Raw genomic sequence first — 60660 nt, 5'->3', positions numbered from 1 at the left:
GTCTACCTTGTAGATGTAAAGTCAGAGACGATAGCTCATCTGCTGCTGCACAGTTTGTGTTGGTCATCCTCTAGTCCTTCATCAGTGGTCACAGGACGCTGCCTACAGGACGCTTAAAAACTCCAGCAGCACTGCTGTGTCTGATCCGCTCAGACCAGCGCAACACACACTAACACACCACCACCACGTCAGTGTTACTGCAGCTGAACCAAACTATCGTTCATATAAGCTGTGTGTAAGACAGCAGCAGCAATTTGCTGTTATAATCAAATGCAGATCCACATGTATGTTGTAGACACTGCAAGGCCTTTTCACCATCAACACCACTGTGAGGGAATCGTTCTCTGCTGTGCAGCCTGAATTAATGTGTTTACATCTTAATTATTTAATTATGCAGAAATTCTGTTAAATCTTCTGACTTCCCCTCTCAGCTTCCATTGCTTGTTAGCCTCATAACCCTGTAGCTCCGGCACAAAACCAAAGAAGGAAACTTCAAACACCAAACATGTCTTGGCTGATCTGGTAGACTTGGGGTAGCAGGGAAATTGAGTAAATTAGATTTTTTACATAACTGCTCCTTTAAAGTCTCGGGGAACACAGAGTAAATTATTAAAAATGTGTATGATACTAAACCTGAGTGTCATATTAAACATCCAGCAAAGCCTGAATGCAAAATATAAGATAGAAATATGATAAAACAGCTTAAACACAGCGGATCAGATCTGAGAGCTGTGTGGGCGTGGCTAATGAGCAGCTTGATTGACAGCTCTTTGTCCAACACTCGTAGCTCCACCCCTTATACAGAACTAACATCATTATCCAGCTTTTATGTGATGATAACTGGAGGAAAACAGATGGACGGACAACGCAACTTGTGAATGCAGGAATGGACGAATGAAGAATGCTGGTGCTGGATAAACGAATGAATGTGCGACAACAGGTGGTCTATCTTGCTTACGTTTGGTTATGCTGTGTTAGCATTAGCCCACTAAGCCAGAGTTACCACTCTGTAACGTCTTCCGGGTTTCTCAAACACTAGAGGGCGCTCCTGAGCGAGTCTAAAATGAATGGGTCAGCGCGATCCTAGTTTTTAAATGCTTAAACATTTTTAATGTAAAAGGATACAATCATTTCCTGAACACAGAACAGCATAAAACATTTTAACACCGCTGTTATATTTTTAAGAGCTTTTAAACTCGAGTTATAGGAGTTTAAAACGGCGCCTCATGTACGTTCATGACGTCAGTGAGCGCGAACAGCCAATGAGCTGCTCTGCTCACCAACCAATCAGCACTCAGTAGCAGTTATGCTAACCAATCAGCACTCAGTGGCAGTAATGCTAACCAATCAGCACTCAGTAGCAGTAATGCTAACCAATCGGCACTCAGTAGCAGTAATGCCAACCAATCGGCGCTCAGTAGCAGTAATGCCAACCAATCGGCGCTCAGTAGCAGTAATGCCAACCAATCAGCACTCAGTAGCAGTAATGCTAACCAATCGGCACTCAGTAGCAGTAATGCCAACCAATCGGCACTCAGTAGCAGTAATGCTAACCAATCGGCGCTCAGTAGCAGTAATGCCAACCAATCAGCACTCAGTAGCAGTAATGCTAACCAATCAGCACTCAGTAGCAGTAATGCTAACCAATCAGCACTCAGTAGCAGTAATATTAGCGTCCTGCTGCCCAAAACCCGTTTGCTGTAGTAAACAGGAAACATACAGGTGAGTTTTCTTTGTTTATTTAGTGAAACTCATCCTTCTACTGTCTAAAACTAAAGGAAAGTTCTGGTTCAGTGATTAGAAACTATTTTAACTTTTAGTTTTTAGCCGTTAAGCTATATTTACTCCCATTCATTGAAGACTCGCTCGCAGGCGCCCTCTGCTGTTTCGCAGTCCTGTTTTTGATATAACGAGCGAAATAGGAAGTGGCCAGACTCCTCATAAACCAGCTCTGACTAAGCTTCTCTGATTCTAAAGCTGTTCTGTGTGGGCCGGGCAAGAGACGCAGCCTTGTGATTGGTCTAGGGAATGCTTACAGAAGATTAGCACCGCCAACTTCTCATCGTGAGGAGAGAGATATGGTGAAATATATCATCATTTATGGTCACTGGAACATTATTCAAAGGGTGAACTTAGTATGTTTACTGTTTGCCTGCAAGAACAAGACTAACCTCATTAGAAAGGAAACAGATTTAGGTTCTCTGGGGCTTTAAATGTGATGAGATGATCAGTTTAGCATCATATCCATGTAAGGAAAGATGAGAGATCAGACGCCCACCGCCTTGGTGTGTAGGTCCAAGAGAGCTGAAGTGGAGCCAGATGACAACCAAGCAAAGCAGTTTCCCCAGTGGCCTCCAACCGCAACACGGCGCAAATGCCTTCAGTCTGCCCACCACTCAAGGAAATTTAAGGAGACTTAAGCCAGTGGATAGGCCGGATTTCTTAAGCACGGCTGGCCACCAGAGGGCCCACATCAAAAGGCGCTGCTCATATGCATGATGCAGTCCAATTCAGCATGAGCACTGCAATTATTCATGAGGCCTGAGCTGGTTTACCTAATATTCAGAGCAGGGGGGGCGACCGCGAGGGGCTGAAACAGATCAAAGGCCGTGCACTGTTCAAAGGAGCCGTGCTAATGTCCCGGCCAAGTGCTCAACACAATTCCGTTCTGCTCCAACTTCACGCTCATTTCCGTCCCTGCGTCTCCCGGCTATTTCCACGTCCGTGGAGCCAATATTGAAAATTAAAAAAGGGAAAAAAAAAAATAATAAAATTAAAACTCAGCAGGCTTGGCTAGTTATCAGGCACTCAAACAGCACTGCTGACAGACGTTAAGTAATCAGGACAAACCGGTTCTTAGAGCCAACTCCTGCTGCCAGTGTAGACGCCACAGCAACATGAAACAGAACGCAACCCCACTGACTGCTGCTGATTCCTTCTCCCCCGTACTGAGCAAGGCCCTGCCCTTCTGCCCCAGTAACTAACCGGCACTGACCAGCCTTCTGTGTTCAGGCTATAAACGAGTGCGTTTACATGCACTTAATAATCCGATAACTGCGGAAAATCAGATTTTATCAGTAATCCGATCAACACGTTTACATGCTCTTGAGTAATCAGATAATGGGGAAACTCCGGGTCTACATGAGTCCGATTTCTGCTTTGCAACCGGCCAATAAACTCGCAGAAGACGTGACGTAAACGTGTCGTAAAACTCAAATTCACGCTGCATTTTTTTAAAAACATCACACTGAAAACATGAACATCATCTAGAAGATGAAGCATATTTAAGTCCTTCATTTCGTCAAGCATGTAGCTTCAAATAAGCTTTGTTCGCTTATTTCTGGTATCGCCGTCTGTTTTCGCACATGCGCAGACTGAGATATCCGAAAGAAATCAGAGTAAGAGTTCACATGCACTGAGAAATCTGATTACTGAGCTAAAATCCATCGGATTTCTAGACCTTACTCTAATCGGAGGGTGCTGTTTACACGACCATTTGAATAATCAGATAACTACAGAAATCTGATTTATGATCAAATTATTGAGTGCATGTAAACACATTTAGTGTTACTCCCTTCTGTGTCTTATTGGCTCATACTGCTGCACTGTGATTGTAAAGCCCTATGAGGTCAGCGTCATGCCCATATTAGGAATTCTGGGTCTAGTCAGCATTTTTGAAAAATGCCACTATTGCTTGTTAGCAGTATTACCCTGCGTGCTCATCGCTGCTCAGCGTCATTCAGGCCGCCTGGTGGCCGCCTAGTGACACTTGGGGAAAACGTAAACCGGACGAAACATATAAGCATTTTTGTTCACCGCAGTGCCGTTCATTTTTCTCATAGAGGAAACCGGCTTAGACTGTGATTTCCTTATATGGGCATGTCAGCACCCACACAGTGATGTAGAACACTCCGTGATTGGTTAAGGGTCTGTGTTCCTGCTGGGCCTAACTTATCTTCACTGTGATTGGTTGGTAGTTTGTAAGCAGCTGTGATTATGAACTACAGTCCAGTCATAGCGCAGGAGGCGGGGCACTATTAGCCAGTCCTGCTGCAGGAGCAGGAACACCTAACCAATCATAAGACAGGAGGGCGGGACTTGAGGGAATATGGGCGGGGAAATAAAGCAGATTGTATCTCCAGGAATCACTTGAATGGGTAAAAAAAAAAAAAAAGACACTGAATGATTTGAATGGGTGACGTAGCGCGGAGGAAATGCCTCAGTGATGTGTAAAGGGAGGAGGTGGAGGAGGAGGAGGGGCAGATCCTGCAGGACTTGACTCGCAGTAGGTTTTTCAGCCACTGCTGCGCTCACAGACAACTTGGGCAGACTTGTGGGGGACATCTGAGCCTCGGACAGGACCGGAGCGGAGGCTGAGGGCTCGTCTGTTGAGGAAGAAGAAGAAGCTGGAATACACATTTAAAGGGCTTTGCCTTGCTCTCCTCTTCCTGCCTCCCTCCCTCTCTCCCTGGGCTGGACTCCGCTCTGTTCACACGGTGCAGGATCGTGGGAAAACTCCGCAGATCGCTGCACGAAGCTGGGCTGCTGGTCTCCAGGTGACACCGAGGTGGGTCCGGCTGCGAGGAATTTTCTAGTTGCGCTTGGGGGGCTGCTTCATTTTTCTGCCCCCCCCCCCCGACCTGCATTGCATTGCATTGCACTGCATTCCCGCCTCCCCCCCCTTCGTGCACCACTACTGCAAGGCTGCGCGCGTGCACCAACTTGCCAAGCGTGCCTCTTGTTTTCTCGTGCCAAAAAAAAAAAAAATGAATTGCAACCTTGCGTGATTTGCAACCAGCAGAAGAAGAGTTGCATTGCGTGAAAGCAATGGGGATGTGATTGTGCGCGTGCATTAACTGGTGTGCATTTATTATTATTGTTATTTTTTTAATTATTGGGTTTTTTTTGGAGCTGATCTGACAGACATGGCCAGCAAGAAGGAGAAGGTGTACGACAGCCGGCAGATAGTGGAGAAGTATCTGCACCACAAGCTGGCCAAGAGCGGCCACGCGTGGGAGGAGGAAGGAGGAGAAGAGGGAGAGGAGGATGAAGAAGAAGGAGAGGGGGAAGAGGAGAAAAGGGTGCACCAGGCTCCGGCGGCCGTGCACGGAGCGCTGAGGGAGGCGGGGGACGAGCTGGAGCGCCTGTATCGGTCCGATCTGACCGAGATGACCGGGCGCCTGGAGCTGGAGCCCGCGGCCGCGAGCCGGAGCTTCGCGGCGGTGGCCGACGAGCTGTTCCGGGACGGGGTGAACTGGGGGCGGATCGTGGCGTTCTTGGAGTTCGGCGCGGCCGTGTGCGTGGAGCGGCGGCGAGCGGCCGAGAGCATCACCGCCGACGTGGCTCGCTGGATGACCGAGTATCTAAACGGGCCGGTGCTGAAGGGATGGATCCGGGACAACGGAGGATGGGTAAGCAGCGTTCACGCTCATGCTTAATGTCCAGAACCGGCTATTTCCTCCTAAAACACCCCAAACTCACCAAATCTGAAAAGGTTGTACCCCTCACAGCAGGCATACTGCCTCCTGTATATATACCGCACTAGCCACGCCCCTCGCTTATGACGTCGCGCCTGCTCACTCCAATGATTGGCCCTTGGCGCTGCTTGTCGAGCTGTCTGTCCACCAATGGGCTTTCGCGTTTGCTGGCACACCCCTGCCACGCCCCCTTCTGCAAGACTGCAGGAACCGAGGTGTGGTTCTCCTGAAGGAGCGAAGGGTCACGCAGTCTGGTTTACACTGATTTTTATAACCTCTAGCTTTGTTTTCCAGTATTGGTTCTCAGGAAGGCCAAGCGCTTCGTGAGGTTAATGTAGAGAAAAACATTCAAATGTGCAGGACAGGAGGACAAGGAGAGTGAGAGACATGGCACTGTCCACCTCCAGTCCTGTGTCCACCCTGTTAATGTACCATCCTGTTTGAGTTTCATTGTGTTCTATATCTACCATTCTGTATGTGTTCCAACATGTTCTGTATCTGCCATCCTGAGGTCACTATGTTCTATATGTACCATCCTGTATCTGTCCACTATGTTCTATATCTACCATCCTGTATCTGTCCACTATGTTCTATATCTATCATCCTGTATCTGTCCACCATGTTCTTTATCTACCATCCTGAGTCCACTGTGTTCTATATCTGCCTTCCTGAGTCCACTATGTTCTATATCTACCATCCTGAGGCCACTATGTTCTATATGTACCATCCTGAGGTCACTATGTTCTATATCTACCATCCTGTATCTGTCCACCATGTTCTATATCTACCATCCTGAGGCCACCATGTTCTATATCTACCATCCTGAGGCCACTATGTTCTATATCTACCATCCTGAGGCCACCATGTTCTATATCTACCATCCTGAGGCCACTATGTTCTATATCTACCATCCTGAGGCCACTGTGTTCTATATCTACCATCCTGAGGCCACTGTGTTCTATATCTACCATCCTGAGGCCACTGTGTTCTATATCTACCATCCTGAGGCCACTATGTTCTATATCTGCCATCCTATATCTGTCCACCGTGTTCTTTACGTACCATCCTGCATGTGTTCCACCATGTTCTATATCTACCATCCTGTATGTGTTCCACCATGTTCTTTATCTACCATCCTGAGGCCACTGTGTTCTATATCTAACTTCCTGAGTTCACTGTGTTCTATATCTACCATCCTGAGGCCACTGTGTTCTATATCTACCATCCTGAGGCCACTATGTTCTATATCTACCATCCTGTATCTGTCCACCATGTTCTATATCTACCATCCTGAGTCCACTGTGTTCTATGTCTACCATCCTGAGTCCACTGTGTTCTATATCTACCATCCTGAGGCCACCATGTTCTATATCTACCATCCTGAGGCCACCATGTTCTATATCTACCATCCTGAGGCCACCATGTTCTATATCTACCATCCTGAGGCCGCCATGTTCTATATCTACCATCCTGAGGCCGCCATGTTCTATATCTACCATCCTGAGGCCGCTATGTTCTATATCTACCATCCTGAGGCCACTATGTTCTATATCTACCATCCTATATCTGTCCACCGTGTTCTTTACGTACCATCCTGCATGTGTTCCACCATGTTCTATATCTACCATCCTGTATGTGTTCCACCATGTTCTTTATCTACCATCCTGAGGCCACTGTGTTCTATATCTACCATCCTGAGGCCACTGTGTTCTATATCTAACTTCCTGAGTCCACTGTTTTCTATATCTGCCATCCTGTTTGAGCCCCACCTTGTTCTATATCCACCACCCTGTATGTGTCCAGAACAGTTAGTGAGTTCTTTATATCTTTACAGACCTTTTCCAATATCAATTTCCCTTTTTGAGTCTTGGTTCTTCCAGTGGTTCTTCTTGGATCTCTTATGTAGTATCTCTTTTTGAGTCTTGGTTCTTCCAGTGGTTCTTCTTGGATCTCTTATGTAGTATCTCTTTTTGAGTCTTGGTTCCTCTCAGTGGCTGTTCCTCATGTTCCCTTGGTGACACTCATTAGGTGAAGCTTTCTGGAAAGCTGCTTTGGGGCAATGGCTCTGGTACAAAGCAGTGTATAGATTAGGGCTGAATTATTAAGTGAAAAATATGATTCAGGTCAGTTTTTCAATAAAATACACAAGTTATAGTTAATAGTCATCACAATAAACAATTCAGTCACAAAGAAATGTAGTTTAAGATGTGCTGCTTTTGCTCTTCTGAGCATATCATGGACAGACTGACTAACTGCATGTTCCATTGCAAATTGAGCATAATTAGGCTTGTTTAATTGGAGTTACTGCAATAAAGTTGGTCAAACATTAAATTAAAATTTGTGTAGTTGTAGGTTTATTATTAGTATTGTAGTATATTTCATATGTGGCACTTCAGGTTCTATTCTGTATTTCCAACTTGTTAAATATCAGAAAAACTAAATATTGTGGTGCATATCGTGTATCGTGAAAATATCTTGAAATATCGTGATGTAATATTTTTCGCCATATTGCCGACCCCTGTTCAGTACACTGGGTGGTCAATGCGAGCAGCCATCCATTCAGATCATAGTGGCTTTTAGTGAGCTGGTGCATTAATACAGAATAGGCCGTAGGTGTGCATATATCGAGTATTTTACAGATGCTTCAAATGTGGCTCAGCAAATCAGATTTTAGGACCAGAACTATCTGTTTTAAGAAGGATTTGATCATTAGAGAACATGCAGGAAAGCATAGTTCTGTGCTGGTGAAGGCTGGAGCTGGAAACAGTATAGCTTTGGCACGGCATGTCCATGTCAAAACTGTCTCATTCTAACACAGGTTGAGGCCCGTCTTCTTGCAGTATGAATCCCCTCCAGATTATTAGCTGTAGTTACCATCTGTGTGACACAGCGCAGGTTATTTCGCCGAGCGTGAGCGTGAGGTGAGCTGTGGAAGGGCAGTGGCAGCTGCTGTGTCTGTGTTAGCTGATGGGATCATTATCCTGGTTAGGCTCTGAGATCGATTGCTGGAGTGCACCGGAAACAGAGGGGACGCGTGTCAGGGCACATGTCACTTTAATTTGAATGGCCCCTTAGGGCACTGCCACACAAAAACACAGCACTGAGTAAAGACCAGGTTGACATGCTCACTATTGAGAAGATGGGGGGGAGGGTTTCTGGTTTACTTAGTGGACTAAAAAACCCTGTGAATGGCCTGCACATAGGGACAAACACAGCAGCTCCACCCTATCATCATTATTTGACTTACTCATTATGCAGGCCTGCGATCATTATGTGTCTCCTGTTGTGTCTCACATCTTGAATTGATGAGGAATAAAAACTCTGGTTGACACTTTTCATCATGATATGATACTGTACTACATTATTGTCTGATTTCTCTGACTTTTTCTGTCCCCCTAAGCCAGGGGTCTTTAATTAAAATTCAGTAAGGTCCGGTTAGATAAAAAAATTTCCTCAAGCAAAGGTCCAGAACATCATAATGTCTAACCTGCATTATGATTTAGTGACATATACTGTTTACTGAAGTAAAAAAGAGAAAACTGACAATAAATGTTGAAATATGACTGAATTGTACTTTATTTGATTTGACATTCAGTTGTTGACTGCACAATATACCTTATCAACATCTTATACAGTCAACAACTGAATGTCAAATCAAATAAAGTACAGTTCAGTCATATTTCAACAACATTTATTGTCAGTTTTCTCTTTTTAGAGCACGACATGTGAAATAACTTCCCTCTGACTCACTTTCTCCTCCGACTGCTGTTTCTCGCCTCGTCCCTCCACTGTTTGTGCATCACTGACTCGAGTCTCAGTGCTCATCGTAATGCACAGATCTGATTGGCTGAGTAGCGCCTCGTGTGATATTTACAACGCATGCGATTGGTCTGTGAGTCTCCCGGGCCGCTAAAGCTACCGTAAAGGGCAAAAAGTTACGCTGATTGAAAAAGGACCACCCCATGGAAATTAAATAATTCTCCATAGTTTAGCGGTTATAGGTTTAGGTCCGCATAGGACAGCGTCTGGGTCCAGACTCGGACCGCGGTCCGCCTATTAGTGACCTCTGCCGTAAGCTGTTCTGTTCTGTTCCACATTGAATCAGAAATAGGAATACTTACCCAGAGCTAACCTTATATACAACACACATTAAATGATGCATCACAACCACATATAGCAATGTTAAAGGGGAATTGCACATTGCTATATTTGTGCTGTAGACATTGTAAACCCAGGTTCCTAAATTATATGGCCAAAAGTATGTGGACACTCCTCCTAATTATCGAGTTCAGGGGTTTCAGCCACATGCATTGCTAACAGGTTTATAAAATCAAGAACATGGCCATTCAATCTCCATAGACAAACACTGAGTGCTGAAGTGCAGCTCGTAAAAAATGCTAATCTTCTGTTGCATCACTCACTACAGAGTTCCAAACAGCCTTTGGAAGCAAGAACTGTGTCTCATGAACTTCATAAAATGGGTTTCCATGGCTGAGCAGCTGCACACAAGCTTAAGATCACTATGCGCAATGCCCAGCGTCGGCTGGAGTGGTGTAAAACGCCGCCACTGGACTCTGGAGCAGTGGAAACATCTTTCAATGAACCACTCTTCACTGTCTAGCAGTCTGATGGACGAATCTGGCTTTGGTGGATGCCAGGAGAACACTACTAGGGTCCATTGTAGAGTTTGTTGGAGGAGGGATGATGAACAGGGGCTCTTTTTCAGGGTTGGGGCCCCTTAGATCCAGTGAAGGGTGATGTTAATGCTGCAGCATTGCACAAAGACATTTTACACACTTATATGCTTCCAGCTTTGTGTGAACAGTTTGGGGAAGAGCCTTTCCTGTTCCAGCATGACTGAGCCCCTGTGCACAAAGCAGCTCCATAAAGTCATGGTTTGATGAGTGTGGTGTGGAGGAACTCTAGTGGTCTAGACCCCTGACCTCAACCCCACTGAATACCTCTGGGATGAGCTGGAACATCGATTGTGAGCCAGGCCCTCTCGTCCAACATCATTGCCTGACCTCACAAAAGCCCACAGACACCCTCCAGAATCTTGTGGAAAGCGTCCCTGAAGAGTGGAGGCTGTTATAGCTGCAAAAGGGGGGTCAACTCCATGTCAATGCCCATGGTTTTGAAATGGAATGTCCAACAAGTTCATCTAGGTATGATGTCCATATACTTTTGGCCAGTGTATCAGCACCACCGTAATGCAGTCTGAGTCGGTAGGCTTCTCTACAATGAACCCTTCCACATCAAACCACTCAGAATGACTTTGTTTACATCTCAATGATTGTATTATGCAGAAATTTTGAAAAATCGCTAGAATTCCCTTTCAATATGATAATGCAATGTAGGCCCAGTGCTGAAAATGAAGGGCTTGAAATGGAAAATTATCTTTAACTCTCTTTCTCTCTCTCTCCCTCTCTCTCTCTCTCACCTTGTCTTTGTCTCTTTCTCCCTTTATCTACCTTTCACTCCAACCACAGTTAAAAATAGGAGTTCATTTGTGCCTAATTAGCACAGAGCAGAATAAGAGTCTAATATGCTTGCGCATTATTCAGCGCTCTATGTCCAGAGGCTGTTCATCAATATTGTATGGGGCAGCATTTCATCTTAAAGGAAAGCAGCATTTAACATTCCCCTCGAGTCCAGGCCCCCTGAAGATTGCAGCCTGTGCCCCATATCAAAGCGAGGCCGGCCTGAAGGTGCAGGGGAGAATAGTCATGGATTTATACAATTTTTTTTTCCTCATGGCTTTGAACTAGGCTTCTTTTGTTCCTAACTAAACCCTTAGCTGTCAAGAGGGCTGACCACCACGTTTGTATAAAGGACTTTCCAATGTGGGTAATTGTCAGATGGCTTTTTTGAAGTTGACCTTTATTGAACGAAGGAAGGAGCACTGAGAATAGGGATATACTGCATTGGTTATGTGTCCATATAAGGTATCTATAGATCGATCTGTGCTGGTGTCTGGAGGGCCGTATCATTACACTGTGTAGGTGTAGAGGAAATGAAAATACTACATGGTGTTAACCACAGAGAAACCTGGAAATTAAAGCCGCTACACACCAAACGTGATTTATTCGTGCGATTTATTAGGACAACAGTAAATAACTCACAGTATTTTGCACACCAAACGCGAATTTTAATGAAAAACTTCAGCAGCACTGCTGTGTCTGATCCACTTGTGCCAGCACAACACGTTGAGTGTGTTTACTTGCACTCAATAATCCGATCATAATTGGATTTCCGCAGTTATCCGATTATTCAAATGGTCATGTTAACACCATACTCCAAACTGGAAATCCGATTAAGAAAGCTGGATTTTAGCTCAGTAATCTGATTTCTCAGTGCATGTAAACTCTTACTCTGATTTCTTTCAGTTTTTCAGTCGGAACAGGCTGCCGTACTGGGAATAAGCGAGCAGCGTCGCTACGAGATGCAGCAAAACACTTTTCTGATTACCTTTTTTTCCATCTGTTGTGTGGCTAAATCAGAAACAGGGAATATTGAGGAAAACTACACAAACCAGTGGCTAACTGCTAACAGGCTAACAGCTACACACACCACACCAGGGTCCAGCTCAAAGCACCGCAGAACAAGTCTATTTTTTACATTTGTGTTACTTCACCACCCCTTATTCGAAAGTTCGCTCTCATATATGAGTCTTTGGGTGTGCCTCAAAACCTAGTGAGCTCTCTAAGTAGCCACTGTCTACATAGGCAGCTGTCTAAGTAGGCAGCGTTCCAACCGTCATCTATCCTTATAAGGCAGATACAAGAGACGCTCTAGTTAGACCGCAGTGACGTCGCCGCTTGTTCCCGCCCACTGCAGGAGACCGGCGTTTACTTACCTCAGCCGTCAGAATCACAGTTAGCCCACATGGATCTGCTCTGGCAGCTTATACAGCGATTTTAACTGTATTTGCTCTGAATGAAACAGCACTTTCTAAAATTAAAGAAACGTTCTGGGTGAGTCATTAGAAACTATTTTAACTTTCCGTTTTTTAGCCGTTGAGCTCCATTTACTCCCTTTCACTGAAGACTTGCTCGTGGGCGCCCTCTGCTGTTTTGCAGTCCTGTTTTTGATATAACGGGAAATTAGCGAGACTCCTCATAAACCAGCTCTGAGAACTTAACTTGTTTGATTGTTTTCTGTGGCCCTGTGTACGGTCATCTAACCGTGCCAAAACCATGTTAAGCCTGATTTTCAAGCGTTCTGTGTCGAACCATGTCTGCGTGGAAAAACCACTGGAACCATTAGTCTCCGTTCTCAGAACCGTTTGGCCCTGCGGTGGAAAAGGGGCCTAACTGAGTCATAGGAACAATTGTGTTCATTTCATTTATTGCTTGCTTTTCCCCAAAACCCTGTTTAAAGGTTATGAACCATTGCAGATGATTCGAGATTTGCATATTTAGAAGTGCTAGCACACCGCTGCTCAAAACTCCACCTGAGAATGACCATCATTTAAACCACTTACATTCCACACACGAGTATCTGTTGTCTGTTTGTGTTTCTGCAATACCTGATACATGATGCGTCTGCAGTCCTTTCTCCTAAAAAGGTCACGCTAATGCTGGAAGCACTCCACTTCAGACAATAACAGCACGCCACTGAGAAGCTCCGGGTGTAAGGATTACACCCGCCGTACATCAGTTTACAATATAAATGCTTTTAGAGCTGTAATTCACTGCTTCTCCATTCACAAAAGAGTCAGAAAAGGGGAAATCCAGCTTGGTTTCGGATCCAGTTTTGTCTTTGGGACAGATTTCTGTTGACTGAAAGAGGACAGGCCTCCAGTTCCTTTGGAGAAGCACTCTCCTCCCACTCTTACTCGCTTACTTCTCCTGAGAAAGCCTTTAAAGGAATAATTTGATGAAAACACAAACTTCAGTAGTTTTTCCCCCTTAATCCAAATGTTTTTAATCAATCAAGACATGTTTGATGTCTAAACCCTTAGCTGTCAAGAGGACTGACCACTGTTTGTATAAAGGACTTTCCAGTGTGGGTAATTCTCGGATGGCTTTTTTGAAGTTGACCTTTATTGAATGATGGAAGGAGCACTGAGAATAGGGATAATGTGTCCATATAAGGTATCCATAGATCGATCTGGTCTGGATCACTGCACTGCGTAGGTGTAGAGGAAATGAAAATAGAAACCTGGAGATTAATGCCTACAATGGCAACACCCAACATCTCCTGATGCTAAACCTGTAGCTTTCTGGCTACCCAAAGGTTAACACTGTGGAAATTAACCCAAATGTCTGAAGTTTGCTTCCTTAGTTTTGCTCTAGAGCTGTGAGACTAATGTTGCTAACAAGTAATGGAAGTCAATGAAATCATCACACACTTTCCTTAAATATTGCCGAGTTGTTAAAGCTACACTGTGTAAGTATTGGGGATTTGGGGACCTCTCTGGTGGAAATGTGTAATTGCACACAGTGTCGTCATATCTTCATCGGTATAATGTTTAATGTTGATTTAGCATTTGAGACCTGAACATTGAGCCGAACCTTCTTATTGTGCATGTAACATTAAAATGAATGCTTATGCTTCTGACACTTTATATTTTACTTTATTTTTATTGTTCTCTATAAAAATTAGACAAAATTCAAGCTTCAAGATTTCTTTGACCGCTATTTTTTCTTGCTTTTGTCCATTATGGTATAGTAAATTTCCCACTGTCTCTGTTTCCCAGTGTGAGACATACTGTCTGAGGAAAATTCGAAGCATTTTCCATACAGCATAAGTATGGAAGGTTGTGAAGTTATGAAAATAGACTACATGGTGTCCCACATGTGTGTATAGCTGACTTTGAGAGCATGTCCACAATGGAAAACACCACACAACATTTGTTTTTTATATGTAAGCATGTGTCTTTGGAACTCACTCATGCATGTTTAGCAGTCAGACGTTTCTCCAGCAGGGGGCACTATTAACACATTATCATTTTTAAACATCATTCAGACCTACTGGGTGCACAATTTAACCTTTCTTATAAAGCTGTTTTCCCTCCTAACTGTCTCAAAAAACTAAGAGTTCATATGAATCCCAGTGGCACGGTCAATAACGCTGACCTCTGCAGTTTCCTCTTCTGCTTATGTTAGAGCAGTGCTGACCTTAACAGTGAAAGGAAACTCGGAAGAGAATGTGAAAGGCGCATCTGTCTTTATTAGAGGAACTGCCACTGGGGACGCTTGAGACATGATACAGAGCACCAGCGATTATTGGCCGGCTCAGACAGACCGGATCCAACTTCTGCCAAAGTGTAGTTTAGTTAGTGAAGCTGTGTCGGGCCTGCTAACTTTAAAAGAGACAAATGAAAGAGGCACTTTGTCTGCAGTGACTGTTGTTTGTGGCCATCAGATGTATTAATGTAATGTTTGTGCTGATTTGAGAGCTGGGGGAAGTTTCACAAAGCAGGATTTTCCAGCAAAGCTGGTTCATTTCAGCCCCAAGTGAAGATTGTCCAATATAGCCCTACTGGACAATCTTCACTGACCTCCTATTGAAGGCGTCTTAAGGGATCTTATCATGGATTATCATATAGATAGACAAGTTATTTTTTTTCTTGAATTAGTTTCTACTGGTAAAGAATTATAAAAGTTTCAAAATGTGCTGGTCATTCTAGAGACCATATATAGAAATTAAGCAGCAAAAATTTAGATTTGACCTCACAACCATGACAAAGTAGTTTAGCCCCACCCATTTAGCATAGAGCAGTTTAGCCCCCCCCATTCAGCCTACAGCAATTTTGTACGACCTGTTCAGCCTACAGCTGTTTAGCCCCGCCCATTCATCCTACAGCAATTTTGTCCCACCTGTTTAGCCCCACTCATTCAATATATAGCAGCTTAGCCACACCTGTTCAGCCTACAGCAGTTAAGCTCCGTTCATTCAGCATACAGCTGTTTAGCCCAGTCCATCCAGCATACAGCTGTTTAGCCCCGTTCATTCAGCATACAGCTGTTTAGCCCAATCCATCCTGCATACAGCTGTTTAGCCCCGTTCATTCAGCATACAGCTGTTTAGCCCAATCCATCCTGCATACAGCTGTTTAGCCCCGTTCATTCAGCATACAGCTGTTTAGCCCAATCCATCCTGCATACAGCTGTTTAGCCCCGTTCATTCAGCATACAGCTGTTTAGCCCAATCCATCCAGCATACAGCTGTTTAGCCCAGTCCATCCAGCATACAGCTGTTTAGCCCACCCATTCAGCATACAGCTGTTTAGCCCCGCCCATTCAGCATGCAGCTGTTTAGCCCAGTCCATTCAGCATACAGCTATTTAGCCCACCCATTCAGCATACAGCTGTTTAGCCCAATCCATTCAGCATACAGCTGTTTAGCCCAGTCCATCCAGCATACAGCTGTTTAGCCCACCCATTCAGCATACAGCTGTTTAGCCCCGCCCATTCAGCATGCAGCTGTTTAGCCCAGTCCATTCAGCATACAGCTGTTTAGCCCCGCCCATTCAGCATACAGCTGTTAAGCCCAGTCCATTCAGCATACAGCTGTTTAGCCCAATCCATTCAGCATACAGCTGTTTAGCCCCGCCCATTCAGCATACAGCTGTTTAGCCCCGCCCATTCAGCATACAGCTGTTTAGCCCTGCCCATTCAGCATACAGCTGCCTCTTCCCATTAAAGTGATGAGGAGTGTTGTTCCTGCGGACAGTCTGTAGTAGAGTTATTGGAGTGGAAGATGGGAAAATGATTAAATGTTGAAAAGTGCTGTTTCTGGCTGTCGGAAAGCAAACGATTCATTGCAGCCTTCCAGTCTCCTGTTTTCCAAATGTCTTATCAGTCAGAACGTCACAGCTTGGTCAACATTTCAGCCCAAACTGCTTCTTGAATGAGGCATAAAACAGAGCAGCTAACCAGAACAGAGATCATTTGCATACATCAATAACAAAAACAGCTTCTTTTTAAAGGAATAAGGTGAGTAGGTGATCTTCAGGGAAGACATGTAGAATATTGCTTTGTGAAGTACTGACCAACGTTCTGGACGTCACTGGTGAGAACTGTGGAAAGACTTTAAGCAGTGTGTTCCAATGCCACACGTGTTCCGATGCTGTTTACCTCGGCTTGTTTGCTTTCCTCTACCCTCTAAAAGCAGAGCTGGAGGTGGGAGCTCGTTAACGCCGACACATCTGGGCACGTGAGAGCCATGTGGACAAACTGTCAACACAACCCACCCCCCTGTTTCCTGCCCAACTCCAGACTCCACTTAAAAATAGGTGTCGCGTTTGCGGCCTCCGCTGCCACCGCTGGCACGCTGGAGCTTCACCCCAAACCGGACTCCTCTGGCTGCAACAATAACAAGAGTTATTTGTTTGTTCCCCTGTCTGGTTTTGAGCGGCAACATTGGGTCACTGTTTGGTCCGCACCCACCCTGCCCTCACGGCCGCTTTTTCCCTTCGGATGGGCGCAGACACGGTCACACTGACTCACGGTCTCTCCGCGTCTGTATGTGTGTCTCTTTTTGTCCTTTTCTCGCCCATTCTGGGACAGCGGCTAGACTGAGGCTGGTTTAAGTCATCTCTGTCTGACCTCAGTGGACAGTGCTATGATCACTTTGGTCACTTGACATGAAATTCATCAGCAATCATCAACCAGACATCAGGCTAGTCTGCCCACCTGTATGTGATTGTTGGGAGTCTCCAGAATGCTCCTCCCCCATTCACACTGTTCTAGAATGTTCTCCCTCCATGCACACTGTTCTACAGCGCTCTCCCTCATTCAAACTGTTCTAGAATGTTCTCCCCCATTCACACTGTTCTAGAATGTTCTCCCCCATTCAAACTGTTCTAGAATGTTCTCCCCCATTCACACTGTTCTTGAATGCTCTCCTCCATTCACACTGTTCTATAGTGCTCTCCCCCATTCACACTGTTCTTGAATGTTCTCCACCATTCCCACTGTTCTACAGTGCTCTCCCCCATTCAAACTGTTCTGGAATACTCACCCTCATTCACACTGTTCTAGAATGCTCTCTCCTATTCACACTGTTCTAGAATGCTCTCTCCTATTCACACTGTTCTAGCATGCTCTCCCCCACTTAGACTATTCTAGAATGTCCTCTCTCATTCACACAGTTCTAGCATGCTCTCCCCCATTCAGACTGTTCCAGAGGGCTCTCTCCCTCTCACAACGTTCTAGATTGTGCTACCTCATTTACACTGTTCTGAAAGGCCTCCCTATTCCAATTGTCCTTGAATGTTATTCCCTATTCATAGAGTTCTCGGATATTCTCACCCATTAACTCTGGAATGTTCTTCCTAATTTGCACTGTTCTAGAATGGTTTTCATTTGCATTGTCTTAGAATATTCACAATGCTCTAGAATACCCCCCCATTCACGCTGTTCTAGAATGTTCTCCCCACTCACACTGTTCTAGAATGTTCTCACCCCTTTCATTGTGTTCTGAAATGTTCTCTCCCATTCACACTGCACTAGAATATTCCCCACCGTTCACACTGTTCTGGAATGTTCTCCTCTATTGATAGTGTTCTGGAATATTCTCCCCCATTTAGACTGCTGTAGAATGCTCCCCCATTCGCACTGTTCTAGAATGTTCTAGAATGCAGCTATACCACAGCACAGTTCAAACTCTCTGCCTTTTTCCACGGTTCCACTTTTGAACTTTTTGTCACTCATGTCAGCTTTTCTCCTCTAACGTACATTAGATCTCCTGATGCAGTGAAGAAGAGAATTGGAACAGGGCCGAATTCATGCTTATGAAGTGTAGGTTTGAGACCCCGTAGCTGTGCGCTGTCTGTCTTATTTCACCTGGAAACCCCCTACCTATGTCCTCTGCCTAACCTGGACGCTCCTCCTGAGTCTCGACAGTGGTGCGGGGTGGGGGGTGGGGGGTGCTGCACCTGTGTTTATTTGTGTGACATTACAGTCAATTCTGGATGATTGGCTGCGTTGGCGGCCTCTGAAATTACATGTTTAACGCCACTGATCTCAGTCCAGCACGGCGCCTCAGTGGGAGTCAGCGTGCCACAGCAGTCTGTGGTGTTTCTGCTTCTTAATAACACAGCACTCATTTTTAACCCTGAGAGGTCGAGAGTTATTATTGTCATCATGTTTAACTATTTAAATGCAGTTACATCACTAATTACATTTAGCTACATAATGAATAACATTGACATGTGATTTACTTTGTGTATTGACAGGTTTGACCTTTTCAGCTTGTTTCAGAAAACGAATTAAACATGTAAAGGATGTTTTTTTCTTTCTGCAAAACAAAATCATAATAAAATCTCTCTTCTTATGCTTACAAACACAAATGTGATATAGATTGAAAATCTACAGTTGGCACCTTCAACATGATGTCTCTGGTTATTACAGTAAGCTTGGAGAGAGGAATAATTCAAATGAGGTTTATGGCTGTCAAGCAATTAAAACAATACGATTAACTGCGATTAATTTTTTTGTGTAGATAATCATAATGTGGCATGCACCCATCCACCTGGCCCCGATGGCGGCCGCGAGAGCCGGGCAGGAGGCGGGGCTCGGGACTCGCGCGCTATACCCCCCTCACTCGCAGTGTTCCTCTCCCCACCGTCCTCATCGGGCTTCATCCCTGCTCGGAGCTCGGGCCCCGCCTCCCTGCTGGCTCTCGCGGCTGCCATCGGGGCCCCGTAGATGGGCGCATGCCACACATAACTAATCATCTTTACATATTTCAGCAAATTTAGCCTTTTCCACTGCATGGTATGGCCTAATCTGACTCTACTCGACTCAATTTTGGTACCAGCTACTTTGTTTTGCACTAATATATAGGGAGATTCACTCGAAAGAGGCCCCGAATATTCTGCTGTAACTCCCGTTAGGATGACGCAATCTGAACCAAAAAAATCTGCCACATACCTCGACGTCTGTGTAATCGATTGCATTACATGCAATGCTGGAAGTCATCTCTGTTTTCTGCCAGACACATGAAGGGGTACGGGGGTCTGCACCCAGAAGTTGCAAACAGAGGTTAAACGTTGCGACGGCTGTCTGGTGCCTACCTCATCGGGGCATCCCGGCTTGTTCGAAGCTCCATATACTGAGGAGTTCATTGCACGTTGTTTCGTTCAGATCACTTAGTCCTAGCGAGATACTACAGAATATTCGGGGCCTCTTTCCAGTGAATCTCACTGTAGAAACTCCACAACACTGTATGAAACTGCCGTGACATGAAAGAGATATTTGTTCAGAAGAGGCTGATGGCAGCAAGATAAAATAATGCTAATAAGCATTATTAATAAAGCAGCAGTGGCTGTATGTTCCAACCAATGGGAACATATATCATATATATCACACATACAGTCAGTGGTTCAGCTCCTCTGCGATTGTAGCCTCTCGCTCTCATTCATACGACTCATCGAGTCTTGTTACGGTGCAGGCTCTCAAGGGGAACTGGAGCTTTTGTTAGTTTGCTGCTCGTTGATTTATCAGTAGTTTTCATGAAACGTCACGTTAAAAGCTGTTTAGAAGCTGTAACTGAACGGGGCTCATGACCATGGAACCTACAATAGCAACGTACAGGGCACTGCAGCTGGGCTTCAGCCTGCACTACTATGGATGGTTTGGAAAAATGAGTTAGAAATGAGTCAGAAAAATTTGTGCTGTTAATAATTTGCCGTAATAAGGCTCTATTAATGGGTACAGCCCTAATTAAATTATAAATATGTTTTCTTTATTGCCTGCCATAACTGCGTAACTGTAAGAGTTAAGCTTCTGTGTTGTGTACTCGTATAAAAGAGCCCTGACATTTAGAGCAAAGCAAGTTCGAATTCACCGGGGTTTCAGATCTGGCCTTTATAAGTTACTCTGTCATTTAATCGTGTGTGTGTGCCCTCTGTTTTGATAAGTTTTGATTATAGTGCACTTGCAGAGCTGAGAGCCAGAGAGAGAGAGAGAGAGTGAGAGAGAGAGAGAGAGAGAGAGAGATATTTAGTGAGAGAGATGGTAAGATATTCACACACAGTCCTTTTGTTGTGGTCATGGTAATGGGCAGAACTGGGCCTTTGTAAGGCCACTGGACACTCTCACCTGACCCAGTCAGAGCATTCCACTGGAGGAGCTTGAGTTACAAAGCTCACCTCTCGCCTGCAGAGTCTGTATGCGGGGAAACCACCCTATAAAACCTGCTTTCTCTTTCACAAACGTCACGTGATGAAAGTGGCAGTCACTCTACAGTATAACGTCCAGTCAAGTGACCTTTATTAATGCAGCACATTTAAAAAAAAACAAACCAAGACAGATGAGCTCGGATGGCAAAGCCCTTAAGACCTACGTATGTAAATGAGCTCTGTTCTGATTGGCTGTTCTGCATTGTGCCTCATTTAAAAAGCAGTCTGCGCTTAAACACTCCTTAAGACCTCAGCATCAATGGGCGGAGCTAAACTGCCATATGCCGAACAGGTGGTTACATGGAAAGACATTAAAAAAGCAATAAATTCAATGAATTTGTCGTTTGGTTTCTATATGTAATGTATAAAGTGCAGAGTGAATGGTACATTATGTAACTTTAACAGTGTTCACTGCATAAATTGGTATCTCGTCAAGTAAAATCTTAAATATAGTCAATAAATCTAATATTTTTAGACTATTAAGACTATTATAGATAAAAATACTATTTATCATATTTCTAGACTTTATTTGTTTTAAGTCATTTTATCAAGTAAATTAATCTCAATATATTGGCAGATATATTTTTGCTTGTTTTAAGAAATGTGCTTAGAACCAGCACATACTTAATAAAATTACTTAAAACAAGTAAAAATATCTAGATATTAGCTAGATAATCTTATAATAAGTGCACAACCATCTCAAAATGAGAGATATTAGATATATTGACTAGATTTAAGATCATTTCACTTGACAAGAGACCATTTTTGCAGTGTTCACACACATAAACACATAAATATTATTTTTTCCATGATATGGGCCCTTTAAAACCACACTAAAGGACAATGTGGCACGACTAAAGAGTATGTCAAAAATAGTGCACCACTGTTAGTCCAACAGAGAGAATAAACAGATTTTTAAGTTTGACTGTTGTCTTTTCGTTTGTGAAATGTGACTGTGTTGAGCTGCTAGTGAGCAATGAGGGCTGAAGGGGGTGAAAACAATCTCAACTTTCACTGTAAGTTAATGAAACAAGATTTCATTCTCAGTCTATTTGGATCATTTCTGTTCGTTTGTCATGAAATTTTGACACGATCTAAATAGCAGTTAAATTATGTCAACAGCAACAAAAATGGAGAGGTTTTGTTTCTGGAAGTGGTGAATGGAGGCAGAGAAGGCCAGAGATATAGGTCAGAGCAATGTTTAGACTTGAGAGTTTAGGACTCCCAACAATTAAATTTGAATTTCCTTGTTTGTATGTCATGTATTTAAAATATATCGAAAGTTATGACTCCACCAGGGGCGCTCAGTATAAAAGATCAACCAGTGATTCTCAGTCTGGGAGTCTTGATTCTTAAGACGGTTGTTAAAAAGGTACATAATCTTATTCTCACTCATCTTTGTGAAGGACTTTTCCATAAAATCCCCAAACCAGTGATCTCCTGCTGTCGTTACAAGTTAAAGAGAGCAGCTGTGCTGAAAGCACGACTGTAGTGAAAGTAAAAGTCTGCAACTGGTGCGAGTAGCTTCAGTAGCTGTGCAGCAGCTTTAGCCACGCAGCTAAACATGCAGTTAACTGAACTTCCTTATAAATACTGCTAGATAATTAGCTTTTGGATTGTTGGCTTGTCCGAATAGTCTGATTTTAAAAATGACTTTGTTTTGGGCCATAACTTCTCAAAACTAACAATGTTTTAGACGTCAGACAGGGTATTAATAACCATATATAGAGGCAACAGATGTCTGGAAACTCTGGAAACAAAGCAAACTTAGGTGACAAACTCTGTATAACATGCATGTGACCATATATCATGTTTCAGACAGTGGAGTGGTGCTTGTCAGTATAAGCCTCATTTCAAAATGTTCATAAGCGAAATTGGCTGGGAATAAAGGAATAAAGGGCTACGTTATTGTTATTGTTATTGTTATTGTTGATGTTCCTGGGTCAGAAATTGGTCTGCGTGTTTTGAGGCCTGTTTTAGTGTTGGGTGCGCAGGCAGGCCAAGTTTTCCCCTCTCAGGGCCCTCAGTCTGGAGGCTTCTTCAGCCCCTCTGCATCTGCCTGAGTGTTTCCACTCTTCAGTACAGAGACAGTAATCTCCCAGATCTTTCCTACTGATGCAGCCAGACAAGCCTACACATTTGAACGTGTCTCACCCTCTACAGCTCTGTTTCTCCGGCTCTCTGAGATTTCTGTCTGTTCAGAGGGTCTTTAAAGCAAACGTTTGGTTAGACGATTTGCACCAATTTTCAATATATTTTTTGTTGTTACTGTATTAATGTAATTTTTATATAGTGTGTTCGGCTTATTTTGAACTTGAAGCAATGTTTATATCTCAATATAAGCCTTTAAGAGATTTTTTTCTACCATGAGCTCCAACTCTGAGATGGAAATGATAAGCAAATGGTTGCGGTCATTGGTTTTACTGGAATTTTGATTGTTAAATGTCAAAAATTCAAAATGGCAAAGATGTAAAAAAATATGGAATTTCGAATATCACATATTTAGCGAGTGCACGTTTGAGATTTATGAGTTTAATGTTGGTGGGCCAATGACAAAAGCTGGTGGGCCTAGGGCCAGTGCTCCCAGTCCATACCACCATCACTGCTAATATATATGACTTTTCCCATTTAAGAGAAATTCTACCATTTTTTATTTCTATATTTCAGAATAATTAAACAGCTGAGATGTAAAGTCATTCAGACTTGTTTGATGTGAAATGCTCCATGTTAGGCAAACTTCAGTCAGAATGGTTCTCAGTGGTGATGATAGGAACCAGACGTCTCCCTCACAGAAAGTTATTACATGAAATATTTATGAGTACGTTGCCTGGTTTCCCGAGAAGATTTGGCCTAACATATTTTTAGAAATCTATTTATGGTAGAGGGGTACATGCAGGGTGTTATGAGGCAAAATGTCCTCAAAGAAATCTTAAAATTTCAGATTTTCCACTATTTTACCATCATCAACATTCCACATAAACTCAGAAGACTCGTGTAGGTTCACTGGTGGTTTTGATAGTAAATAAAATGTCTATATTTGTGTTGTAGTCATGGTGACCCCTGGTTCCTATCACCACCATTGTAAAGAAATCTGAACCATTTCACACCAAACCACTGAATGATGTGGAAACTTTGAAAATTTGATGGAATTCCCCTTTACATTGTCCCAGCGCATTGCTAAATTAGGTGTCAAACCCAAATAGCCACTGAAGGCTTGTCTTCAGTATTTGTCCTTATAGGCGTCCACTGAGTAATTGTTTTAGAAGCTAGAAACAGATGCATTGTCCAGTAGCGATTGTTTCCAGTCAGTGATCCTAGGCCACTGTAATCCATTGTTTCTGGTGGGGCTCTGCGTAATTGTTGAAATAAAATGTAAAGTTAGCGTATGGGACTACTGGTTCTCCCACAAGCCCTCCACACCCTTCCAGTGCTTATTTATGGGGCCCGTCTCCGGAGGCCCCTGCCGCTTTTAGGAATGTAAATAAATAAAGCAGATGACCTGGGTGTTGCTTTCCTGAGAGGCCGATGACGGGTGTGGACAGGGTTTTTTTTTTTCTCTAGACAATGGTTGGAGGCAGGACAGCAAGGGTCAAGCCATGGCCTTTTTTTTTAGAATCATGTTAATTCTGCATGGACATGTCTGTGTTTGAATTTTTATATGCAAGTTTTTGAATGTGGTTTATTTGGTGTACTATGGGCTGAATGGTTCAGATGCATGTGCCATAAGTGCAGTTATATTGCCACACACATCAGTGAACTCTTGGCACTCTTAAAACTGTCCTGCAGTTGCATTTAATCTGTTTAATATATTATTAAGTTTAATATATCATTTATTCCCAGATAACAGACAGTTTTGGGCCAATTCTGGCTTTCCTGCGAGAGTGTTGGTTGACTACTTGGTAAATGTTAGGCATGCGGGCCAGAATAGGGCCAGATCCTGGACAGCTTCATATGGTTTTGCCTCGTGTCTACATTCATGGGACAATTCTGGCATGAAGGTTGTGAACCAGATTGGGGCCAGATTTGGGCCATATCCTTTAGTTCTACTTACTTTACAGTCTGTGGGCCAGATCTGGGCCGAGGACCCAGACGTATATTGGGCCAGAACAAACCATGGATGTGGCCCACCAGTGGGCCAGACGAATTTTGCTAACTGGGTTGTGTTACTTCAGTACTCTGTAGAGCAAGATTATACCTTTCAGCTGCATCGATTTGACAGAATTCATGATTTTATATCATATCCAGTCTCTTTGTCAATGTTCTTTCACTACAATACCCTGAAAATACATCATACAACCGCTGGAAATCCCTGGGGTGTCAACCAGTCCTGACTGCTAGCCTAGCTGCTGATCTATAGGCTTATAAATACAACTGAGGTAGCATTAGCATTACCTTTACCTCAGTTATTGAACAAAATTGTAAGGAAAATAGCGATTATTTTTTTATTCAACAATAAAATGGACACGAGAGAGTTTTTTTTACCCTTTCAGTCAAAGAAAAGGAGCCAAACTGAGGTAAAGTATATCGATAGCCAGCTAACTCGCTAATTTTAGCTGTTAGCTTGTATTCCTCCTCGTCTGACGAGTCATTTGTTGTTTAAATGACCTATTCTCTCCACTGTAGTGATGATTTAAAGACGAGGCGCTACAGTTATACAGCTGGAGTAAGATATGTGGCTTACTAGAAGTAACATTAGCTATGCTTTTCTGCTGCATTAGTCAGCTAGCGATAAACAAAGGCATTTCTAAAGAGCCCTTGACTAAAAATCCACACCAGAGCAGTTGCAGTTTTTCAGATGTTCCTCCCATCTTCAAGATACATCATCAGAAGGGCGTTTTCTTCATCTCTAAATCAGAAAATCTCACTCTAGAGACCACAGACGCAGTTAGCATGTTTAGCATGTGCAGCGATGGTTCCGTTTTTTTCCCTTTAACACATGATCCAAATGACGCCACCCTGACATGATTTACCTTCTCTTCCTTTGGCCAGAACACATGTTGGTGAAAGATGCATGAGCTGAGTAATCTCCGACACTAAACGGCCATCCTTCAAACGAAAGCCGGCCGTCATACTAGCTGCTCTTCGTCATGTTCCCCGGATCTCACCTGCTCTAACTGCGTCGCTGCGTCAGGTGACCGCAAAAGCCCTGAAATATTCAGGGCAATGTGAGCCAGCCTCTAAATATAACCCAGCTGAGTGCAGTCCCCAGGCGCACAGGCTGATCTGCCTCTTGTTAAAGGAGCGAGGAAGCTTCCTCGTCAAAGTGAGCCCCAGCTTGACACCTGGAGAAGCAGGTGAATATCGGCTGCCTTCGAAAGGCAGCACATGAAATATGACACCGAGATAATCATCCATGGAGAGCAAGCCTTTGGAAGCAAGCCAACAGGATCCAGCCCACCCAGGCTTGCCTTCAGTGAGGCAAAGGTCATGTTGGCCCTGCTGGAGAGTGCAGTTTCTATATTTGGAACAGAGGCCGTGTGAATCACGCTTGATTGTACGCTGTTGTATTGTTAGTGGTGGAGCTCCGTAGGGTCAGTGCACTGGGCTTGGCTTAGGACAGTTCACTTTATTGCTCTTATGTTAAGAGCCAAAATGACATTTGTGTGGTTTTATTTACCAAAAGCAGTCATAATTCATAATTCTACATGACCATTTTACGACCTCTCTTTATCTCAGCAGGCTTTTTCGTTACTGTGCCATGGATATTTTTGAAAATTTCCCTTTTGCTTCACTCCTCAACCACTAAAAATGATGTTTTTGGTCAGCTTTTTGAAAACTTGCATGGTTGTTGCTGTTTTGATTATTCAGCATTCTGAAAAACCCCTCTGAAATGTGGATGACTGTGCAATTTGAGGGTGATTTTGAGGGTGATCACATGTTTATAACTGAGTTTGGCTTTAAATTGTACTGCCGAGGCATTAGAATATACTACTCTCAATTAGGTACAGTGATTCTAAAGATATGTGGCTTGATGATCATAAACCAGCATCAGTTTTTTTTTTTGTTGAAAATCCTAACTCCATAATTTAAATGTAGTTAAAAGCTAGAAAAACAGTGTTTTCTGTCTGATCAGGATTATGTGGATGTTCCAGAGATGGTGATGTAGCCATGGCAAAGTAAACAACACCATGTCAGCAAACGGTAGCTTTTATTTTCTGGCAGAAACTGGGGGTAAAATATAGAATAATGGTGGTCCAATGGACTGCAAGTCAGAGCCTACTGTGTTCACCGTTGCTTTCTTGAAAATCTCTGCTTCACCTTTGCGCTCTATGTTTTGTGCTGTGCACATGCTGTTCTTCAGGCCTGTGACATCAATATGATGAAGGATTACACTCAATTGTGCATTCTTGAGTGGAAGTAGAGATTTACGAAAAATACTGTTGATATGGACAGGACAAGATTTTTTGATTGGCTGCCCTGTATTGTGCCTCATTCAAAAAGCTGTCTGAGCTGAAACACTCCTTATAACTTCAACATGAGTGGGCGGAGCTAAACTGCTGTAGGCTGAATCCGTGGGTATGTTTAAATGTGTTGACCTCACAAAAAACAATTCAAAACGGGCTGTTTTTGCAGCTTGCTTTCCGCATATGGACTGGAGAGTGAAACTTTTTTGAAACTTTAGAAAAGTTTACATTCTAATCAAACTCTTTTATTGCAAGAAAGCATGGAAAATTTGGTTTGCCATGATTTGGGCTGTTAAGACAGTATTAGAACACCACTTAGAAGCTCAAACATCACACCGAAAGACTCCTGCAATCCGGAAACAACTGCCACTAACCATCTTTCCTGGCACAGGACCTAGTGCTCATTCCCTGCGTTAGCACAGGCAGCCAGTGTGGAATCAATAATGCACTGTTGTCAGTGGGTGACACGTGAGCTGCGGTGGCCTAGGGCGGCATTAGCTTCCTGTCAGCCGCCTGGTGGCCTGGAAAGCATACCCATGTGCCAGGGACTGCCAGAAAAGGCATCCGTAGACATTGGCTGCACAGTCTAGCAGCACGACAAGTTATGTCTACCCGCCAGGAACATGGTCTCTTATAATGAGAGAGATGCTTTTCACTGGTAATGTAACATTCTGGTTGTTGCTCCTTTAATAATGTCACATAAGCATGACATGGCCCAGGTGAAGCCTGTTCGTTAGCATGGATGGATCCACAGTGCCAAGGCACGTTCACCAATTTAAATTTGATATCCGGCAAGAATCCAGGATTCCAGAGAAGCCGTCTGTCCTGAGCCAGTTTTAATGGTATGTTATATCCAGGATGTTTTTGTAGAAGTGCGGTATGTAAAGTTTGTGACAGTGCAACATACACAATGGTTTTTTTTTTTCATTGTGGGGTAATGCATAAGATCTGCCACTAAGCAGACTCCCAGAAAATGACATTCTGAGCTCTGGAATATTGGCTTCTTTAAGCCTGTAACCTTGTTTTGGTGGCATCTTGTCTTCTCCGGGTCTCGGTGCTTGCCGCCGCTCCCTCAGTCATCACCTTTGAAGACTCTGGATTGGTTTTGAAGTGTTGGCACAGGCTGTCTGTGGGATGTCGGAGAGATAAAAGCTTGCATTTCCCTCTTGCTGCCTTTCGTGCCTGTGAGTCAACATTCCCTTAAACCCCCCTCGTTAAGATTCCCTCAGGAGTGTCTTGTCTCCAGTGAAATGTGGGTTTTGAGCCTTTCATTTAGGCTGAGTGGGAAGTGGATTAATAAAAGGTAAGTTCGGAATACAATTACATGAGGGAATTGCAACTGTTTTCCACTTTAGCACAGTTTTCCACTTTTTTCTAGATGTAGTCAACCAGCCCAGATGTGTTTGGTGTCTGAAATTTGCTTCCTTAGTTTAGTGCTGGAGCTACAAAGCTAATGTTGCTATAATAAATGTCAACAATCAGTCTTTTTTCTTTAAATGTATCCCCAAACAACATCCAGCTCTTCGTTAAGGTTGTGCAGTCTTGCTGATGTGGTTTAGAGCACAGTATGCTTGTGTTCAACATCACAGCAAAGTTTTTATAGCTCATAATAAGTCATACTGTGTCCTAAACCACATCAACAAGTCTGTGCGACATTAATAAGGAGCTGGTTGCAGTTTCAGTGGGTTGAGAGAAGTTTTGGGGGTTTTATTTACAGAGAAGATTTGGGTGACTATTGGCTTCTAGTGTTTGATAGCAACCTTGGCCCCAGTGCTAAGCAAAAGCAGCTGAATTTGGACACCAAACATGTCTCGGCTGATCGACTACATCTGGGGTAAGCTCTTTAAACTCTTATCTTTTGAAAGCAGTGGCTCTCGTTTCTAGTCCAGGGAACCTCAATGACTGCACAGTTTTGTGTTTTCCATGAGCTATCACCTCCAGCTAAGCTAATGAAGGCCTTGCCAATTCTCAGCTGAATCAAATCAGGTTTGCTAAATGAGTCTCCACCTTATTGCAATGGGAAAAAGGTTCAAATGACCACTTTCAAGCCTTTGTCAAATCTTTATTTTACTAGGCGCCTCAAAAAAACAATGTCTAGACTTGTTTTTATGAGTTAATCTGACATAAATGTAAGTTTTTAAAGTGTCAATAAAATGTTTTATGCTGTATTCCTCCGGCAGCATGTAGTGACCGTTTAAAAACTCACACACACTGTGAAGGGACACTTTTATTTGACATTGTTAGGCTTAGGGAGTAAAAAGTCCTTGTGTGATTAACTGCTACCAACTTTCAGTTGTGACTGTGATCAAAAAACTTTCCTAGTTTGCAATTCCAGTCCCATTTTTGTCCTTGACCAACCTTAAATTAATGGGGACCCAATAGTGCATTGCACACACGTTCTACCATTACAAAGGATTTGTGGGCAGGAAAGAGCGGCCGATAATAAGGCGCACCGCAGCAGTAGCAGCGACTAGTGCTCTTTGATCTGGAAGAGATGTTAACAGAGAGAGAGGGATGGAGGTGGTTTTGGGAGGGGGACCTTCATCAAACTGCAGACGCCCCTTTTAACGAACATCAGACTGTGGAGTGTGGACACAACAAGAGCCGGACCACATCAGACAAACAGGGGCCCTGGGAGTGGCTGCCTACACTGTCAGCCACATCAACGTCAGTGCTTAGCTGCTAATAAAGCAAGTCTCGTGCCTAAGCTCCTTCAGCCACACTAGCAACCAACAACGGATGTTCTGTCAACTAAATTGCCTGTCAGGCTGCCAGCTCTTCAAGACTTTTGCGACTCACAGGGAAAGCCAGGCTTTTTAGGTAGGCAAAAACTTGTTAATGACGAAATGAATCTACTTCTGCACCTTTGTGATGTCATTTTGCTAACATACAACAATGCAACAGCAACTTATCGGTGCCAGTTTTGTGTTATTTTCTTGTAGAAATGACTTGCCAGTTGTTCTCCTTCTTCATTTTTGAGGTTAATTTTTGTAAAGGTTATGTGAGCCCACAGTTTTCCCCAGTATGGAGTTATGAAATAACCAAAGTTTGAGAGGAAAACCATGCCTGAAGCCCCTCCTCCTTCCATTCTAACATCCTATAAATTTTTATCTCTACCTTCCGTATCATGCTACAGTTTTCACACCCTACCACGTTTGCATTTATGCATTTGGCAGACACTCTTATCCAGAGCAGCTTACAGTGTAAGGATTCACAGAGGTAAGTGGAGCATTAGGGGTCCTGGGCAAGATTGGAGGACACTGGTACTACCACTAAGCCAGGGGTGCCCAGTTCTGGAGATCTACCACCCTGCAGAGTTCAGCTTCAAACCTAATCTAACATACAGGTTAGGTGGGATCTGAATATTGGATCCAGGTGTGGATCAAGGGTGATAGATCTCCAAGACCATGTTTGGGCACTACCATCCCACTACCTCTTCCCCATCTCCTCACTGCTCCTCATACCTCTCTCAGTCCTACCACCATATTTCTTGTACTACAATCATAAGTTGAAGTTGTGGTCCTGGAATTTAGGCCCAATCCCATTTCTTATTTTTAACGCTACCCCTTCTTTTCGTGTGTTACAAGAGAGTTACAAGGGGTAGTGCTTGAAATCTTCCCTCTGAAATGGGACCCTCAAATAAAAAGAGCATCACTTCATTAACAGCTACCAGCGCTGCTCTGTAGGCAACTCTGCCAGTCTGCAGTGACAGCAGAGGAGGGTAAAGTTCAGCTCCTCACTGCTGGGCTTAGTTACATTTAGGGCATCATATGCCTCTGTTTTCCATCTTCGAAGTGAGGGGCTTATGGACTTCTGTCTATTCTTTTGACCCCATACCAGTATCCAACAGCCTTCTGTTTGTGGGTAGCAAAGTGGTCCAGCAGGTTCAACTGCAAGGACTACATGTATTCCTTATTTAAGCGTCCCCATAATTGTTCCTTTTGTGGCTTTCCTGTCCCCATAATCTCACAGTGATCCTTGGGGGTAGTTGCCTGCTCACACCCAAGTTCACTTCTCTTCATGTTCCAGCCATGGCCCCTGCTGTTCACCTGGATCCTGAGCCAGATTGAAAGCTACCTACTGGACAATTATCTAATAGACAGCATGAAATCCATAGTACAACTTCTCGGGACTTTGGGAGGACTGCAAATGTGAAGTTATTCTCATTCGCTAGGACAGATTTTCAGTACAATACGTTTTCCTCTGATTCTCTAGGAATCATGACCTAAATCACCTTCGAAAATCAAACACTGAGAGACATTTTACAAGAAACTATTCCACTTTTAGAAACGTTTCCTGCTGGAGATGCGAGAAAAGCAGCTATAGCTGAGCTAAAGCTTAAAGCAGAGCAAAGTAAGTCTGTGTTTTCATTTAGATTATATTTTTAGCTTATACTAGCACATCAGCACACACTGAGACATATTTACAGCCAAGATGGTAAAATGGACATAAAATGTTGTGGGTTTTAAGGTGGTTTGAGTTCTGCTGAAAAGACAAAATGGCTCTTCTTAACATTTGGGTTGCGACCCCTGGTCTACGACTACTGCTAGCCTCTCTTTATTAAAGCCATTTAGATCAAATTTGTGAAGATGTTTTCCGCTCTTGTGAAATGGAAGCACATATCTTATTAAAGAACTAACTTTTTTGTCTGCTGTAATTTATGCTTTGCATGGATATAGATATTAGATATTGTGACATCATGGCTGTTTTAAACACATGGTATATGGATTCGCTCATTTCACAAATGTAATAAATAAACGATAAAAGCTGTTTTGTCAGTGTGTGGCCTTCACTCATGACCTTTATCAGCTTAAAAACAGCTGAGTCCTGAGGACTTTAACTGATTGTTGCCAAGCTTGTTATGAGTGGCAATGACCTTCAGGGCTTTTAGTAGGTTTTGTCTGTGGATTTGTAAGTCAGTGTACATCGATCAGGCATAACATTCTGACCACCTCCTTGTTTCTACACTCATTGTCCATTTTATCAGCTCCACTTACTATATAGGTGCACTTTGTAGTTCTACAGTTACAGACTGTAGTCCATCTGTTTCTCTGATACTTTGTTACCCTGTTCTTCAGTGGTCAGGACCCCCATGGACCCTCACAGAGCAGGTACTATTTGGGTGGTGGATCATTCTCAGCACTGCAGTAACACTGACGTGGTGGTGGTGTTTTAGTGTGTGTTGCACTGGTCTGAGTGGATCAGACACAGCAGTGCTGCTGGAGTTTTTAAACAACTCAGTGTCGCTGCTGGACTGAGAATAGTCCACCAACCAAAAATATCCAGCCAACAGCGTCCTGTGACCACTGATGAAAGACTACAGGATGACCAACACAAACTGTGCAGCAGCAGATGAGCTATCGTCTCTGACTTTACATCTACAAGGTGGACAGACAAGGTAGGAGTGTCTAATAGAGTGGACAGTGAGTGGACACAGTGTTTAAAAACTCCAGCAGCACTGCTGTGTCTGATCCACTCGCACCAGCACAACACACACCAACACCACGTCAGTGTTACTGCAGTGCTGAGAATGATCCACCACCCAAATAGTACCTGCTCTGTGAGGGTCCATGGGGGTCCTGACCACTGAAGAACAGGGTAAAAGGTGGCTAACGAAGTATCAGAGAAACAGATGGACTACAGTCTGTAACTGTAGAACTACAAAGTGCACCTATATAGTAAGTGGAGCTGATAAAATGGACACTGTAAGCTTTGAGCAAGCCTCAAGTAAAATACTAACTGACCGTCTAGCAACAATAGTGGATCTCAATCTCAGTTCCAGAGTAACCAGACCTTGCACAGTATCTGATATCAAGTTCTGACTCATCTGATTCAACTATCGGCTAACTATCAAGCACTTTGTGAGCAGTATTGGGTGTGTCAGAGCAGGAACACAACAACCTGCAGTGCATGGGATTCCCAGGATTGGAACTGAGAGCTGCTGGTCCACATGCCCAAGCAAACATTCCAGTCGATTCCTATCTCACTTACATTGTTGAGGAGAGCAGGATAACCATCTTTCCCACCCAGCAAGAGCGTGGCCAGTGGCGCTTTCTGGGACCCATTTACATGGGTGCCACGACTGGGATTCAATCCTGGGTCTCAGTGCTTGAGCTTACCATTGTATGTAACCATTTAGCAGACACAAACAATATACATTTATTTCATTTCCAGTCAAAACAAACATTAAGTACAAGTTATTTGTTTTTGAGCGTCAAGAAAAAAGTAGAAAAATATATTTAACAGAAAATTACACAGAAGCCTCGATAGTTAAAATATAATAATATGATTTTCCAGTATTTAGTGTGTCCAGCCTTTTTCTTGAGACTTGCTTTCAGTTTCTCAAAGAATCTGCAGACACACCTCCAAAGTTCAGTCTTAGAAGCTGGTTGATCATTTTCTGAAGTAATCAAACACATTCAGTGGGGTTGAGGTCTGGACTCTGGGGTGGTCAGTCCATTATTCAGCTTCTGTGTTTGATGTGTCCGTCTCCTTTTCTCAGTGAGGTTCTTCTTGACAGCTACACATCCTTTCAGACCCACAGCGCTGAGTCGTCTTCTCACAGTGGAAGGATGGACAGAAACACCTGTGGATGTTTTCAGATCTGAAGCAGCTTGATTTTCTCCTCTCTCTCAAAGATGAAAGCTTTAAGTGCTGTTTATCTGATGGGGGCAGTTTTGGGGTCTAACATGTCTTCCAGGTGGTTGTTAGGAGGCACATATTCTCTGTAGCTTTTAGGCAGTTTTTGAAGTTTTGGAAACTCCTGATTTGTTCTCTTATTTGTCTTCTGACTGAATGCAAGTGGATTATTTTATATCTAATCTCTTCAGAAGGATCTCCTAAATATCTCCTTTCACTTCTTAAGCTGCAGATTTACTGTTCTATAAATCAGTCTTAGGACATATTATTCATTAAGTACTATAAAGAATGACGAGAACCAGTCTGTAAGGTTTATTGTTATGAGACTCATATGTCCCACTGCAGCACAAAACGTTTAGAAAATCATTTTTCCCAGACCCAGAATAAACCTAAGCCTAATCTAAATGGATTCTTAATGGTGAAACACTATTGACATTGCGGTTTAATCCATGATTTGCCTTCATCCCTGTCAGTAAAGCTGACCCTTAGATGCTTGGACTCCTTTGTTGATCTTTAACAAAGGCATGGCAGTTTTATTGCTTAATGATGGTGAGCGGTCAGGGAGGCATGCTCTCTTTGAGGCCGGACAGAGGTTTCAGTCTCTTTCAGAGTGCATGCATGCCTCCAGTATCAGTGTCGGGAGGAAACAAAGTGGGATTGTTTGTCTCTATGCACCAGTGCATTCCTCTCATTCTTCCTCCCAGTGTTCTGGATGGGAATCAGCTGGGTGCTGGTGGGACTGAACTTTTCCCTGCTTTCCTCGTCTGCAGCAGACAGGGAAGGGGGAGGAGAGGGGAGGAGGGAGAAGGGCTCCTTATGGCAGGAAAGGGAAGGGGCTCAGCCTCGGAGAGACTTATAAAGGAAGAGCAATGAAACTGATCCATCCATTGTCTGAGGAAATGAAGAGGATGGGCGAGTGTTTGCACAGGGATTTATTTTAACTTTGCCTGAGATGTTCAGTTTGCGGATGTTCTCGTGGTCCTGTTCTGTTTTAATGCACAATCGCGCCGGAGGCCAGATGAGAAATGTCTTGAGCATGTGCTTCGTGTTAGGAAGTTTCCATATGGCAGCTCTGGAGGAATGCCCATGACGTAGGACCCTCTACTAATCTGGGCCTTGAATCCAGTTTTCTGTCATGGGTTTTGTATTCTCTGGTAGGGGTGGCACACGGTGGCCAATCAGTCATATCAACAGTGATTACAAAATCCAGAATCAGTTAAGGACTTTAACTCTAGGGCAATGATTCTCAACCCGTTACTGAGGAACCTTCATGCAGACAACATTGGATTTCCTTGCGTAGGTTAGTTGGAAGCTGGAAATAAGCAAATAGTTGGAAGGTTTCGTGCACTAGAGCCCAAGCAGAAATTAATATTTCATTATTCATTAATAGAGATTTTGCACCACAATTTGGTTTCGTCAGTTGTGCAATACAGACTAGAGATGCAGATTTTGGCAAATTCTTTTGGCCTATAACTGACCAACATTAGTCAGTGATTATTCATTAAAGCTACAAGATTTGGGGATTTGGAGACCTCTCTGGTGGAAATGTGTAATTGCACACAACATGCAGAAGAACATCCTGTAATGTGGGTTGTGCTTCAGATGAGCAGATGAATCTGATCATTGAAAGAGAATTCAAAGAGAACTCAGTCAAAACTTGGTGAAGGACGCGTCTTCCGAGGATGTCAGTGAATTATTTGCAATTGTCGTCATACATATATGGGCAAAAGTATCAGGACACCTACACATTACACCCACAGGAGCTTTAATGAATCCAATTCTAAACCCATAGGCATTAATATTGAGTGGATCCCTCTTTTGCAGCTGTAACAGCTTCCACTCTTCTGGGAAGCTTCTACAAGATGTTGGAGAGAGTCTGTGGGAATTTCTGCCCATTCATCCAGAAGAGCACTTGTGAGGTCAGACACTGATGATGGACGAGAGGGTCTGGCACACAATCTCCGTTCTAGTTCCTCCCAAAGGTGTTTGATGGGGTTGAGGTCAGGGCTCTGTGAGGGTCAGTCAAGTTCTTCCACACCAAACTCACCCAGTCAGGCCTTTATGGAGCTGCTTTGTGCTCTGGGACTCAGTCATGCTGGAACAGGAAAGGTTCTTCCCCAAACTGTTCCACAAAGTTGGAAGCGTATAACTGTCCAAAATGTCTTTGAAGCATTAAGATTTCCCTTCACTGGAACTAAGGGTTCTAGACCAACCCCTGAAAAACAGCCCCATATCATCATCCCTCCCCCACCAAACTTTACAGCTGGCACAGTGCAGTCAGGCAGGTAACGTTCTCCTGGCATTCGCCAAACCCAGACTCATCTATCAGACTGACAGATAGAGATGCGTGATTCATTAATCCACAGAATACGTTGCTCCAGAGTGGCGGCGCTTTACACCAGCGGAACTCAGTAATTAGGAGGGGTGTCCCAGCACTTTGTCTGTATAGTGTTTCTTAATCAGTATAATGTTGATTTTGCATTTGAGGCCTAAACATCGAGCCGGACCTTCTTTTTGAACCTGTGTGTGTGATGTTAATAAATAAAGACATATTACATGGTCAAAAAAACTTAATATGGAACATCACTGTGGTTCTCATCCTCTCGAAAAACAGCCTTATTTTCAGTCGCATGCTTTATTTTTAGTAGGCCTGTCAGCAGAACCAATTGTGTATCATTGCACACTCATGCATATAATATGATATGAAATATAATGAAAACGATAAGCCTGCCTATTCAAATAGGAACCGTTGTTTGCTGGGAGGAAATTCATATTAGATTAACCTTTTTTAATAGTATGAGTCAAACAATTGTTTATTTGTTGGTTAATCAGTTAATCATTTTGATCAGACTACACAATGCTGAATGTTGTCTTCAGCAATGGTATTTCCTTCTCGTCAGCTGGAATGTGCAAGGAAGTGCAAAGTTATGTGGAACAAGCTATTCTGGGCAAAAAAACACTATTTAAATTTAGAGTTTGTCCGGTTTTTCCTCATGCCCAGAGTTCTTGTGGCGTAGGTGACATTCGTGACACATTACTCATAGAGACACAGTTGTGTAGCTGCAGTGGAGCTTCTGAATGTTGGACCTTTTCCAAAGTGATGTCAAAGCCAGGCTGAAAGTTCATGGGCCTTCATGACCCATGGATTAATTAACCCATTTGACAATGACTTCAATGCCATGTACACCCACACTGCAGGGCTCTTGAACTTCAAAGAAATTCCAGCGAAGTTCTCAAGTAGATCATTGTTCCCCTTTATTTAAATGGTCACCCGAGAGCCTGAATCTCTTTCTCCCTTAGCCGCAATCTGTGGTTTGTTTCATTTAGACTTTGAGAAGTTCAGAACCTGAAACCGTGCTCTATTGTGAGCCCATGACTAAGTAAGAGCCGCTCTGTTGCCAAAACTGTCAGGGATTCATTACAGCGTTTCTTGAAAAAGCCTACATCATGAAAGGAGAGACCCAGCCGTGGTGGGGGGGAAGTTGGAGGAGTGTTATTATTTTAACTTTGATGGTTTCATTATCTTTCAGCAATTTGAATTGTCTGGTTTTACTCACATCAAGCGCTCGAAATCCCTGAGACGAAGGGTGATCAGCCATAGTGAGACCCCTTTAGCTGCTGGGAGGCAAGGATTTAGCTGTTAAAGTGTAACCTGAACTGTGTGTTGACTCCACTCCATTATGCTGTTAAGTAACTTGTTTTCCAAACCCAGAAATGTCAAGTCTTGTGAGATCCACCATCGTGCTGTTTGCTGAACAGTTAACAGCTAAATATTCTTTTGGCATTGTCTAGATCTTCATCTGTCACTCCAACTCCAACAGCATTGGTAGGAAGGTGTACTACAGGTAACTATATTAGCTGTGTCCTCCAGGAGATTCTGGTACTTCAGTTATAACCAAGATTATGTACATGAAATATGCTTTATCCACCAAATAGGAAGGCAAATTTACAAATTTACATTTCAAGTTTGCTAATGTTTCTGTTATTAAGGTCATTAGGCTACTGCTAATGCGTTTACACCTGCGGAATCCATTGCTTTAACCCTTTGCTGCATGACGTTGCCTTATGGCAACAATGATTTTTTAAATGTTTTGCTTGAGTACAGTGTAAAAGTCATGTTTTTCCCTTTTCTGAAGGCTTTCTGAGTAATATAGTATACTTTTGTCCCATCACATGCCTTCCTGTTGCTTTCCGTTCTTCTTTTTTCATACATACATCACATGGTGAGCTGTAGCTTCTGATGCCCTCTCAAAGAATGCATATAATTCAATATTTATACACAACAACTTCAGGGAGAAAATAAAAATAATCTTTTTGGGGTTAAAACTTTCATAAACAAAGCCAGTTTAGATTTTCAAAAGGATAAAAACAATTGTTGCCATTGGGCAACAGCATGTAACAATGGAAAATATGATTGTTGCCATTAGGCAACAGCATATAACAAAGAAACTACAATGCATACAGTTAAACTACTACATTAGCATTGGGCACACTGCATGCTGCCATTGTCTGCATTGCAGACTGTAGTTCCATTGTTGCAGCTGTTGCCATATGGCAACAATTCTATCTTATAGTTTTGCATACAACCTAATTGTTCCCATATGGCAACAGAATGTGTCAATGGACCTGCACTCTACAATGCATATAATATCAGTAAATACACATCCACTGGGCATACTGGACACTTTCAGTTCACATCATTTTAATAATTTTATAAAGTGTAACTGAAGGTTTTATCAATATATCCTTAAATATGTTTACATATTTGGCTGTAATGCACATTTTTTAAAATCATGATGATAAATACATCCTATGGCGGTTTATTAGTCCCATTGTATGTTTTGTTGATTGCGGTTCCACTGTTGCATGCTGTTGCCATATGGCAACAAAGTGCAAAGTATACTTTAAAATATATCTCTATTAATTAAGTCATTTCAAATAAGAGATTTCATAAAAAGCATTTTTATTTTCACGTGTATGTCATAATTAATGCAGCAGAGAGTTAAGCAAGAGATTTCCTGGTGTAACATCAGAGATAATTGAGTGCACACAATGTTTTTTTTCCTCTAGTTAACCAATTCCTTTTGGTTAGTGATGTAATTACTGCATTTTGGGGCTTTTTTCACCTAAACTGCTCTCAAAACAGAGTGGCCTCTCCGACCAGCCATATCGCTCTTTTCTCACAGTAACCAGACGTTTGGCCTTGTGTTGCATTCTTCCCTCATTGTAGCTACGTCTCTGTTTCTTGGCAATGTTAGCTGGAAAAGTTATCTGCTCTCCAGACGGTGAGGTTATCCCACAAAAACGTACTCGGTCGCCCTTGTTTCAGCCCGAGTATCCCGACTGAGAATTCTTTGGTGCTGCTCTCACAGGCATGTGTCACTTCTTCATATGATATTGTTCCTGCTGGTGTCATGAGACTACTCAACATTTTCACGAACTGTTGTGGACATTAGCCACTTGTTGCCAGGCTCTGAGGTCGGCTGCATTGATCTTTGTTGCTAAGACTGCTGCATGGAAACTGTGACAAGGCCCAGCGTTCATCGCCGCACTGGATTCTCCAAGAAAATGTGCTTTCACTTTGAGGTTAACCATTTCAGTGACAGACTCAGATGGGAGGGTGATTCCTCGGACTGTGTTGACTTGGTTTCAGGAAGTATGCTCCCTCTGAAGACTTATTAGTCCCTCAAGACACAACAGGCCGCAGAGGAACGTTCCGGTTCCCACAGCCTGTGTGGCTGCATTTCATCTGATCTCCAAACCCCAGGAGCATGAGGGTGTGTGCTGGGAATTCTCACGCTCCCCCCACTCCCTCTGCTCACTGTGCGCCAATAGGTGTTTGATCCAGAGGAGGAGAGGTTTTCCTCCTCATGTTGCACCAAATCACATGTTCAGGGAGCAGAACAAAAACTATGATGTAATTCTCAAGTTCCTCTCAGGCAGTGTCAGCCTCCGTGGCCTCATATTGATTGAGTTTGTTTACGATTCTTTAGGAAACAGCTCCATGCGAAATCTCGAATTTCACCATGATTTGACTACGTTTTAGAAAAACAACTGAACACACTGATGTGACTGGACAAAATATTAGCAGTACTAAAACGATATCCTCTGGTAAAAGCAATATAGCAAGACAATGGAGGAAGATACTAAAGTAATTATTGCTATAATTAAGCATTATTTTGGTAAATTTGTGCTTTACTGAAGTATTATCAAAACTGAATACTTTAATATGAGTACAATTACTTTTCCAGTATAAAAAACCTTCAAAGTTGGTCAAGTGCAAGAGTTTCATTCCAAAATGTTATATATCCATTTTTGGAAAATACTGAGCGTTTGAAAAGAATAACAGCTGACGTATAATGGAAAACACATTTTAATTAATTTGTTAAATGTTATTATTAAAACTGTCACTGATAAGTCGCTGCATTACACACTAATAAAAAAGAGAAAATGTTTAATTAAGGCTGTCAAACAACAAAAATTAAATAATTGTGATTAATCACATTTGTTTGTGTAGATAATCATGATTAATCACATTTGTTTGTGTAGTTAATGATGATTAATCGCATTTGTTTGTGTAGATAATCATGATTAATCACATTTGTTTGTGTAGTTAATGATGATTAATCGCATTTGTTTGTGTAGATAATCATGATTAATCACATTTGTTTGTGTAGATAATCACGATTAATCACATTTGTTTGTGTAGTTAATGATGATTAATCACATTTGTTTGTGTAGATAATCATGATTAATCACATTTGTGTAGATAATCATGATTAATCACATTTGTTTGTGTAGTTAATGATGATTGATCGCATTTGTTTGTGCAGTCATGATTATTTGCATTTGTGTAGTTAATCATGATTAATCACATTTCTTTATGCAGTCAATCATGATCAATCACATTTTTGTGTAGTTAATCATGATTAATCACATTTGTTTGTAGAGTTAATCATGATTAATCGGATTAGTTTGCGGAGTCAATCATGATTAATTGCATTTCTTTATGTAGTTAATGATGATTAATTGCATTTCTTTGGGTAGTCAATCATGATGAATCACATTTGTTTGTGTATTTAATGATGATTAATCGCATTTGTTTGTGTAATTAATCATGATTAATCGCATTTGTTTGTGTAGTTAATGACGATTGATCTCATTCGTCTAATTTGACCCTAAGGAAAGATGTTTTCTTTTAAAAGCAGTGTGTTTTGTTACAGCTGTCTATATGAGTGTACAAGATAAACATCAGATCCAGTAACATTCATTATCGTGTGAACACAGGGTTCACATTAGCCTGAACATGAAAATAGGCTGAACAATATTTGTCACAATAGGTCAAAATATGCTTTTCTGACCATGTCGTGGATATTATCAGTACTTGAACACTGACCAACTACATGTTTCAGTACTAAGAGAGTGGGTTCATTTGATTTCGTTCAGTGCAGTGTCTGAAACAATGAATAAAAATCATTTGTATTCATAGTTTTTATTAATTCTGACTTATCAGTTAAAAATATGGTGATGTATTTTGCATATTGTAGCTTTGTGATGTCATATTTCTTCTATATTATCACCACTAGGCTGAACCCAGTGTCCAGCCAGTTGTTATATAATGCTTTACGTCCAAAAAAATAAATGAAGCAGAAATTAGGACATGCTGCTTAAACACACACTGTAATTTATTCAGTTTTATCATGTTAATTATTGTCATATTGCTACCTTACCATTTATTAAACTTTTTCCAAATCAAAATGATTGTAATATTAAATTTAAAATTTGGCAAAATAATATCAAGAATGTTTAGAAGAACAATACAGATATTATAGGACATTTAAATACCATTCAAATGTGATTAACGGTTAAAACGTCCAGCCGTGGCTCCAAGTCAGGCAGGTCCTTTAAGCATCTATTTGGTCAGATTAATTTGGGTCATCCGGTCGCAGCTAAATAAGCCGTTCAGCGGGACAGAACTGGCATAACTGATGAATGGACACCCTACCCACTCTGCCCCTTCCTGTCTCTGACGTCTGCCCGCTCCCTGCAGGTGATGACTCAGCGACCTTTTGCCATTATTGACTGTCGTCCTGCGCGTCATCCTGTCCTTTTCAAACAGCATCCACTGTGCAGATACAATACGCCTGGCTTTATTAGGCTGTTTGTCTGGCTTGGCCTGGTTTATTTATAGCGAATGAGTTCCATCCACTCATACAGTCATACACAGACCACTGCAGACACCACATCTCCTTCCCTGTCTTCCTTTCATACAGGAGCATCTTAAAAGCTTTTCTAGCATGAGGATTCAGGCTCTTCTGTCCATTTAGTACCTTTTCAGTTCAAAATACATGTGAATGTGCCAGAACATCATATGTTGACTGACACACTGGCCCCAGATTGTAACATTAACAAATTTCATCAACGTTAAAATGCTTGTGTGTGGTTAAATACTCTGAACGTTCATCAATATCAATAAAATCAGTAATAACCAGTGACAAACTATAACCATTACACCTAGGCCCTTAATGTGGGCCATAAATATCAAAGCCTGTTAAAAAAAATGAGAAAAAAACACAATAATGCTAATATTTGCTAGCGCCCCATATTTGATTCTAGTAGTCAATTAGCGCTGAGCTAATGGTGAACTTTTGGCCATTCTAGACAGCTTATAAAAGATATTCTACATGTTTTATTTTGTGATTAAGTGAACCTTATTAGTCCCACAACAGGGACATTTCACCTCCACATTTAACCCATCCATGCAGTGAAACACCACATACACTCTAGTGAACACACACACTAGGGGGCAGTGAGCACACTTGCCCAGAGCGGTGGGCAGCCCTATCCACAGCGCCCAGGGAGCAGTTGGAGGTTAGGTGCCTTGCTCAAGGGCACTTCGGTCGGCTCAGGGGATCGAACCGGCGACCTTCCCGACCTTCGCAAGCCTGGTTCCCTAACCTCCAGCCCACGACTGCTCCTAATTTTTGAATATTTGAAGCTTGTAATAGACATTAACAAATATTTTACCGTGTATGAGTTCAACAGTGATGCTTTCAGTGCTGCCGCCGCTGTTTTCCATTCCTAACAACTAACCCAAACCTTCTTAGACTACGACTCACATTCACAGTCAGTGACGTATCTAGAACTTCCAGAAGAACTAGAGCGACATTTTTCCTCACAAAGTTGGTTCCACTCATTGTAAATCAAAAATGTGATTGATTCTTCTCTCACTTCAGTTCAGCTCCTGAAGTCCTAACCAATGGGATTAAATCGCTTTAATCATGCAAAGGGTTTTTTGAGTGCTCATGGTTCTATGTAGAACCATTTTCTTTACTAAAGAACCCTTGCAAGATGTCCATGGCAGACATACATACACGTTTGAAAACTGATTTAATGTGAATTTCCTGTTTCGGGACCATTTCAGAGATGTGAAGTTTGCTTACGACAGCGACAATATTTTCATTGTATCCTATTTTTTTCCGGTGCAGGCCGATCAATAATAGCGTTCTCGAGACTGAGTGTCAGCACCCGGCAGCCTTTCTCACAGAATCTGTCCCAACAGGATTAATCCGTACACCAGCCTCGCGGAGACATCAGGCCCAGGTGCTGCGTGTTACACATCCTCACGTCCTTTACGCTTCAAAGAGAAACGAGACACTAAGCTCGGCGGAGAATGGAGGAAGCATCTAGCAGCACCTCAGCCCGGGCTTCGTTCATCGTCTGCCATGATGTTTGATCTAACAGAGTCGGTTACAATGTGCAGCGTCCCAAATAAGCGTCTTATTGTTCGAGGGAAGGTCACGGCACAGGGAGGCTTGTGCAAAGCAACCAGGGAGCGACTTTTGGCACTCAAGTTTGGCTAAAATCTGCTTTTGCTGTGGTTTACTTTGTTTTCCACCAAGTAAAACAGTTACATAACGCGGCTCTGCCCCTGAAACTGCGCTGGGCATGTACACGGGTACAGCCGAAGTAGTGGATTGAATTATGGTGAAATAAAAGATGACAAATGGTCATCGTAAAAACATGCACTGTCACAAACATTCTCCTCGATTTATGTGGTGTCACGTTCCCAGCTTTGGGAAGTGCCTTATGGGAAATCACTTGTGTATTTACAGACAAACTAGACACACGTTTGAATATATATGAGGGGAAACAGGCCATTCGCAGGTCATTTGGGAATTTGGAGAAGTCAGATTTCTTCCCAGCTTCACCCTCTGCACTCTTAACAAAGAAGGTTTTTTAGCAAAGAAAATGGTTCTCTGTAGAACCGTGAACACTCAGAGAACCCTTTGCATGATGACAGCGTTCTTTGCATCCTGAAAGGTTTCTTCAGACTGATGGAGAATGTGCTGTAGATGAAAATGGTTCTATATAGAACCATGAACACTCAAAGAACCCGTTGCACGATTAAAGGGTTGTTTCCATCCTGAAAGGTTCTTCAGACTGATGGAGAATGTCCTGTAGCTGGTTGTATATAGAACCTTTTTGAAAGTGGCTCTATAACCACAAACACTCAAATAACCCGTTGCATGATTAAAGGGTTCTTTGCATCACGAAACGTTTCTTGAGGCTGATAGAGAATGTGCTGTAGATGGTAAGTGGTTCTATATAGCCCCCAAAAGGTTCTTCTATTGATATGGTGTCAAGCTTGTAACAATAAATGAACTCTTTTGAGAACGAGATAGAACGAGATCAAAGTGACTCTCTTGGATCGTGTCGCGGCCATTACCCAGATTGGAAATCATACTGACGTTCTGCTGCCAGCAGATCTAATTTCATCATGTCACTTGACCTCAGACTAGCCTTTGGTCACAGCAGGATTTTTCCTGAGCTGCCGGGTTGTAACGAGCGTCCCTTGTGTCTCGCTTGGCGCTCTTGTCAGATCAGTAGCCACAGGTTTTTGCTGAATGCCGCTTTGAGGTTTATCCAAGGACTCTGTACCCTTCAGTGCCAGTCCACTGCTGATTTGTGGTTTTCCTGGTAACAAGTGCAAACTATGAAGTCCCTCGGTCATCATTTTTCCGCTCAGGCGGGTCCCAGACAACACTCCTGAGACTCTCAGCGCTGACCTTATGGGCAAGGTGGCTGCATGTGGCATCTGAAACTGCTTACCCAGTCCTCAACCGTGACATGGGCAAGCAGGGATTAACAGCTCAGAGGCCCACGGGCCGGTATTATTTACAGCCGTCCGCCATTTAACAGTAACATTTGAACAAATCCAACATTCGGAAAAAAGTGGCAGCCCCAGCCAAACAACTGGGATCATTTGTACACATTGAGGGTGCAATGGTTTCAGTTCGGTATCAGAAAACAAATGAACATTCGAAACAGTCGACATCTGGGTGCATCCTATCAGAGCATAGTGGGCGGGAGGGGGATCAGGAGGCCATTTAGTGGGGCACTAATTAATTATCTTGTGTTTAAAAACAGCAGGGCTGGTATTCACAAAGCAGTCGTACATTAGAGGACTGATCTTGGATCAAATTCCTCCATATTTATCACAATCATGGTCACATCCCAATTTTAGATCAGCACTCCTACTCCTGAGGTGATTTGTGAATGCAGACTCTCTTGTCTAAAGTGGCTGCCCTCAGCGTTCAGCTCCACATTTTCATGTTTACAGTAAGTCGTACTAAGTCTTAAACTACATTGATAAGTGTATGTCACCTTAACGAAGACCTGGATGCATTTTGAGCAGGATAAGAAACGTTTTGGTGATTTGGGCTATTTGGGTGACTATTGAGTTCTAGTGTTTCTTAGCAACATTGGCCTCAGAGCTCCTGTTCCAACTAAATAACTCCAATCATGTCTTGGCTGATTGACTACGTCTTAGGTTAATGGAAAAGTTAGATTTTTCCTTTAAAAAATTATAAAAATGGGGTGTTCAAGTTTAACGCCGCCTTTCTACTCGTCTTTTTTTTTAAGTAGGGCTGCCACTGAAGACTATTTTTTGTTCTATTAAACTATTGACTGTTTTACTGATTAGTTGATTAATCTAAATGATTAATTTTCCTCCATAAAAACTATATTAGCATTCCCTACACAAATAAATTTGCTTAAAAATAATAGAAGAAATAAAATAATTAGATAAGATTATTAGATATCCCATCAAAACGTTGCATAACCACCTTTTTGTTTTGTGATAATTTGAAGTACTCCCATACTTTCCACGCCTTTGGTCTTTGGAAACTTTTAGAAACCTCTTACATAACAGAGTCGGACCCCGTGATCGCTTAAAGCTGTAGAGCCAACCAATGAGTGGAGCCGAAAGCGACTGGCGTCGTGCAGTAAATAGGTAGTGGTGTTCAAGAGAAACATTTGTTATTTGCCTTGAAGTGTTTTAGGAAACAAAAAGGGCCCTTGAGATTGGGAAAGGCGCTATATAAATAAAAGTGATGATGATGATGAAAGGTAAATTCAGAAAGTCTACTCTGCCTTAACGAAGACCTGGATGTGTTTTAAGCAGGTTAAGAGACGTTTTGGTGATTTGGGCTATTTGGGTGACTATTGAGTTCTAGTGTTTCCACTCTTGTGAAAAAAACACCTCAAGGCCTTTTTAAATGGGGCCTCCACTATTGACTATTTTTCTATCGATTATATTATATTATATTATATTATATTATATCTAATGAGTTCTAGTGTTTCTTAGCATCATTGGCTTTAGAGCTCCTGTTCCAACTAAATAACTCCAATCATGTCTTGGCTGATTGAATACGTCTAGGGTTAATGGAAAACTGTCTACGTTAGATTTTTCCTTTAAAAATTGTAAAAATGGGGTTTAACGTCGCCTTTCTACTCGTCTTTTTCCACTTTTTCGTGACAAACTCCACTCCTCTTAAGTAGGGCTGCCACTAGACTATTTTTCGTTCTATTAAACTATTGACTGTTTTACTGATTAGTTGATTAATCTAAATGATTAATTTTCCTCCATAAAAACTATATTAGCATTCCCTACACAAATAAATTTGCTTAAAAATAATGGAAGAAATAAAATAATTAGATAAGATTATTAGATATCCCATCAAAACGTTGCATAACCACCTTTTTGTTTTGTGATAATTTGAAGTACTCCCATACTTTCCACGCCTTTGGTCTTTGGAAACTTTTAGAAACCTCTTACATAACAGAGTCGGACTTCGTGATCGCTTAAAGCTGTAGAGCCAACCAATGAGTGGAGCCGAAAGCGACTGGCGTCGTGCACACAGTAAATAGGTAGTGGTGTTCAAGAGAAACATTTGTTATTTGCCTTGAAGCGTTTTAGGAAACAAAAAGGGCCCTTGAGCATGGGAAAGGCGCTATATAAATAAAAGTGATGATGATGATGAAAGGTAAATTCAGAAAGTCTACTCTGCCTTAACGAAGACCTGGATGTGTTTTAAGCAGGTTAAGAGATGTTTTGGTGATTTGGGCTATTTGGGTGACTATTGAGTTCTAGTGTTTCCACTCTTGTGAAAAAAACACCTCAAGGCCTTTTAAATGGGGCCTCCACTAATGACTATTTTTCTATCGATTATATTATATTATATTATATTATATTATATCTAATGAGTTCTAGTGTTTCTTAGCATCATTGGCTTTAGAGCTCCTGTTCCAACTAAATAACTCCAATCATGTCTTGGCTGATTGAATACGTCTAGGGTTAATGGAAAACTGTCTACGTTAGATTTTTCCTTTAAAAATTGTAAAAATGGGGTTTAACGCCGCCTTTCTACTCGTCTTTTTCCACTTTTTCGTGACAAACTCCACTCCTCTTAAGTAGGGCTGCCACTAGACTATTTTTTGTTCTATTAAATTATTGACTGTTTTACTGATTAGTTGATTAATCTAAATGATTAATTTTCCTCCATAAAAACTATATTAGCATTCCCTACACAAATAAATGTGCTTAAAAATAATAGAAGAAATAAAATAATTAGATAAGATTATTAGATATCCCATCAAAACGTTGCATAACCACCTTTTTGTTTTGTGATAATTTGAAGTACTCCCATACTTTCCACGCCTTTGGTCTTTGGAAACTTTTAGAAACCTCTTACATAACAGAGTCGGACTCCGTGATCGCTTAAAGCTGTAGAGCCAACCAATGAGTGGAGCCGAAAGCGACTGGCGTCGTGCACACAGTAAATAGGTAGTAGTGTTCAAGAGAAACATTTGTTATTTGCCTTGAAGCGTTTTAGGAAACAAAAAGGGCCCTTGAGATTGGGAAAGGCGCTATATAAATATATATAAATAAGTGATGATGATGATGATGATGATGATGAAAGGTAAATTCAGAAAGTCTACTCTGCCTTAACGAAGGCCTGGATGTGTTTTGAGCAGGTTAAGAGAACGAAGTCCTGGATGTTTTGGTGATTTGGGCTATTTGGGTGACTACTGAGTTCTAGTGTTTCTTAGCAACATTGGCTTCAGAGCTCCTGTTCCAAACTAAACAGTTCCAATCATGTCTTGGCTGATTGCCTACATAAAGGGTAAGTGGAAAACTGAAAAAAATGAGGATTTTTGTTTGAAAAAAATTACAAAAATGGGGTGTTTACGTTTTACACCGCTTCTCTACTCTAATCTGTTTCCACTCTTGTGAAAAAAACACCTCAAGGCCTCAACGACTAATTTTCTATCGATTAATATATCAACTACTGATTAGTTGATTAATCGAAACAATAAATTTTCCTCTAAAAAATCTAATTATGGCATTCGCTACACAAAGAAATGTGGTATATATATTAAGCATTTGTTATTTCAACTGAATTTAGAAATCAAAAAGGTAAATTTAAAAAAATTATAGTGAAAAAAAAAGATCAGCCAGGTAATGTCATCAAATATCGATGCCGATGGATCGGTCACATCGAGTAATCGCAGCAGCCCTGCTCCTAAGCTCCAAGGCCCGTGGACCCCTGCCCCAGTCGGCCTGGTTCATAATCCATGCCTGGATAAGGGAGTCAAAACCAGTCTGTAATCAGCAGAGCTTTAAGTAGCTGTGTTTGCCACCTGTGTTATGGCTGTAGGTGCACGTGTTATGTCTACTCCGAACTTCTGTTTGTAAACCATTTTAAAGAGTTTATTCTGAAGCACTTCTTGCCTTTGAGGTCCACTGCAACGTGACCATCGTTCCTGTGCCGTAAGACTTTGATAGTTCAAGCGGCGCCGTTCGTTTTTCTCACCACATGCTTTCTCTCCCAGCTGCCGAAGCCTGTGCTATTCCCATAGGGGTCAAATTTAGTTCAGTGCCTTTAGGCTCAGAGCTGCCATATACAGTGCTGTATATCTATATACAGTGCTGTATGCGTAGTGTAGTCAGCTTAGGGCTATGGGAAAAGGGAGAGACCTTCTCAGAGGAAAAAGACCTCCGGAAAGTGGGCCTACTGAGCTACGCGTGAGAAAAGCAAATGACAGGTCAAACCAATAATGCCACAGTGCTGCTTCGTAACCATGGAACACTGGGAACAACTGGTCTGCAAACAAACTCAGTGGAAAGACTCTTCATAGGCCCTATGACATTTCCGCATTTTTTCTGCTGAAAGTAATCGCTGCAGGGTAACGCTGCTTCCGCTAAAGCAATAACAGTAACGACGATGACGAGTAGAGCGTGTGCAGCTCACTCAAGCATTCAAGAAGCAAAAACAACCGTATCTCTCAGTCTCAGTGGTTTGTCAGCTGACTATGAGCAGAGGAAAAATGAGTTTCTGCAGTTAACAAAGGAATAAACTTGTTATACAGAGAAAAAGAGCCTCTGTGTCAGCGTTTCACCGCTGCCGACTAATGTTAATGTGCAGTTCGTGCTTTAAGGTTGCTGCTTCAGCCACTTTCAGGGGAATAGTTTTCATTTTCTCCCTTAAAAGCTGTCAGTATCTGAGAGAGCGAGTGCTCAGCGGGGAGATGTTTGTTCGCTGGAGCTGGTGTTTGTGTAAAACGTCTAAAGTAGCGCTACGGACCATGAAAACTCAGCGCGCCCCCTGCTGGGGTGTGTGCATGTTTAGCTTTTTGCCACCTAGTTGATTGTTAGTGAGCTGTTTCGACATCTCCAGCTAACATGGCTAAACTAGCATTTGGTTTATTGATTTATCACTCTGTAGACCAGGGGTGTCAAACTCAACCACTAGAAGGGCCATATTAAAAAATCCCAGCAAATCCGTGGGCCATTTTTAATAAACAGTTTACCATGAGCTGAACGGGCCATTGTATATATGTCAAAACTACAACAGGACTTTAAAAATACTTTAAAATAATTCAAATAAAAAATAAGTTGTTTTAGGTAGTTTTTTTAAACTGCTGATTTGCTTTAAATAGACACTAGGCATTAGATTGTTGTTGGGTGAAGGGGGTCAGTATGCACACTATGTTGCAGTGCATGCTGGGGACTGTAGTGCATCGCAGGATGAAACGGGCTAATAAGAATAGAAAATTAAAATAATTTCGCAGACCAAATAGGCCTTGTGTTTGACACATGGGCTGTAGGCGTTTATTGACGTTACTGTACTCTGATAGCCGTAAAGGAATTTTCCACATTTGTTGTGTGTTTGGTTCTCCAACAGTTCTGGACGCATCCTCGAATTCCAATCTTGTCAACTACGACAAAGATAAAGTGTCACACCTTTCTGTGGTGTCTGAAGTGATACGAACGCCTGTACTTCTGAGGTTAATAACTGTCCATAAGACAATAGTGGAACTTCTTGTACCCAACATTTATGCACTTATGTGTCTTGTGAAAAGGGCCTATAGGTTTCCATTAGTTTGGTTGTCTGTTGCAGGGAAGGGGGAGTCGAAGGTTCCATATGAGGAGACAGGATTTCAGATGGGAGTGAGGCAGTAAACAGTGTCATTTCCAGGCTGTGAGATGACCTTATGAAATGTCTCTGCTGATGAAGCTGTTTCTGATCCACTCCTACAGCTAAACCCCCTTTCACCACTGGCTAAAGCTTAACCGTGGGAACGGGTGATGATGGTACTATGACTTGGGTCATTATCTGTTTTTACCCTGCTGAAACAAAACATATAAACCATTAAGGCTTTCTGTTGGTTTTGTAATGTATTTTTGCCTTTTTTAATGGGTTGATATCACAATGTGAAGGATCCTCCTAAAAAAAACATAGAAACCACTGAGTGTGTTTACATGCACTCAATAATCCGACCATCATTGTTATCTGATTATTCAAATGGTCATGTAAACAGCACACTATGATTCCTTAGAGTGTAAGGTCTGGAAATCTGACTAAGAAATGTGATAAAGAGGCTGGATTTTAGCTCAGATTTCTCAGTGCATGTGAACTCTTACTCTGATTTCTTTCATTTCTCTTTTCATGTGTGAAAACAGACTGTGGAACTGGAAATAAGCGAGCAGTGTCGCCGCGAGACGCAGCAGAACATTTTTGGAGTGACGCTGAGACCAAATACATGCTTGACGAAATGAAGGATTTAAATATTTTTCATCTTCTAGATGATCTACGTTCATATTTTCAGATAAAGTGACTTGAAGTTTAAAAAAGCTACAACATGAAGTTTGAGTTTTACGTTACGTTTACGTCACGTCTTCTTCTGTGAGTTTATTGGCTGGTTGTAAAGCATGTAGACCTGGAGTTTCTCCATTATCTGATTACTCAAGTGCATATAAACACGTTGATCAGATTACTGACAAAATCTGATTTTCTGCAGTTATCGGATTATTAAGTGCATTTTGTTTCTGTTGGTTCCTGGTGGCTTTATAATGTGTTGAGTTCTGATTGGTTAGCGTTACTGCTACTGTGTGCTGATTGGTTGGCGAGTGGAGCAGCTCATTGGCTGTTCGCGCTCACTGACGTCGTGAACTTACATGAGGCGCAGTGTTAAACTCCTATAGCTCGAGTTCGTGTTTTATGCTGTTCTGTGTTCAGGATATAAATTCATTCTTTTATATTAAAACGTTTAAGCATTTATAAACTATGATTTTGCTCAAATGCTCCATCTTAACCCATTCATTTTGGAGTTGCTCGGGAGCGCCCTCTAGTGTTTGAGAAACCCGGAAGACACTGTAGAGTGGTAATTCTCCTCAGTACAAGTTCTCTGCTGGCGCTACGAGGCTAATGGAGCTAACAAGTAACGGAGGCTTATACGCCACCAATTAGCACTGTGCTAAGTGCCTAAATCAGGACACACTTGCCTCAAACCACATCAAGTTGTTGAGTAATACCAAACAGACTCGCTTATGTGGTTTCTGACACTGTATGACTTGAATGTTCTGTTACAAAAGTACATCACAGAGCTAAAAACAGCAGCGTGACTGGGATATGACTCACCTAAAAACGCTGAGGTGAGAATTCTTTACAGTTTTAGCATTTTTTAGCTGCATTCTCAACATTTTAAAAGGCTTCAAATCAGGTTATTAGCATTAGCAGCTGTGCTGCTTTGAAGGCAAGCTTTATTAGAGCAGGTTTGCTGGGAAACAATGGCTGAAAACACTCAGAAAGGTTACCGAGAGGTTACAAAGGACAGAGATTAACGGTTTTCACTGTGAAGGTGCAGCAGAAAGCCGTGTCTTTGGAGGTCTTGTGACCAGCATTGCTGCGAAACCATATTTATCCAACAACATGAGGTCGGCGTAATGGAAAAAAGCAGGCTTGACTTCAGCCGAGCAGCAGAGAGGTCACATGGAGCTGTGTGTGAATGATGAAGCAGAGCGTGATGTTCATCTTCTAGCTGCCGTCCCATGATGCTCACCTGATTCCCTTGTCCATCAGCTCCCGCTCCCATGACTTCTACTCTCTCTCTCTCTCATTCTCTCTCAATGTCTCTCTCTCTCTCACTCTCACTCTCTCTCATTTTTGCTGCGGGTTATTGTGAACTGCTGGGAAACGGAAAACAGAGCAGTTCTGTGTACAGTGGAGAGGCCACGCCCACTTTACTGTACCCTCCCAGCCTGGGAACACGCTGAGGAATGCAGAGCATTGAGCTCTGTTATGACTGTCCCTTTAACCCTTTCATAAGAACCGTCACGTTACTTTGTTTACAATGACTTAAAAGACTCGCTTCTCAAAGGATTACAGGAACAGTTTGGTTAAAAATCAGATGTACACAGTTTGTCACCCACCAAATGTACTCAATTATCATGTTAAGTCGTGTTTAGTATCTTGTGAATAATGACGTTTTACTCAAAATATTGACTTGCTATTTTGAAATAATGCTGTATTTTCTCAAAATATGGGCTTACTATATTAAAAGAATGACTCGTTTTCTCAAAATAATAATGCTGAAATCATGACTTGTCTCAGCGTCTCAGGATAATGACTTACTATATAAAATATTTGATGTGATGTGTCATAAAATGACTTATTATCTCAAAATAATTGCTTACTGTCTTGAAATTTCTTAACGTATATGTCGGAATTCTGTCTTGGTAACTCAAAATTTCTAGAAAATGTAGTTAATTAGAGATACTATGTCAAATTTCTGACATAATAAGTTGTTCTGAGATACTATGTCAAATTCTTGAGAAACTAAGCCATTATTTTGGGATATTAAGCCAAATTTGTTTGTAGAAATGTCATTATTTTGAAATATTGATGTATTTTCTCAAAATACAGGCTTACTATATTGAAATAATGACTTATTTTCTCAAAATAACTGTTGAAATAATGGCTTGTCTCAGTGTCTCAGGATAATGACTTACTATGTCAAATTTTTGATGTGATATGTCATAAAATTACTTATTATCCCAAAATTACTGCTTACTTTCTTGAAATTGAATAACTTATATGTAACTATAGAAAAGTCTAGAAAATCTCCTTATTTAGAGATACTAAGCTAGATTTCTGAGATAATAAGTAATTCTAAAATACTGTGTCAAATTCTTGAGAAACTAAGCCATTATTCTGAGATATTAAGCCACATTTTTGAAAAATAAGTCATTATTTTGAGATACTAAATCAACTTTTTGAGAGCATATGTCATTAGTTTGAGATATTAAGCTACATTTATGAGAAAATGTCATTCTGAGATACTGTCACGTTTTTGAGAAACTAAGCCGTTATTCTGAGAAAGAAATAAAACATTATTTTGAGATAATAAGTAATTATTTTGAGAACATACGTCATTGGTTTGAGATGTTACGCCCCATTTATGAGATAAATAAATCATTGTTTCGAAATACTTTGTAAAAATTTGGAGAGAAAAAAGCTATTTTAATATTTTGACATACTACAGCCAGAAATAGAAGAAGGAAAGTAGTGATGACTTTTTTTCTCCTCTATCTGGCAGGAATGAGCTTTCATACCACAAACATGTACCTGAGCGCTCTTTCAGATGTGGCCTTAAGCACGAGATACATGAACCACTCGCTGTGCTCCAGCTTTTTATGCCCACGCAACATTTAAACTCAGCTGCGGGCGGTCACGGGAAAATATTCTTGCCTGTCGGAACATTTCCTCCCATTCTTGCCGTGGGACTTTCCTTGCTATTGCAGGAGCGTCTTACAATAGAAGGGTTTGGACGGGAGTTTTTTGCGTGGGTGAACGTTTAAAAAAGGCTTGGAGCAAAACGAAACAAGCCGAAATAACTCTGCGTGGCCTTTTGTTTTCTGTGAGGAGTTAAAACCGGCCAGGGGGGATGAAGGAAAGCTTGATCACCCAGAACGGTAATTAGTGCCTGAAGGTTAGCGACTGTTGGTGTGGAGAAGGTGCAGTGTGGGTTGACCTCACGGTCTGCTCTGACCTACATGGATCTCCAGCAGTGAGGCCTGAGATGATATGCTCACTGGGCCTCGGAATGTGGAGACGTCAATGAGAAACAGGAGCCGTGCTCTTCCTGTGGGGTTTCTCATGGTGGGAGACTCTTGAATGTAAAAAAAAGAGAAGTGTTTTTATTTCCATTGATCTCCAGGGGGTCGAAGGCTGCTGAGCTGCTGACTTCAGCGTCTCTCGCAGGCCGGAGGAAGTGAAGGAGAGAGATAGGAAATGGTTTTGTCTTTTTTCTGACTTTTTACAATGGAACGCAACCTGTTCACTTTGGCCTGAAGAAGGACTTTTTCCTTTAGGCTGCCTTCACACCGCTTAACCCTTAGAAGCCTAAGATTTCAGGGGATTTTTTTGGTATATTTTGGGTCAATTACAATTACCATTATAAAGTATTTACATGTGACAGTCACACATGGCACATGTTGTTATTCTCAGGAGACCCTGGGCTACTCAGATATGCCATTGTTTGACATGTAAATGCTGACAGAAATTTAATATCTTTATGAATTTGGGTCATTTCTGATCAAAAATGTACCTAGCACCTGCTAAATTTTGTATTTTTTTAATAATAGAGATCTTGAAAACAAGCTCAGTTGTAGTTATCTTTTCAGAAATTGTTATTCTGGAGTGTCTGTGAGCTGAAAGTGCAATAATTTTGATGGTGATTCATTCTGTTAGTTATTATGAGTAAAAATAAACAATTAGCATAAGGCAAACATGTTTTTATTGATTTTCTGTCCTCTTGGATTCAGGCTGAGCGCTAAAACTCTGATACACAGCAAGACAGGCTTCATTTTTAATTACAAATTGAGCTATTTAATATTCAATATAAGATATTTTTAATACTCAAAATCAATGTAAACTGAAACCCTTTGTTTATAATATGAAGGCTGAAAGCAGAGATGTAATATAACAGTAGCGAGTGGGTTTGGGTGATTTTGGAGCTGGATCTCTGGCTGATGGACGGTCACAGGTGGATGAAATCACTGTGGATGGTGAGGCAGAGTCTGATGAGTGATCTGATGTGTGAATCATGTCACTGTTTTAACCCTTTGTTGGAATATGAAGGCCAAACAGCCGAGCAATAATATCAAGATTTTAGGTGATTTTCCGAGCCGAATTACTCACTGATGCTGAACTCACAGCTTGATGACGTCATGCTAATTGGGGCGGGTCTGCTGAATGTCCTGATATGTGGATCATGTTTGTATCTTAAACCGTTCTGAAGTTATGAAGGCTAGAAGTGAGCGCAAATTGCAGTCTCTGGATCCGACTACTTTGACGAAAAGTTTTTAGTTTTGCATTAGACACAATTACGGGCAGATTTCAGGCTTCAGAATGGCTGCTGCTACTGATTTTAGCTCACGCTTCACGGGTTCTTTAGTTTTATTTAGAACCATGATTTCTATATAGAACCATTTCATGCTTACATAGTTCTTTGCATGGTGACCTTGTTCTTCAGATTGATGCAGGATGTGTTTTATATGGCTCTATAGGGAACCTTTTTGAAAATCGTTCTATTTAGCACCGAAAAGGGCTCCACTATTGCTATCATGTCAAGCTTATAACAATAGAAGAACCCTATTTTGGTTCTCTATTGAACCATTTTCAAAAAGATTCCCTATAGAACCATATACAATACATGCTGCATCAGTTTGAAGATCAATGTGCCGAGCAAAGAACCATTTAAGCATGCAAATAGTTCTGAATAGAACTCTATATAGAACTCTATAGAACTAAACAGGACCATTGCCTTTACTAAAGAACCCTTGAAGAGCCATCTTGCAGACCCAGACGTGATCTCCTAACCAGGATGTCTGGTGGCCTTATGAAGCGGAGCTTACAGTAGGGGGCGATGGTGCACTCGTCAACATTGTCCAACAAGCCATCCGTTAGCTCATGGATGGAAAGTGAGTTAGCACAGCTGAGGCATAACATTATGACCACCTCCTTGCTGCGCTGGTCTGAGTGGATCAGACACAGCAGTGCTGCTGGAGTTTTTAAACACTGTGTCCACTAACTGTCCACTCTATTAGACACTCCTACCTTGTTGGTCCACCTTGTAGATGTAAAGTCAGAGACGATAGCTCATCTGCTGCTGCACAGTTTGTGTTGGTCATCCTCTAGTCCTTCATCAGTGGTCACAGGATGCTGCCCACAGGACACTGTTGGCTGGATGTTTTTGGTTGGTGGACTATTCTCAGTCCAGCAGCGACACTGAGCTGTTTAAAAACTCCAGCAGCACTGCTGTGTCTGATCCACTCAGACCAGCGCAACACACACTAACACACCACCACCACGTCAGTGTTACTGCAGTGCTGAGAATGATCCACCACCCAAATAGTACCTGCTCTGTGAGGGTCCATGGGGGTCCTGACCACTGAAGAACAGGGTAACAAAGTATCAGAGAAACAGATGGACTACAGTCTGTAACTGTAGAACTACAAAGTGCACCTATATAGTAAGTGGAGCTGATAAAATGGACAATGAGTGTAGAAACAAGGAGGTGCTCATAATGTTCTGCCTGATCGGTGTATATAGCACCAAAAAGGGTTCTTCTATGGCTAAAAGCTGGACATCATAACATAATAGAAGAATGCTTTTTAGTGCTATATAGAACTTAGAACCACCCTTTCAGCATGCAAATGGTTCTGTATAGAATCACATAAGCCAGTCTGTTTGAGATCACTTAGCAAATCCATGCAGTTTGAGCTGAGGGTGCGATGTAGCCATGCAGTTCAGGCCTCTATTGTTGGCTTAGCTTGAGTGCAAAACTAAAGAAGCAAATTTCAGACAAATAACATGTTTTTGGCTGATCGTCTACGTTTGGGTTAAGAGGGAAAACTCTAAGCTTGTCGCCAACCAATTGCGATCACTTCGTTTGGAGCGCTGGGCCTAAGAGCAGGACAGCGTCCTCCGTAACGAAAGCCCTCATTTCTATTTCTATTCAGTGTAAAGCTGACGGCAGAGCTGCGGAGTCAGATTTCTATAAACAGAGGCCATTAGACGCTCCTCCGGCGCTTCCCGCTACGACCCGAGGCGGTGATGTAGAGCGTGGAGGTTAGGGTTATGCTAACGTAAACGCAGTTACGTAAGACGTGAGGTAATCAGGTTGTAATCGTCTCCAGCAGAAGACCAGAGAGAGAGAGAGAGAGAGCGTCCCGCTAGAGGAACTGCTCCCTCCGCATGACTTCAGACATCCTGCCAAAGACAAAGCTTCTCCTTTTAGGATGAGCCTTCCTCGGGCCAGCTGTGGCCGCATCGAGCGGACATCCTCTTTCCTGGGCTTTAAAGAACTTTCCATTTTAGTGTCGAAACCAGAAATGGTGTTAGAACTGAAGGAAACCTGCGCTGTGTGAGGCTGTTGTTGAGGCTGTTGTTGAGGCTGTTTTGTATGAGTTACTCGTGATGCAGTGTGGTCCACACAACCCCCCCGTGTTTTTAATCAGGTACTTTCTGGCCTCCTGCATGTGCTAGCATGCTCTGGCCAGCAGCCAGAAGGTTCTTTAAACTCCAGGCCTCTCTGTGAAGACCCCCCAGATTGCTTTGTTCACATCATTAAACTCAGAGGAGAGCACTAAGGGGCCTACTGACTGCACATACCTGCCACCAGGGGGCAGGAGGTTCAGTGGGCTGTGGATAATGCACTGCAAAAAATGGTGTCTTGGCAAGAAATTGTTTGAAATCTTGTCAACATATCTAATATTTCTCATCTTGTAAGCTTATTATATGATTGTTTAACTCATTTCTAGATGCTTTTTACTTGTTTTAAGTGATTTTAGTCAAATTATCTCAGTATTTGGGCAGATAATCTTTTGTTTTGAGCAGATTTCTCACAACAAGCAAACTTTTCTGCCAATATGGTGAGATAATTTAACCAAAATCACTTAAAACAAGTAAAAAATGTCTAAAAAGAAGTTAAATAATCTTATAATAAGTTTAAATAATGAATCAATTTATCCTGGTTATTTATTTGTTTATTTTTATTATTCATATTTTTATTCTTGTTTTAAATATGATTATTTTATTATTATTTCAGTCATTTTAATTAAATTTAGTTTCTCTTTTTTGCTCATGTCCTCCTTTTGTTTTATTTATATTCTTTTGTTTTTATTAACTTTTCCATTTTGGTTACACTTTTATTATTGTTTTATTTTCTACCTTTTTGTGCTTTTATTATTAATGTTTCATTTCTTTAACACTTGTCTGATTTGAGTCATGTTTATTATTAAATTTACTTGTATTATTTGATATGTTCTCACACATCATCGACCCCTTTTTCCTGTATCAGCTCGGCAACACTGTAAATGAGGCTCACCCTCGATGCTGTCTGAGGTTAAACAAAAGTTGACTGATTAAAAAAGTCTCTAAGTGAGTAATATTAGATATATTGATCATATTTAAGATGATTTCACTTGCCAAAATATCATTTTTTGCAATGTAAGGCCCAAATTAGTGTGCTTTCAGCACATGACCCCTGTTTTAATTTTAGATGGGTCACAGCTACATGTTTGCATTCACAGCAGTGTGCAGAAGTCTTACTCTTACAGTCTTACGTATCATTTCCTCAGACTATCTTAGGAAATTATATGTAACGCAGCTGATCAGGGCGCACTTCCCCAAAAGCGTCTTAGTCTTAACATCTGGTACTCATAACCACTGGGCCACGGACCACGAGTGGGCCGCTAAGCACCCATTTGTGGTCTTCGTGCAAATACTGAGGGGTCAGTAGTGATGGCACTTGGTCATAGAAATCAGTGAAAAAATAAATGATTTGTAGTTACAGGTGATTATGAACTAATAAAAACATGGTTTTGTATACTATATTCCATTTCTGCCAATAGAGCCCACTAAATCTCACACACTGCACCTTTAAAGATATACGCCAGCTTATTTCAGTCTGCTGCACCCTGTCTTACGGTTGATTACAATGGACAATCAGTTCAGCAGGTTTCTCTGTACGGAACAGAAAACCTGTTCACTCCAAACTCTGCATTAGCCTGCTGTTTATTAGCCAGTTAGCTCCTCCGGATTTCATTTTTCCAACTGGTCTAAAGGGAGAAAAAGTTTCATGCTTAGGCCTTCAAGTTTTCTAATAATAAATAGGTTGAGAACCCCAGCTCTAGATAGCTGATATTGAATATCAGCACGTCTAGTTCAGCCCTTAAACTCGTGGACTAGACTCCTCATTCCCTCTAACTTAATAATAACACAGTACATGTGTCACTGATCTGTAAGTCTCAGGATGGGGCAGCTGTTGAGGCAGAAGTATTGAAATCAGTTGCATTTTTCAGAGATCCTCGAAACTAAACCTCTCTCTGTCCTTTTCTCTGTCTGTCTCTCCCAGGACGCCTTCGTGGATCTGTACGGCCGGCAGAAGGAGTCGGTTTTCAGCAGTTCCTGGCCGTCCATAGTGACCGTGTTCAGCCTGGCGGCGCTGGGGGCCGTGGGCTTCACCATAGGAGCGTATCTCGCTCAGAAATGAACAGCTCCCTCCTTCTCCCTCTCTATTCCCCTTCTGTCTCTTCGTCTTTCCTCTCGGCCCCTCAGAGATGCTCCCGTCCCGGACTCTTCAAAGACTCTCCCCTCCGCTCTCTCTCCCTCAGTTTCAAAGCAAAAGCGCAAACAGCAGGAAATGGACACGCCGCCCCCACATCAGAAATGGGAGGACACTAATGGGAGGACTAAACCAGAAAAAAGACGAGGAGAAAAAGTGTCTGGTTCCGTTTTAACAGTATCTTAAGAGGTGCTGGTGTTTATCTGTACAGTGAACAGGTTTCTTTCAGCATTTACATGTTCACCTCAGACGAGCGTTAGGTGTTTAAAGTACTGTTGGAGCTGGATTGGTACCCAGTGGAGGTCGTGTAGCGTCATTTTTAACTGGCCGATTGGTTCAGTATCTGTGTAATTTCCACTAACAGATAACCTGCAATTATTACAGTCAGACTGTAAAACTACACACTGCAGATTCATACTGGATTAAAATCACTCCACAATTATTACTGTCAGACTGTAAAACTACACACACTGCAGATTCATACTGGATTAAAATCACTCCACAATTATTACTGTCAGACTGTAAAACTACACACACTGCAGATTCATACTGGATTAAAATCACTCCACAATTATTACTGTCAGACTGTAAAACTACACACACTGCAGATTCATACTGGATTAAAATCACTCCACAATTATTACTGTCAGACTGTAAAACTACACACACTGCAGATTCATACTGGATTAAAATCGCTCCACAATTATTACCATCAGACTTACACTACAAGCGCTTTCTCTTAAGCAGTTTG

General features: G+C 42.0%; 1 protein-coding gene across 1 annotated transcript; it reads left to right on the top strand.

Moving 5' to 3' along the window:
• The first annotated feature begins 4159 nt into the window (after positions 1-4159).
• On the top strand, positions 4160-60349 carry bcl2b (BCL2 apoptosis regulator b). Its single transcript, XM_036597184.1, has 2 exons — positions 4160-5411; positions 59700-60349. The coding sequence occupies exons 1-2, from the start codon at positions 4926-4928 to the stop codon at positions 59835-59837; spliced, it is 624 nt and encodes a 207-aa protein (XP_036453077.1). The 5' UTR covers positions 4160-4925; the 3' UTR covers positions 59838-60349.
• The last annotated feature ends 311 nt before the right edge of the window (positions 60350-60660 follow it).

This window comes from Colossoma macropomum, unplaced genomic scaffold (genome assembly GCF_904425465.1).
Source record: "Colossoma macropomum unplaced genomic scaffold, Colossoma_macropomum, whole genome shotgun sequence".
NCBI lineage: Eukaryota > Metazoa > Chordata > Actinopteri > Characiformes > Serrasalmidae > Colossoma > Colossoma macropomum.
This window is presented reverse-complemented; position numbering and strand designations above follow the sequence as displayed.

Coding starts and splice junctions, on each gene's coding strand:
- bcl2b (XM_036597184.1), top strand. CDS start 4,926: ATGGCCAGCAAGAAGGAGAAGGTGTACGACAGCCGGCAGATAGTGGAG. Junction 5,412..59,699: donor TCCGGGACAACGGAGGATGG/GTAAGCAGCGTT, acceptor TGTCTCTCCCAG/GACGCCTTCGTGGATCTGTA.